Source organism: Cryptomeria japonica, chromosome 2 (assembly GCF_030272615.1).
Source record: "Cryptomeria japonica chromosome 2, Sugi_1.0, whole genome shotgun sequence".
Taxonomy (NCBI): Eukaryota; Viridiplantae; Streptophyta; class Pinopsida; order Cupressales; family Cupressaceae; genus Cryptomeria; species Cryptomeria japonica.
In genome coordinates this window covers 143,158,053-143,230,141 of record NC_081406.1, presented here as the reverse complement: position 1 = coordinate 143,230,141, position 72,089 = coordinate 143,158,053, and the positions used below count along the sequence as shown (strand labels likewise).

Here is a 72,089-nt window from a genome sequence, read left to right as displayed (position 1 = left end):
CAGGGGGAGAGCATTTCAACATTTTATAGCAATCTAAATCATTTAAGTCAAATCAATTGTTTTTCCATCAATGCCAAAGGGGGAGATTGTTGGCATTATAACAGACAATGAGAAATTGTTGGCATTTCAATAAGGATATTGAGAAGGTTGTTGATGACTATGGATATAACTGATTAAGGATATCTACTGTCTTAATATCATTATTTTGTCATTGATGTCAAGAAATTGATTTTCTAATTCAGTATGATGTTTCCATATCTTAAGAAGTATGTTTTGATGAGTATAAAGAAGTTGGTAAAAGACACAGAAAGAATATGATGAATAAGGTATTCAATGGGCAACTATTACCGAGTCAGACAATGATGAGATCATGATGTTTTAGATTGTTTTGATATCTTACATATGTTGTAATTTGTAAGGTTAATACTATACTATGTTACCGAGCAAAGAACCTAGTCGGTAAACCCTAAGGAACCTAGTCGATAAACCCTAAGGTTATCGCTATCGATTAATGAAGGCGGAATGTCTACCGAGTGAAGTTTAGTATTCACCGAGTTGTAACCGAGTAATAACAGAATGCATTAAATGATTGAATGTGTTATTTAATGAAGGAAGCTAATGAGCTGGCTATGATTAAATGATTGGTAAGCCATGAATCAAGTTTGTTAAAGAATCTATGGCATAGGAAAATCGACAAGAAGATCTACAGCTCAGATTGAACTGCAATACCCTAGCACAAGTTCCAAGGAATACATGCAAGTTCTGAGGTAGGGTAAAACATTTTTAGATTGAAGGATACATTGAACCTGGACAAGATTGAAGATCTGATGGCTATGATTGATCATGGGAAATGTGATCAAGGAGATTAAGCGGTTGGCAAATTGTTTATAAATAAGGAACTGTTGATAAACAATGCATGCGGGCAAATGTAAGCACAGGGTTGCTACAGAGTGATTACCGAGCATAGAAGCTTGAAGACCTGTTTTGATAACAGAGTATAGAAGCCCAGCAGATGGACAATATTAGTTCTATGTCTAGATTGTATTGAGCAAATAAGAATCTGCTTCAACATTTTAGATGTGAAGTTGCAGATAGATTTTTATTACTGTTATTTTGTGAAGTGACAGAAAATCTCTTAACCAAGTGGACTTAATAGTCTTATATGTAAATCCTCTAGCAAGGTGACATTCTGATTGAGTGTTTGAAATCCTATGATAAGGTCACTTCTAACAAAGTGAAGATCCTAACAGATCTGAGGGAAATCCCTTAACTGGGTGAAATCTAGCAATGTGTTTTGTAATCTTTAATAAGATTTTCTTTTAACCGAGCATACTCTAGAAGAGTATATTTCTTAGTGGGTCCGAAATCCCACAGTGGTTTTTCCCTATTTGGATTTCCACATTAAATCTAGTGTTATGAGGTTTATGATGTTTATATGCTTTTGAGTTTGCATGTTTAGCAGTTTTGGTTATTTTACTATAGTATATGTTACCGAGGTTGAATCTAATGTTTTTATGGAAGATTAAGCTTGTATGATTCACCCCCCCCCCCCTCTCATCTTGTTAGCTTGGCATCTGTACTAAACATTTAGTATAAGAAATATCATATATGTCACACTAACATTTACTAAGTTGGTTCATAAAAAGTAATAGAAAGGGCTAAGAAAGATTGAATTTGAATTTAATGGTTTGAATTTAATGGTCATGGTCAATCTAGAGTGACACAAAACAAAACCTTAGAATTAAAACAATAATTTCAAGGTAAAGAACAATTTTACAAAAGTAATTGTGATAGTGGAATAACAATGAAATGATGGTGGAATGTATGAGAATATGGGTAAAAATAGAGGTGTATAGGATTAGGATATAAGCCAAGCCAAACACAAGAATATGCCACTAGGTGATATGCTATTGCATTTAAGATATTTTACCAAGGTAAGTACAAAATTATGTAAACAATGATACACGTATTACCAATTTCACTATTATTGTTCTCATCTCTTGAATTACCTTAATTTGAAAACTGAATAGCAAGATAGAAATTGAAATTGGATTCCAAAACTCATTTAAAGTAGAGGTTTTATGGATTATTTACCGCTTAATATCACCTTACATAATATTTAACAAAAGAAAATCTTTCTAATTAAAAATATACTTTAAAAAATATTTATTTTGTTATAATTAATACATTGATTTTTTACAAAGTCGTAATTTTTTTCTAAGACCTTAATTCCTCACAACTTTGGTTATTACTTATTTTATTATAGTTCAACATTGTTAGAAAAATAATAGAAAAAAATCGTGATTAACTAATTTATATGGTTATTTCTAAATTTAATTAGTTTTTCATTGAAGCAATAAAGACATAATGATTAATCATTGTTTTGGCTCTCATCCCCAAATCCTAGGACTTTTCCCAATCAATAGAGTCATATGGATGGAGAGAGAGAGATGGATATGAGAGAGAGAGAGAGAGAGAGAGAGAGAGAGAGAGAGAGAGAGAGAGAGAGAGAGAGAGAGAGAGAGAGAGAGAGAGAGAGAGAGAGAGAGAGAGGAAACAAAACATAAAGAAGTAGAGATAGAAAAATATAGATGGAGAGAGAGGGAGAAAAATGAGGGGGGATAATGAAAGGTAGAGAGAGAGGGGGGGGATATTATTTCTAATGTTATAATTATAGTATTTTTTTTGCACAACATCCTTATATTAGAATGTATTGCATTTTCTATACGAATCGAACCAATTAACAATACATATTGATGGTCCATATTTATGGAGAGAAGTAAAAGATGCCTGAAGTTGATGGATCATTATTTTTTTGATAGGTAAGTTGATGGATCATTATTATTTGGTATTTTTTGCTATTTTATTTTTTCATCTTCTTTTTTTTAATTAGTTGTTTTCCACTTGTCAAGACATATGTCTTTTGTTGATGTTATATCTATAACACTCTTCCTACAAAAGACTCCTAGTTAATATGAGAATGCGAGTGAGTCTATTTGATTTAATGTTGAAATAGACCAAGTCCATTGATCTTGATAAGGCTATTTATTCCATCACTTGAGATAAAATATGTAATTGAAATTTGAAATCCACTACTTATCTAGGTATGATTTACAATAGTTAGATCGAGATAGGCTTACTTGCAAGAATTAATTGGTAGTCCCACCCAAAATTTATTATCAATTGTGTGCAAAGGTCTCAATTCAATATTCAATACAGTCAAATGGACATCCACTTTTGGTGGATAGATAATTCAACAAAAAGTCTATCTTTTTCTAAAGTGGAAGAGACAAAGAGAAAGGAAGAGAATGAGAGAGTGATTAAATTAATTCTAATAACGTTTAATTATTATTTTTATTTCATAAAAAAACATAAATCATTGAAATAAATTTCAAACTTAAATATAAATTCAAAATTAATATTTAAAGTCAAAATATATCAAAATCTAAATATTAAAAAAAATATAAAATTAATATTAAAGAACTGTTTTATTAAGTTAATAGATAATTAATTAAAATATATTTAAAATTTAAATTTAAGTTAAAAATAAAATAAAATAGAATACAAAATTAAAACATATCAAAATTCAAATATTAAAAAAAATAATTTAAATAATTTAATAATTTATCATTCTATATTATAGTTTTATGCAAATAGATTAATCAATTCACTTTAAATTTTTTTAAAAACTTCATTAAATAGATATTTAAAATTGATGACTTTTATGAAACATAGTTATGTTTATGTCAAGAGGCATCTACAATGACATCAAAATGTCCTAAACAAAAATCTATTTTCGAAACAATTTGACATGGAAATGACGGGTAAATGCATGAAATATGCCATGTTTCGGTTTTTAAATAAAATAGAACCCTCGCCACTTGTCTCCAACTAGTTTCACAACTTTTTGCATGAGTAGTTTAATGGAGCAGTTTAATGGATTTTACAATTATTCTCTTCTATTATAAGATATCTCTCGACATATTTTACATATATATATTTTTAATATAAGTATACTAGTTTAATATTATAATTGGAAGAAGTGGAGATGAAATTAAAATATTTTTATGATTTTAGTAATTTATTTATTTATTACAATCATAATTATTATAAAAAATTATTATTATTGATTTTTTATGTTTTATTTTTTTAAGTTTAATTGTATAGTTTTGAATAATTATACTTTAATAAATTTAATTTTACTTATTAAAAAACAAAAAATAACTATCTATTTATTCATGTGTATTTCATTTATTAAGGTTTTATTTTTGTTTTAAAATAATTTATTAATGTATATTTTAATTTTATGAAAAATAGATTATGATTCTTGCAAGTCTGGTTTATTTAAAAAAAAATTTAGTGTGAACTATATTAGTCATATTCAAGAAAACAATTGAAAACAAAAAGTAAGATTTTTATAAGAATATAATAATAAACTATAATATTACTATATCAATATAATATTATATTATATTTATCTAATATAAAAAAAATATAGATAAAATGTAATTTGTTTTCTGATTTTGTGACCCTCTTGTTTGTGATTTAATAAATTTTTATTTTTTTAAAAGAATATAATAATAAACTATAATATTATTATACCAATATAATATAATTATTATATTGATATAATATTTAAAAATATATATAAATACAATATAATTTATTTTATGTTAGACCGGTGACTCTTCTAATATATGATTAGATAAATTGTGTCTTTTTTTTTTTGGGCAAGGTGGCAATGCCACTTGATATATCTTATTAATAATATATAATTTTTACAATATATTTAAAAACTGGTTCAAATTGAGCTCCCAGAGAAAAGAACCAGCAAGAAAAACTCTGGCCATTGCTCATCAACATGACTATAGAAGAGAAGTAGTGAACAATCCTCTAGCCGGAGCTAGTTTCAAAATAGAGATCAGCAAAGGAGCATGCAGGCTCATTTACAAATAGGAGCATGCAAGCTCATTTTACAGAATAGGAGCATGCAAGCTTATTTACAAAATAAGGAGATGAAAAAGAAATAACATAGGATTCCCAGTGAATGAAGAAGAGAGCTCCAAAAAGAAAGAGGACTAAACCAACATTGAAGGACAGATCCATCTTCATGGGATATCTTGAAGGCCCTACAACAAAGAACTCTTGCAACCAAAATTGGCATGCCCCTGCACCAAAAAACACCTGCAAACAATATATATATATATATATATATACTATAGAACACAGAGAATTTACAAGAAACACAAGGGTCCAAAACATGACTGACACCAATGACATGAGATCTGCGGTTCGCCATTATAGACAAATGCCAAAGGAGAAGAGGTGAATGCGGAAATGCTAGAGAGAAATGAAGCCCAAAATTTTTATGTTGTAAATGAAAAGAAAGAGGAGATATATCATAAAAAATCCGACAAACCAAAAGAAGCGGCGTAAAAAGATAATCATGAAAACAAAGCCACGCCAAACTTTAAATGACATATGAAGGACATATTCCCAATGTGAAAATAAATATCTCCAAATTTTGCACCAGAAGAGAGTACCAAACACACGAACAACATCAATAACAACCAACTCAACATTAATGAATGCCAAGTGATGATCAAGTAAAGCAAAGTACCTCAAATCAAAACCAAATGGAATTATGAAAAGAAATACCTCACCAAGAGAAGAGAATATTAACTTGTATAAATGAGAAATCATATAATAAGAAAGATTAAATACTCGACTATCTACATGCTATACTTAATAGGTTTGAGAAGCTCATCAAATCACACCCCAATTGAGAGGAATCAATAACAGTTTTGTCACAACCCATATTAGCGAGGCAATCATCCATTGCATTACCTTCACGATAAACATGTGAGATGATGAGGTGCTCAAACGTATCAAGAAAAGTCCATATTTGTTCAAGAATATATCAGAAATGCCAATTATCAGCTTTTCTTACCTTGCAAGCATTAATGACAATAGCCGAATCACCTTCAATATGATGGTATTTGAAATTCAAATCCTTAGCCATAACAAGACCTTCTAAAAGAGCACAAGCCTTGGCCATATTATTTGTGCCAGAAGAAACTGGCATAGCTTTTAATGCTAATAAAGAACCCAAATGATCACAAAAAACTATCCCTATTCCTGAATCACCAGGATTTCCATGGGAGGATCCATCAAAATTCAATTTACAAAAAGGGGCATTAGGAGGATGCCATTTTATGGAATTTCTGTCTATAGGTGTTTTCCGAATCCTTGGAAAGGCAGGTGATATAGGAATAATGATACTTTTCCAAGAAGAAATCATAAAATTGTCCCAGGAAGAGAACTCTGAATTTATATTAAAATATTTCTGAACATAAGCATTAACTTGCTCAATAATACTTCTTTCCAAAATCCCAAGAACAATAGATAAATCTGATGAGTCACATCTAAAAATGTGCTTGTTTCTTTCCCACCAAATGGCCCATATGACTGAAGAGGGAATTATAAACCACAAACAAACAAATAGAGAAGATGAATACAAAACTGGTCAAGATTGAAACATGTCCCATAAAGATAAAGTTAAATGGAATGAAAGAGATAAATTTTGGAGGACAAAATGCCAACAACTACTCACAAACTCATAATGAAGAAAAAGATGATTGATATCTTCAAGAGCTTTACCACATAAGACACAAGAAAAGGAGGTTGCAATATTAAATTTGACTAAATGATCACTAGACAAAATTCTATTTTGCAGTGCGAGCCAGGAAAAAACACCAGGTTTAGGTAATACTGAATTATTCCAATAGAACAAAAAGGCACGATGAGGAGCATTTTGATTGGCCATTTGTTGAACAACAAAATATCCTTCTTTAACAGAGTAGTTTCCCGATTTAGAAGGGCACCAAATAAGTTGATCTTTGATGTTAGAAAGGAAAGCCACTCGATCTTGCAAAATAGATTTAAAATTTTGAATTTCCTACAAGGACAATGGAAGAGTAGAGGGATCCTTACATGAGACCTTGTGAGAAAACAGATCAACACTATCTACATAATCAACCAATCTAACTCCCCATGATTGAGAAAGAACAACTAAAACAGAAGCAAGAGAATCATGTTGTGAAAGAGGGGGAAAGCCATTCCAGGAGTCTTTCCAAAAAAGAATATCCTCCCCCGAATGGACCTGCCAGGAGAGAAAATTAGAGACCACTTCCCTACATGAGATCATAAAGTTCCAAATAGCAGACCCCTATGGAGGATTAGAAATTGTGAAGATCCTAGCAGGATTCTGGGAATCCAAATACTTAGCCTGCATAATTTAGCACCACAAAGATTGGGGCTTAGTATACATAGACCAAACTAGTTTTCCCCCAAAAGCCCTATTTCTTTTAGATAAGTCTTGAATCCCAACACCACCAACTTTCTTGGAAAGAGACATCTTGGTCAAAGAAATCAATAGAATCTTTTTATCTCCTATCATGTTATTTTTCCAAAGAAAAGATCGAATAATCTTTTCAATTTGGGAGATAACTGATCTGTGAGCTTGAAGAACTAAGATATAGTAATTAGGAATGGCAAATAGGACCATTTTAATGAGAAGTATCCTACCTGAAAGAGACAACCACCTAGCCTTCCAAGCAGAAATATGAGACTTAAGTCTCTCAGTAACCGAATTCCAAAAAGAAGACTTAGCAGATCCCATAAAGAAAGGAATCCTTGAATAGGTAGAAGGAAGAGAGTCTACTAGGAAACCTAAGATATTCACAATTCTATGAGCCACCAACTAAGGAGTATTAAAAATGAAGATCTTGGATTTATGGGGGCTAATCTGTTGGCCAGATCCAGCAGTATAAGTATCCAGAATAAATTTAATATGAGTAACCTCTTGAATAGAAGAAGACCCAAATAAAAGTGTATCGTCATCAAAAAGGTTATGAGTGACTGAAATATTAGAATTAGGAATTAACAGCCCTTGCCAAAAGCCCAGATCCCTTTGCTTAATAACCAGTAGACTAAAAGCTTCTGCCATAATGATAAATAAGAAATGAGATAAAGAATCTCCTTGTCTAACACCCTGGGTTGAAGAAAAGCATCTAGAGGGAGCTCCATTAATGATGACAGAAAATGAAGCAGTAGAAATACAACTCTTGATCCATTTACACCAGCTTTCAGAGAAACCAAATTTTCTCAAAACTTTGAGCAAAAAAGCCCAGCAAACTTTATCTTAAGCCTTCATCATATCAAGTTTGACCACAAAAGCTGGGATATTGGACGAATTTATGGACTGTAAAGTTTCATGAGCAACAATTGCTCCCTCATGAGTTTCTCGACCCAAAACAAAACCTCCTTTTTGAGGAGAGATGATACGAGGAAGGAGAATTTTAAGTCTTAAATAAATAGCCTTGGTGAAGATTTTGTAAATAGAGTTGCACAAAGAAATGGGTCTAAATTCAGCAAAAGTTTGGGGATTCTTAGATTTTAGGATAAGGGCAATATAAGTGATGTTAAATTTTTTAAGGATATACCCACCCCTCCTAGACTCTTCCAAAGCCATTAATAAGTCAAAACCAATAAAATCCCAACATTTCTGAAAGAACAAGATAGCCAACCCATCAGGACCCGAAGCTTTGCCAGGGGCCATGGAAAAAACAACAAAATGAAGCTCATCTAAAGAAAAAGGCCTCATAAGAAAGTCATTACATCATGAGAAACAAGGGAGGGGATAGAATCTAAAAGCAAATCCACATGATGATCCATAAAGGAAGAAGAAAAAGAAGGAGATAACAATTCCTTAAAAAAAGACACCCCCTCCTCTCTAATCTGCTGATAGGAATTAAGGACATAACCAGACTTAAAATCCTTAATACTAAAAATTGTAGAAGCAACTTGTTTAAGCTTGGCTGCATCTTGAAAGAAGGCAGTAATCCTGTCACCTTCTTTAAGCCAAACCTCATGAGACTTTTGCTGCCAATAGATTTCAACTAGGGGGGAAAGGATCTCCTAGTAAGCTTGCAATTTCTTTTGAGCATCATTAGTGGAGGAATTAGTGCCATTTATAATAATCTCCTCATTAACAACCTTCAAATAATTGGCAACTGCCTCTTTTTCATGAAAAATATTCTTAAAGACCAATTTATTCCAAGCCATAATTTGACATTTCACAAATTTCAGTTTGGAATAAAATTGAAACATCTTAGTACCTTTACAAAACAGAGCACTTATCCACCATTTCTTTAATAAAGAAAGAAAATGAGGATGAGTGAACCACATTTTCTCAAACTTAAAAGAAGGTCTAACAGAGGAAACCTGATCCAATTTATCAAAATTGAGCAAAATTGGGAAATGGTTAGAATCTGAGGAGGTAAGAATCTCAGAAGAAAAGGAAAAGTTGCTCAAATGTAGGTTTGGGGAAATAAGAAATTTGTCAAGGTGAGAGGCAATCTAGCATTTAGATCTCCTATTAGTCCAAGTGAAAGAACCGTTAGAAGGGAAAATATCGAATAACACATTGTCTTGTACAAAGGAAGAAAAGTCATCAATAACCTTCTGAGTTGTAGGATTACCCCCTCTTTTTTCATCTGGGGAAAGGAGAGCATTAAATTCACCCACAAGCACAATAAAAAAATTATCATATCGTAAAAACAATTTAGATAAGGAATCCCATAAGTCAGTTTTATCTAAAGGAGAAGTCGGACCATAAATATTAAATAGAACAAAAGAGACTTCAAACCAGTCAACCTTTAACAACTGCCAATGAGAAGCAAAAGATAACATCTCAACTTTGACTGATTTAGGATTCCATAAAGTTATGAGACCACCAGAAGCACCCAAAGAAGGAACATGAACAACTTTCCAAAGGGACCATTTGGAAATTATGTTATCAAAAGAATCCTGAGAAAGTTTAGACTCTTGCAATGAGATGATATCCACTTTTGAAGAATCAAGAAATTTCTTGATCCTTCCCCTTTTGTCAGGGGCATTTAAGCCCCTGACATTCTAAGATAAAATCCTCATTTATCACAAGGAGAGCAACATGCCCTCCTTGTTTTGACTTGGGAAGAAAATTTCTCTACAATAGTGGATTGAATACCAGCCGCAATCTCCTCCTTGATTTTAGCCAATTTTGGTTTTCGACCCCTCTTCTTAGGAGTTTTAACAATAGGGGGGAAACAGAAGGAGATTGCTCCAAGGCTAACTTCTGAGAGAAATCAAATCCATACAAATTAGAAATAGTTGAAGAAGGACTATCAATAAGATCCGCATCCACACCTTCAACTGAATTTGGCTGAGAAGAGGAAACATGACAACCATCATGGACAGGCCCCGAAGAGGCAGATGCAGAAGAAAAAGAAAATTCAAGAAATTCCTTTGTAGCAATCTCATCAAATAGATCAGAAGAAACTAAAAATAAAATATTTGAAGCAATAAGCTAAATCTTCTCTTCAGAAATGGAAAGAGAAGAAGGAGACCTTGGAATGGGCAAAAAAGAATCACTATAAAAAATCAAGCTATGAACAATTTTGGTATCATCCGCCAGACCCACAAAAGAAGAATGAGGAGAAGAATTAATAGAGCAATGATCTGTGCAACCATTAGAAGGTAACAACAATTTTGGAAACGAAACCGAAGGACAAGAAATTTGAAAAAAAACTCATAGAGGAGAACAGAAAAGGTTCAAAATGAAATTCAGAAGACCAATAATCCTTGAAAGGACTAGGAAGAAACTTAACCAAGTTTGAAGAAACAGAACAAAACCGACGAATGGCAGACATAACAAAGAAGAACACGGCCAGAGAGCAGAGAAAAGTAAAATCCATCAGAGGCACATCACATATGGTATATCTAGAAAAAAGGAACGAGAGATGTAACAAAAAGAGGTAAAGGAGCAAAATCCTTAACATTATGATCTTTCAAAGACTGACGATTCTTACTTTTAAAAAAGGAACATTGGTGAAAATCAGATGAAAAATCTGAACAAACTTGTAAAGGTGCATCAGAATCACCACAACATTGAGAGGTGAAATGGCCAAGTAACAGAGCACAAGGATGAATAGTGATCGAATCTTGAATTACCATAGGCTGAATCCACGCACCATATTTGGAGCAAATAGTAATCTCAGAAGGAATAGGTTTAGACAGATTTAATAACAAACAAACCCTAACTGAAAGATGAGTTCGTTCAAAAGGAACTAAATCATCCTTAATAAAGATGCCCAATTTGTTTGCCAGGATTTCAACCATATAGACATCACGATACTCCAAAGGAAGACCCGGGAAAGTTACCCAGAAGGGCATAAACCGTGGCTTCGCCGATTGAATATCAAAATGAGGAGACCAAGCATGAGTAAAAATTCCTATCCCAAAACAAAACCACCCTTTAAATCTATGCACACAATCCCTATACTTTTCAGAATCGAAAATCATAGTGAAATATAGAGAATCTTTATCAAACAGAAATAAATCCTTCATACCATCCCAATTAGACTTTGCCCATGTTAACAATTTACTAAAAGAAACCGAAGAAAGAAGCTTACCAATGAGGGCAGTAGAACGTAATAACTTCACACAGTCCTGAATCATGTAATCGGGGAATATAACCTTATACTACACAGAAGAATGAGGATTACCCCTTATTGAATCGGAAAATGCAGAGGGAGACTTATGGGAAAGTGGATTTGGATGGAAGGGAGCTCGTTTAGCAACACGAATGTCATTCAGGGAAGAAAGAAAGTGAGGGTTAGAAACCAAAGTGTTATTTGGCCAAGTGACATAAGATGGGAGGGAAGGATTACAATCCTGGGAGGGAGATCCAAAAGGAGCTAATGAGGAAAAACCATCAGAACGTGGGGAGCCATCACAAATTTTGAATGGTGGTTGAGGTGAAACAAATCTACGCTTCCTAGGTTTTTTAGAACCAAAAAAGGAATGAAAACGCTTAAAAGGAGTCTTCGGGTGATCAACAGGAGGAGGACCCAGAATGCCCTGAAATATTAATGCCTTGGGAACAAAAGATTTATAATAAGAACATGAAGGTTTTGGAATAGAATTACCTGTAAATTTACGAAAATATGACGAAGCCGGCAGGAATTTGTCATAAGCCAAGTCACGCCAGTGACCATCCTTGACAACCCATTGAGGAGAATGATTAGAAGTTTGTAATTGAGCCAAATCATGGTCATCAAACAACACATTTGCCCATCGCATCTGCCTGTGAGGAAGGACCGGTGTCGTCCTTTCCTGAAAATCATCAATCCTAGCGCCATGCACTTGCTATTCAGAAAAATCGTCATCTACCAACCGTGATACACCTGCATTGTTTAAGAGTGTTTGTATTGTGTGGTCGTGGCCACATAGGCTGTGGCCTTGCCACCCCACCCAAATTCGTCATCCATGGTTGCCATCACCGTCCACCATTATTCTAATCCCACGGAGGTTATTATGTGATGTTGACTAGATAAATTGTTACCCCTCTTTTAATTAAAAAAATTCAACCAAAAAAAAATAAATTTACTATTTTTTAATTTTTTAAATCTATGAACTATAATACCAGACCCCAAATAGTATAGACTTATTAAAAAATTCTCAGCTTGAGAGAAGGAAGGTTAGAGAAGATAAGTGAGGGTTTCGTTCTCCTCTGCCCTGCTCTGTTACGCGCTTGAATATTAATATGGAGATAATGATGCACAACTTCAAATGGATACGATTCCCCAACTTCAAATGGATACGATTCCCCCTCTTTAAACAAGTACCTTCTCCTCATCCTCATCCTCATCCTCCTCATTCTTCCAAACAATACTCCAAAACCTCCTCATCTCAACATGAACATACACACAAACAGGACAAACCCCCTCCTCACATCACCCACAAATTTAATGTTAAGCACTTCACTGAGTATATTACTGCCCTCTGAAAATTGGGAAATGCGAACAAGGCCTGGGACCTTGTACATTCAATCATTACTTAACATCGTCCTCTCGATGTCATATCCTTCAACGCGCTTTTGGGTAGCCTTGGAAACTCTGGTGATATCCCTCGAATCAACACCCTTCTTGCTGAAATGAAAGAGATGGAAATACATCTAGATGTTGTCACTTATAACACCCTCATAAAGGCTTCATGTAAACGGGATCAAATGGAGGAAGCACTTGGGATTTCGCACGGAATGAGGCACGTTCATTGTTTCCCTAATATCGTTACATACAACACCCTAATTGATTGGATATGTAAAAGAGGTAGAGTAGATGAAGCCCTTGTTTTGTTTGCTGAGATGATACAAGCTGACATTTCTCCTAATATTATTTCATGCAATACCCTAATTAATGGTCTCTGGAAGGTGGGAAGGGAAGATGAAGCCCTAAGGTTACTCGTTGGAATGAAACATAGTTACTGCACTGCAAATATTGTTACATACAACACCCTAATTGATGGGATCTGCAAACGAGGTAGAGTAGTTGAAGCTCTTGTTTTGTTTGTTGAGATGATACAAACTGGCATTTCTCCTAATATTATTCCATGCAATACCCTAATTAATGGTCTTTGCAAGATGGGAAGGGAAGATGAAGCTCTAAGGTTAGTAGCTGGAATGAAAAATAGTTACTGCTCTCCAGATATTGTTACATACAACACACTAATTGACGAGATATACAAAAGAGGTAGAATAGTTGAAGCTCTTGTTTTGGTTGCTGAGATGATACAAACTGGCATTTCTCCTAATATTATTGTGTGCAATACCCTAATAAACGGTCTCTGCATGGTGGGAAGGGAAGATGAAGCCTTGAGGTTAGTAGCTGGAATGAAACATAGTTACTGCACTCTAGATATTGTTACATACAACACCATGATTGATGGTCTTTGCAAAGGAGAAGAATAGATGAAGCTCTAGGATTAGTAGGTAAAATGTTACAAGACGATCATTTTCTTGACAGCTATACTTATAATAGTCTGATAAATGGATTTTGCAAGGCTGGAAAAATAGACAAAGCCTACCATCTGTTTGTACAAATAATGGAGTTTGGTCCTTTTCCTGATGTAGTGACATTTAGTACGGTTATTGATGGATTGTGCAAAGATGGCAGGATGGACAAGGCTTGGGATTGTTTTCATAACATGACCTGAAGGGGTGTACAGCCGGACGTCATTACTTATAATCCTTTGATACGCAGCCTATGTGAATTGCATGAAGTGGAAAAGGCTCAAAAGTTGTTTAAAAATATACTAAGCAAAGGCTACTCCCCAGATGTTGTTACCTATAGCACTCTGATTGATGGTTTATGTCACAGTAACAGGGAAATGGAAGCATTTACACTTATTTCTGAGATGGAAAATAGGGGAAATCATCCTGATGTAATCACATATACTACTCTAATATGTGCATTCTGTAGAACAGGAGAAATGAAGATGGTAGGGAAGATTTTAGAGGAGATGGCGACAAGGGATTTGAAACCTGATGAAGTGACATACAACAAAGTCATTGATGGCCTGTGCAAGGCAGGAGTTTTTTCTAGAGCACATTCACTCTTTAATAAGGTCTAATTGACAGCCATTGCAAAATTGGTGAATTGGATAAGGCTTTGAAGTATTTTTCAAAGATGAAAGTGGGTGGTATTGCTCCCGATGTTGTAACCTATAGTATATTGATTGCTTCTTTGTGCAAGGAAAACAAACTTAACATGGCTCTCTCGATGTTGAGTGAGATGAGAACAAATCATTTAGTTCCAGACATTATAACATACAATATATTATTAGACACCTTCCATGAAAGACATGACCTTGAAAAAACATTTTGGGTGATTTATCGAATGAAGAAAGAAGGTTGTGCTCCAGGTGATTCAACTGTCCGAATACTTGACGGGCTGGTTCAAGTTCGTCAAATGCAAAAATTAAAGGACTTTGTAAGTGATGATTCTTTTGTTATTTCTAGGGTGGCATAGTTCTCATGTCTTGGTGAGTGCCAGTTATTCAAAATCACTCTTGGATACATATTTTCCCAGGTCTAGAAATTGATATTTTTGCATTCATTTTAGTGTTACTTATGTATAAATCAATTATTTCTTGCAAAGGGTAAGAAAGTTACTTTGATAATGTATAATATTTGCAGCTAACTAATCTGACAATAGACATAATTGTCTTTATATTTTCCTACTAGGACTGAATTGTCTTCAGTTGTTCTTCTTCTGAACTGTGATTGACAAATCTAAGTGATTTTGGTATTTTTACCTCTCTTCTCAAGTAGCAATCGAGTGATCCTTTCATATTACTGAATATCCTACTGCTTTCTTACTGCTTTGGTATTTTAAGCTATTAGAATGTGAACTTTCTGCCTTGGTATTTTAAGCTATTATCATTTATAAATATATTTGCATGCAAATTTTTAAACATAATTTTAAATAATTTCGAGCACGCACTTTTCAAATTTATACAAATATAAGGGGATAGGTATATTCAGTTCACATCTCCATCCAAAATTTGATGGAGAAATTTGATGCTTTGAATTCCAATTTAAATCCTTGACGTTGAATTATAGTGTTGAAATGTAAACAAATTACTTTTTTCATTTTCTTTCACCAACTCCAAAGGAGCATGCAACACGCTCAGCAACAACTCGATGTGTTTTGAAAGTCGTCAAATTTATTTGGCTCAATTGTGAAGTATGGGTCTTGATCAAAGAATTTGCAAAATAAAATCATATATTAGTTGTCATATTTGCATGCCTTTTCTGCACATGTTATATTCATAGGTGTTTGTTGCAAAAAGAACTTTGTGTTATGCATGTTTGTTTCAATTTTCAATATATGATTAACATGCATGTGAAAGTCTTTGTATCATTTAAGAAATGGTTGTATTTTGCCCATAGGTGACACTGATGTAAGTCAAAACCCACACTCTATGGATATTTTCTTCACTTGAGAAGCATTAAATATTCATAATTGGTTGCACCAAAATTGCATAAAATTAAGAAAGGTTCTTTGTTTAAATAGGTAAATGCATAGTTACTAAAAAACTCCACATTCTAGTAGAGGAAAATGGAACATGTCCCTATCTCCACGCTAGCAATTTCAGATGACTACATTTTCAGGTGATAGGCCTTCTTTTAAGTGGGCTTGCTAATCCACATTTTCCCAACAAACCTATCTCATGCATAAAAACAACTTTAGCACATTGTCTAACAATCTTCAAGTCACAAAAAAAGTTGAGACTAGCTTGCATATTACCTTTCTACACTTGCATAGCCATCTAATTCAGCATGTTGTAAAGGGAATTCAGAACATTCATCAAATGTCCATACCTTAAATGACACAAAAGCTTGAATCAAATGGAGTGCAACTATGATTGGTGTCCCTCAGAGGTCAAATACATTATGATATATGTTACCCTATGCTCCCAAGGTGGTGGTAATGACAATTGCCTTGTTCCCTGATGAGAAACTTGCAGTGGAGGATCAACATGCTTTGTAAACTAGGCTCTAGCTGACCTAGCATCTTTGTTCTATGGAAATGGTTCTCCAGTCATAGGTAAGCATATAATTTGTACAATTCTTTGTTTTGTAATAGGAACTCTTAACCCTTTGACCATTGCTTGGTCATCTTTCAGTGTGTGCAAATTCCAAGGCAACTTCTTCATTTAAAGCATGTAGTTTAAGGAAGTAATCTAACTAACCACATCCTCTAAACAAAGGCTCACAATCCTGGTCCTCCAAAGTAAATCTATAGGTTCGTGGTGAATTGGGGGACCTCCTGTTGTTGAAAATTTAACTCTTGTTGAGTTCAAATGCCTAGTTTTTCAAGAAACGCTTATGGTATTCTTTGTAGTTTCTATTATGGAACTCTTTCTTTCCTGAACCTTACTAGATAAACTTATGACACAATTTTACAAAAGGAAAGTACAACACAAGAAACAAGGAATCAGTTTGATAGATGAATCAAATGACTTTGATCACATAGCCTTTTTTAAATTTATTGATTTAATATTTAAGTTGGGCAACCAACCCAAGGTAGCATGTGACCAAGGTTTATGCCATAATTTGAATGAAATTTTCAAATTTCAAACTACCCCATCCCCCCTCCCTTACCCTTCGCCCCCCCACCCCTTACCCCTCCCCTCCCCCAGCCTACCCCTGCCCCACCCCAACTTGAGGTAGATGCAAGTGTCCACAATGCGGAAGAGGAGTCATGAATGCAAATACAAATATTCTCATCTTTAAAAAGACAATAATAGATGTTGCAAAAGATTATAATCATGAAGTGTAAGAGTAAGTACTTACATGATAAAGTGAAGATATCCTGATGCACTAGAGTGACAGTTGGCATGTGTAGAGTAAAAGATGCTTTCAAAATATGCATGAGCAGAATATGATTGTGGAGGTGACAGTGAAAGATAAGAAAAATGAATGAAGTTGAGGTGATGTGGAATGGATAAAGAGAAATGAACTCCATGTAGAAATGGAGCCTTTATTATGTGAAGATGGGAATGTTCTAAACTTGTGGTGGGTCCAGAGGACGACCATTAATGGCTACAGGAGAAGCGGATAATTTGAACTCATCAAATTGTTGCATGAATTCCGCTTTAGTTAATGGCTTGTTGTAGAGGCATAGATGATGGCTATTAATCAAAAATTTGAATTGCATATTATCTATGGTGGCCAATTTGACTGCACCATTGAAATATACCTCATCAATTTCATGGCCCAAGCCATCTAGTGTGTAGTTTCCTGAGATTATCCTTGTATCTAGAATCATACAATAAAGTCCAATCTCTTGCATGAAATTTCTTTGACTTGATATATTGATCATGCCACTTGATGCATTGTTGCTAAATCGGAGATGTATGTTGTAGAGCTAACTATCTTAGTTCATCCAATGCATTATGTTGTAGTATCCTTTCTTGTTGCGTTGTTGATAAATCCAACCCTAGGTTCAATGTAGTTCTGAGGGTCTTGTGTTCAAATTCTATAGGCATGGTTGTTATTTTTTCATAAACAAGTTCAGAAGGAGTGAATCTTGTAGTTGTTTTCCAAGAACTTTTATAAGCCCGCAAGCAGTTTGCCCAATCCTTCCTATGAATTTCCCCTTTTTTTGTCAGAATGGTCATAATTTCTATGTTGGTCACTTCAACTTCCCCATTGGCTTGTGGGTGATAAGGTGTAGACTTCTTGTGGTGAATATTATACTCTTCTACCAATGTTGTGATCAAATTAGATGTGAACTGTGCACCTTGATCTGTAACAATTTCTCTAGGTACCCATACCTGGTGAAAATTTCTTCATACAAAAATTTTGCAACTTTGTTATCCTTGACATGTTTCATGGCTCTAACATCCACTCATTTGGTGAGATAATTAGTGCACACCAATATATACGATTTCCCATTAGAGGGTGGATCTATTGAACCTATAAAATCCATTACCCATTTATCAAAAGGTGTGACAACTACTTGTGGTTGTAGAGACATCTCATCGGACCTGGTGGGTCTTCCCATCCTATGATATCCATCACATTTCTTCGTATATTTCATGGTATCTTTATGGAGTGTAGGTCAATATTAACCTGCGTTAAGAATTTTCATGGTTGCCTTTTTGGTAGCAAAATGGCCTCCACAAGGTTCATCATGGTAGGCATGAAGAATATTATAGGTCTCATCTTCTCTGATGCATCTCCTCATAACATTATCTGGTCTGGTGTAAAACAAACATCTAGTGACCCAAGTGAATGGAAAACTCTTTTCTATAAAGATCTTCTTGTTGATGGGTTTTGGCACCCTCACCAACAAGCAGGTAGAACATGAATGCACATACCAACTCTCTTGAAAAGCAATGAATCTCGAAAGATCAACAACTCCAAGGTCTCTCTAGTTGGGTCATGATGATGTTGGGTAACTTGGTGGCTTGATGTAGTTGTACCTGTTAAGGGGCTTGTTGATTCATAACATTTTGATTTATCTGCATTAGTCAAAAAACTAAACTAAAACTAGGCTAACCAAAAAGAAAGAAATAACAAAAGAGGAAGGGGATGCAAGAAGATGATAAACATTCAACATTCATTCCATCTGACAATATCAACTAAACCTAGAGGAAATTGGAACATAAACATACATCAGCATGCAAATTAGCAATTTAACATACTAATGAAGCTAGATTCAATGGAAAGAAAGACTAAACTACATTGACATTAACATCAATCGCCATATCCATGCGTAGATTGAAGCAATGCAAACACAACTCTCTCCGGATTTGGGAAGTTGAATCAAACAAAAGGACACCAAACATTCATCATATGAAAGAAAACAATTGAAGTAAATAGGAAATCAAATTGAAGTTCATATATTCACCTTCGAATGAGGACAATTATTTAGTAGATTTGTCACACTAAATGTCTGATTTTGCTTACATCAAATTGCTTCCAGCTACATTAACATGAAAATGCAATGAAAAAGATCTAGAATGACCTTCAACCAAGTTCTAGAAATTTTCCAACACTTAAAATACTTCTAATTCCGAATTCCTAATTATGAAAAGTCTAATTTTAGAGCATCTAACCCCTTATAATGAGCAATTAGCTTCAATATATAGATATTTCCCCTGAAAAAATCCCCTTTAGAAACATCAGATCGATTCCCCAATTGATGCATAAAAAGACAAAGTTTTTCTTTTGCAATTCAAAATTGGTTCCAGTTGACAAGAGCTTTCTAATTTTGATGTTGAGTTTGCCCTAATTGGACTGCATCTTGAACCCTTAATCTTGATGATCTCTATTTTGACTAGAGCTTATCTCCCTCCATATTTATCCCTACACATTAAAATATTTAAAATTAATTCACTAACAAAGTAATTAAAACATTGTTAAATATTTAATCAACTCCCTTTTCTTAAAAGATCCCTTTCCATGGCCCGACCACATATAGATTTTCTTAAAAAACAAAAAGGGAATAATTAATTTACAAACAAAAAGAAATGAATTTAAATCAATAAAAGTTGATTTAAATCCTAAAAGTTGATTTAAATCCAAATTTCTTTTTTTTTAAATGCCCTTTGCCAAAAGCCACCATATTCCAAAATATGATGAATGTTGCTTGACTTAATATATTTTTTTTGCTTGCTTGCTCTAATCGTTATTCTTGCATTTTTCTTTTCATTGTCTTTTTCTTTTCATTGTCTTTTTCTTTATCTCCGTGTAATGCTACTGAAGCACATTTTTTTCCTCGCACACGACTCTTAGTCATAAGGTTTTTTACTGTTTGGGCTTACAAATTTTTTGAACTTCCATGATTCTGAGTTCGAAATTTCGGAGGACTTCTTTATTTGTTGTCTAAAGCACTCAAATATTAACATTAAATTTAAAATTTAAATTTTTAATTTTATTAAAATTTTAAACTCAAATTATATTCAAGCCTTTGAAGTTTAAATAAAATTTAAATTATGAAGCAATTAAAATGAAATTTAAATTTAAAATTTAAATTAATATTAATTTTTATTGCAAGTTTATTAAAACTTATGAAGACTAACTTTAAATATTAAAATTTAAACACAAATTTATATTAATATTCTCAATATATATAGAATTCAAAATTAATTCAAATTTTAAACATTGTTAAAATTTAAACAACTTAAAAAAATTTAAATAATCAAAATATCAATATAAATTTCCATCAATTTTAATATTTAATTTTAATCTAAATAAATTTAAATTTTCCTTTTTATTTATTTATTATTTTTTGTAATTTTTTAATCTTTTTGTATTTTTTCACAATTTTTTTATTTTTTTGTTATTTTTCAAAGGTTTTTCAATTTTTTTATTTATTTTTCAGATTTTTCAATTTTTTTGGATTTTTGTAGATCTTTCACGCCTACGCTAACCTAAACTAATTAGGCAACAAATGATGAAGCCACAAAGAGCGAAAATGCAAACGAGCAACGACATGACGACAACAATGACCAACAAGAAGTTGCACACACAAATATAAAGATGCATGAGCGACAACACGTAATGACACAAAACCAAAAATACGCGTGACAACCAAAGACAAACAACAAACAAACGACAACGCGGGGCTCCGAGGCACGCAAACAACTTTAAGGTTCCAAGATCCTAGGGTTCTGGAGGTCAAAAGGAGAATGACCTTGAAACTCTGAAGTTCCTAAACTCTGAAGAAAGAACAAACAAAACGAAAAGAGAACTCGAGATTCTAGAATTTCGGGATCTAGAGGTTCCAAGAAGAAAACACAAAACTTCAGGACTCTAGGATTCCAGAGTTCTGAAAACAAGGAGAAACCAACGAAGGGACACTTCGGGATTCCAGGATCCTGAAGTATCAAAGTTCCAAAGTGGAAAAAAATGAAGGCTTCGGGGTTTCCAAACAAAGCAAAAGAAACAAAAGGATCAAAATGCACTCAGAGATCTCGAAAACCTATGGTTTCGAAGTGCAAATGAAAAGAAAATAGAACGAAAACAAAGCAAAGAAGAAGGGCCCCCCCAGCTTGGTAAGTGAAAAGTTGTGGTGCATGATGCAGGGCATAACACTTCTTTTCCTTAAGTGAGAAATGTGAAGGTACTTTACCAGTAACTAGGTAATTTTCTATATCAACATACCAGGGTGTATGAATGCTGATAGCAAATATAAGTTTATCTAGGAAGGAATCATCAATAGAAGGTTCTTGAGATTGATGTTGGAGCCTTGATAAGAAATCTGCTAAAACATTTGTTTTTCTTGGTTTATCTATGATGGTGATATCAAATTCTTGCATAAGGAGCCATCTAGCAAGTCTACCTAAAACAACTAACTTATTCATGAGGTATTTGATTCATGAGTCATTTGTGTAAACATATATCCGATATCTAGTAATTTAGTGTCTGAATTTGTTGAGAACATAAATCACATCTAACATCTCTTTTTTGGTGATAGAATAATTCAATTTTGCACCTTGGAGGTTCTTGCTGATATAGTAAACTTCATTTTCAATGTTACCATCAATTTGAGCCAAGACTGCACCTACTGCATGATCAGAGGCATCAATATAGATGTAAAATGGAAGGTTCCACTTAGGCCCTTGGAGAAATGGTGCTTAGGTGAGAAGAACCTTGAGATCTTGAAATGCCTTCTCACATGCTCCATTGGAAATCCACATCTTTGAGTAGCAAGCCATATAGGGGACTTGCTATGGTACTTGAATTCCTGACAAATCTTCTATAATAACCAACATGACCTAGAAAGTTACGAATATCTTTCTTCTTGGTAGGCGTTGGAAGATTTTTTATTACCTCAATTTTAGCTGGATCCACTTGAATGTTGTGGGCTGAAATGTAGTGGCCTAAGACTACTCCCTCCTGCATCATGAGAAAACATTTTTCACTATCCAATGGAAGGTTATCTCCTTGATACCTTTTTAAAACTTTAGTTAGGTTATCAAGTGCTTCTTGGAAGTCATCTCCATAAGTAGTGAAGTCATCCATATAGATCTCCATACAATTATTTAAAATATTTGAGAAGATGCTTAAAACTGACCTTTGAAAAGTTGCTAGAGCATTACACAATCCAAATGGAAGAACAAAGTATGCATAGGTTCCCCATGGGTAGGTAAATGTGGTCTTTTCTTGATCTTTTGGTGCTATTTGAATTTGGTTATAGCCACTAAAACCATCAAGAAAATAAAAATGCTTTTTACCCACTATAGAGTCTAGAACTTGATCAATGAAGGGTAGTGGAAAGTGATTCTTCTTTGTGGCCTTATGCAATTCCCTGTAATCTACACATACTCTCCATTTTCCTCCTTTCTTTCACACAATAACCAAGGGGGACATCCATTCACTATCTGAGATTGGGTAAATAAAACCAACATATAACAATTTTTGTAATTCAATCTTAACAATCTCCCTAAGTACAGGGTTTACTCTCCTTTGTGGTTGCCTGATTGGCTCGACATTCTCATGAATGTATATTATATGAGTATAAATCTTGGGATCCAATCTTACCATATCAATGTAGTCCCAAGAAAATGATTTCTTATTTTCTAGCAAATTTTTTTCCAAAGATTTTTGTTGTTTCTCAGAAAGGTTGTTATTAATGATGTAAAGTTTTTTCAAAGATTAGATTGAGGTAATAACATATGCAATGAAGATGCAGAATAACTTAGATTGCTCTCATTTTGAATATCCTACTCACATTCATTGTTCAACACTTGGGCTAAAACTTGATCTTCATCTTGTAGTTGGAGAAGAGGACTTTTATCAAGCATCATTAGGTTTTCCATAGATTTAACTTCTTCCTCTTGTTCTTCTCCTAGGTCAAGCCAAATGGCTCGGTTTGATTCTTCATATGGTTGAGTTGGTGGATAGAGAGTCAATTTCCTAGTACTATCCCCACTAAAGATAGTCATATCCACTGATCTACAACCTATATAGGCATTTGCGATGGCCAACCATGGCCTCCCCAAGATTATAAGATATCCTCCTAGAGTAGCTTTAGGAGATAAGATCATGAAATTTGCAGGGTATTCCCAAGAGTCAAGGGTCACCATAATATATTCCATTATATTGCCTAGCTTAATAGCTGATTTTTCTGCTAATTAAAGGACAGTAGTGTAGGTATGATATTGGTCAAATTGAGATGTTGCATGATATCTTTAGTCATTATTGTATGTAAGAAAGATGGTTAGTGGTCAATTAAGAACTAAATGAACAAGCATGACAATGAAACATTATATATGAACGATAAAACAAGTTAAACAACTTTAAACCAATATCCTCTCAAAACCATTCCATTGATCTCTAGATCTCATAGGATTCCTTGAGTCATGATTGCTCTTAGATCATTGAGCAATTGACTCTTGGAATGACAACTCCAAGAATGAGGGATGAGATGATAAAATATCTATATGCAAATGCAACTAAGATCTATGATATGATAATGAAAGATAGTTATGATGGTGATTATGCTATGATAATGAAAGTTAAACAAGCTATGCTAACATGATAAAATACTATACTAACATGCTTCTAAATGTTTAAAATGATGGTTAACAAAGAGAGGCAAAAGCTTGAAAAAATGAACTATAATCTGGATGCATGAAAACTTGGATGATGATAATGAAGGAAATGAGATCTATTTATAAAAGAAATGGGGAATTGGATGGTTAATATTAAGTAATCTTAACAGGGGATATGATTGAAGGATACTCAATCCATGTGAGACTTTCAACCCAGTCCTATGTTGACAAGAGTCACCATAAGGAGCCTTGTGAGGAGAGATAAGGAGCATTAAATGCTTGAGAGGATATGATGGTTACCCTAGGGGGTAAGGTTAAGGTTGAGTTAGTGGATAAATCTTTTATCCAAAGGATAAACTCTTGTACAAGGGTTAAAGGGATAACCATGGTCAAAGCAATGAATGCTTGAAGAGACCTTGTGGGTTAAATGGATGGTTGAGTTAGAGAGAAAGTTTCTAACCAAGGGTCAAAGATGGGTTAGTTAGATTTAAACCTTAAAGGCTTGGGAAGACTTTGGGGTAAAAAGGATTTTAATGTTTGTAAGAGCCTTTATTGTTTTGGAAGACTTTGAGAGTTATTTTGGTTTTAAGATTGTGCAAATGTTTAGGAGAGGATGAGGCTTAATTAAAAGGGTTTAGAAGAATGTAGGAGAATTATCGTGCAAGTTGATTTTGTAGGAGAATGCAAGTGGGATGGGTCTTAGGATTTTAAATAAATATTAATTTATTTAAATGTGCATGTGGATTTTGGATTTTATTTCAATAAATTTTTAATTTATTTAAATGAAATAGAGGGATAAAGCATTAAATGCTTGAAGACTTGAAGGGAGTCATTAAAGGTTTGAGAAGTCTCTATATTGAAACCTTTTAAGGTTTGAAGACTTTAAAAGAAGCCATAATAGGAGTTTAGACATGATTAGGAGGTAGGTTAATTTGTAAGTTGCATTTTCTAGAAAGTGCAAGTGGGGGAGGGATTTTAGGATTTAATTGAAATAAATTGATTTATTTCAAAAAGGTGGGTTACAACTTGCATTTGAAGGATATTCAAATAAATATTGATTTATTTAAATGCCATTGGATTTTAAATTAAATGGAAATTTAATTAAATGGAAAAGGGGGAATTTAATTAAATAAATGTGATTTATTTAATTAAAGGCTAGAATGTGGTTAAATGAATTAAATTAAATAAATTGAATAATTGATTTAATTAATAGAGGAATTGAGGATGAATTAATTAAATATGATTTAATTAAAAGAAGAATTGTTTTATGGATTAAATATTTATTTAACTAGGTGGTCAGATTTATAGGTCTACATTTTTCCCCTCTTTGAATTGATGTGTGGTGACATGTTGATTTAAAGAAAAAATTTGTTTGATGATGCTGATAAATTTTTTGATTTGCCCCAGATAAAATTTTCCATTTGCCCCAGACACTGATGGTTGGATAATGATGTGAGTATGCCCCCTTGGGAGATGAATCAAATTAAGTTTTGAATTTTTAAGATTTTGACAATTGATCCATTTCCTAATAAATTAAACAATTATTGTTGTCAATTAACTTGATTTGATCTCCCAATAAAATGTCAATTTCTTGATTGCATTGATGTTTTTTCTCAATTAGATGATTGATTGAGTTTGATTGCCCTCATGATTTATGAGTGTCAATGATATATAAACTCATGATTCGATGATTGGATAGGTTTGATTGATTTCGTGACCTCATGATGGATGAGAGTTACTACTAGATTGAGTTTGATTGACCTCCTGATTGATGAGGATCAATGATATAAACTTGAGGATTGATGATTTGATAGGTTTAATTGACTGCAATGACTTCATGATTGATGAGAGTCACTGATAGGATAGATTGGATCGATTTGTGTGACTGATAAGAGTTTCTGATAAAAACTCCAATGTCAATGATTACATGATTTCATCACTGATATGATAGATTCGATTTCATAAGAGTTAATATATTAACTTCAATGATGGTGTGACTGCATCACTAATAAGATAGATTTGATTTGATTACTTGATTGATAAGAGTTTATGATAGAAACTCCAAGTTATTTTTTTCATGACTACGTTACTGATAGGTTGGGTTTTGATTGATAAGAGTTAATGATATTAACTCTGAATATGGTGATTTTGTAACCTTGTCACTGAGAGGATAGGTATGGTTAACCTTCTGATTGATAAGAGTTTATGATAAAAACTCCAATTTTGATGTGTGTCGTGACTTGCATTATTAATAGGTTAGGTGTGTTTAACCTTTTGATAAGAGTTTATGATAGAAACTCCAAGTTTAATGATGTCGTGACTTGCGTCACTGATAGGTGCTCAAAGAGATTGATAAAGATCTCACATGAGCAGATATGATAACTAATGCATTGATTGATTGATTGATTGATAAGAGTTTGTGATAGAAACTCCAAGTTTGATGATTGTGTGACTGACATCACTAATAGGATAGGTTAGATGAACCTTTTGATTGATTGGTTGATGAATTTCATAGATAATATTTTGTGATAGAAACTCCAAATGTGATGATAAAGAACTTGACATTTTGTTGATATCACGTTGCAGACAGATTTAGATGTGCTGATGTTGGGGCATTCAGGGAAGCAACAAGATGATTTGATGTGCTTATGTATGATGATGTGTAACTTATATACAATAATAATGATGATGATAATAATGATAATGATGATGATAATGATGATGAATACAACTAAATGAACTAATTATAATGAATGCAAGTATAATTATGCCACATTGTCATTCCATTGGTCAATTATTTGTGCTCTTTTTGTCATCATTGAGCTTTTAAAATGTTGGAAGTTAGTACAAACATCAATGGTATAATTGAACCATGATAACCTGAGTACAACTTACATGGATTTTGATATTGCAAAATAACACAAGCGTCGAGATATAATTGAACCAAGATGACCTAAGTGTTGTTTGTGTAAAACAGACAAGAGTTAACCATCAGGACATGCAAATCCAAAATATCTTCAATGATATGTTCCAATCATGTCTTGTGATAAATTTGCACCATACTAATGATTAACTCATAGATTGCAGACAAAGAAAATATCAATCTCCTTCCTTGCTTCTCTAGTTCGATACATACTTGAGATGCTTAGGAGATCTAATAACCCAGAAATTAAAATACAAACAGTCAAACCTCATGCTAAAGTTAACAAATCATGATTCATAATTGATCATCCATTGTGTTTTTTTTTGTACTAATCCTAATATAGATTTTGATGATCTTGATCTTAATCCGAATGTTAAGTCTAATGATTGGCTTTGTATACTATTTCATAGGACATTGAGGTGTGTTTTGATTTTTGCCTTGATGTGTTTTCCCTATGACTGGTTGTCTACTTGTAAAGTCTAAAAATGATTACCCCTACTGAGTTCAGGAATTTTCCCCTAGTTCTGACACAACCTTATTTTGGATGTATACACCGATCACCAAGACATGGTGAGATGTTATACTGATAAAATATATTGTAAAGAAAGAAGGATAGTGACTATGCTAAGTGTGTCCAAGCTTGTATGCATTAAAGGGTTTTGCAAACTGTGTGTATTGTGTCGATGGCTTGGATCATGTGGATGAAAAAACTATGATACATGTACTAATAGATAGAAGAGCTGATCTATCACAAATAACTCTTGTTGCCAAGTTTTTTGCACTTGCTTTAATTGCACCATTTTTTAATTTTTTTTTGTTGTTTTATTTTTACTTTTTTGTTGCTTTTTAAAAAAAAATTTCTTGCTTTTCCATGTATTGGATAACTCATGTATAGAACCTTTTGAGATGAATGTTGTTGATAGGTTCATTGAAAAGGTCCCCTTGTGATGTGGATAACTGATATGCCTGAGATCTATACGTCATTATGATGACAAAAGGATCAAGTCAGTTTGGTTCAAACTTGCCCTTATTTTCCCGATCTTGTTGATTGCGAGGATTTTCTTTCAATACCAATTCACCAACTTGAAACATTTGTGAATTTACTCTGTGGTTATAGCTTTGAGCCATCCATCATTGATATGTTTTTAGATGATCAAAAGTATGCTAATGATGTTCATCTATCAGTTCTAGTTCTTGTACTTTGTTGACCTTGTATTCTTCATTTGGGATGATTCCTCTTAGTGACACTTTGAGTGATGGTATCTCGACCTCGATGGGTAAAATAACTTATGATCCATATACAAGGGAGTATGGTGTGGCTCCTGTTGGAGTACAAATGCTAGTTTGATCTGCCCACAAGGTAGGATTGAGTTGGACATGCCAATCTCTGTCGGCATTGTTTACTATTTTCTTTAGGATTTTCAAAATGGTTTTATTGGAAGCTTCTACTTGGGCATTCCCTTGAGGATAATAAGGTGTTTAGAAGCGATGTTGGATATGAAATATTTTGCATAGTTATTTCACATCTTTGTTCTTGAAGGGTCTACCATTATCAGTGATAATGGAACTAGGAATGTCATATCGACCAATGAGATAGTTCATGATAAATGAGGATATTTATTTGTTGATAACAGTGTTTAATGGAATAACTTCAATCTACTTTGTAAAATACTCATTTATTGTGATAATGAACTTGTGTCCATTTGAGGAGGGATGAATTTTACCCATGAGGTCAATTTCCCACTAACAAAAGGGCCATGATGTGGTGAATGGTTGCAATTCCTATGTTGGTCCATGTATAAGATTCCCGTGAATATGACATTTTTGAAATTTCTTAGCAAGATGATAGGACTCTTTTTCCGTGTTTTGCTAATAGTATCCCAGTCTCAGTCATTTCTTGGCCAAGTAGGACTACTTGAATGTGTACCATAGATACCCTCATGAGCTTCTCGTAAAGTGTTCTTAGATTCATCACTTTCTAGACACCTATGGAGAGTACCATCAAGACCCCGTCAGTAAACCATATCGGCAATTAGAGTGTAACAGGTTGTTTGATGGATGAAATTTTGTTTTTGGTTTCTAGATAGTTCTGTTGGAAGGGCGTTGTATTTTAGATAGGTATAGATTTTTCCATAGATGGGAGATTTAGAACTAACTAGGTGACATATGACTTGGGATTTGGGATTGTCATAAGCGGGATAAAATAATTGTTCAACCAGGAACTCATAACAATTTTGTCTTTCTAGAATTTCTAGAAGAGAGGCGATGGTTTTCATGGCATCTGTATCTTTATTATCCAACCTTGGAATTTGTTCAAAAGTGATATTGACAAAATACTTCTTGAAATAATCCACCATTCTTTTATAGGGCATTAGCTTGTCATCTTTGGTTTGATAATCATCATTGGCTTGATTAATGACCAATTGGGAGTCGACAAAGACTTGTAGCTTTATGATCTTCCATTCTATTGCTAGTTTGATACCTGTGACCAGAGTTTCATATTCAACTGTATTGCTGGTGCAAGTGAGCACCAGTCTGTAAGATCTAGGGAGTGTGTGTTCCTAGGGAGTAACAAAGAGAATTTCAATACTCGATCCATGATTTGTCTAAGAACCATCAAAGTAGAGTACCCATGGTTTTGTCATTACTAACAAGACATCTGTATCTAGAAATTCCACATAGATTGGATGATTGTCTTGTAATGGTGCTTCTGCTAATTAGTATGCTATTGCTTGTCCCTTGATGGCCCTTCTGTCTACATAGTGAATGTCAAATTTACTCAATATCATTACCCATTTTTCTAGTCGTACTCTTAGAGTACCCTTGTTGAGTAGATATTTTAGAGGGTCTATTTTTGCTATCAACTTAATGGTGTGAGCTAACATGTAGTGTCGTAGCTTTTGGGAAGAAAATACCACAACTAAACAAACTTTTTCCATGAATGTGTAGTTGAGTTCATAACCACTTAAAGTTTTATTGATGTAGTAAATTGCTCTTTCTTTTCTAGTAGAATCTTCTTGTGCTAGAAGAGATCCTAGAGATAACTCAATAGCTGATATGTAGAGTAGAAGTGGTTTTCCTACTACTACTAGAGTACCAAGGTTTGAATATTTAGGTACAATTACCTTTCCCAACATTATATTAGTCAATTTACCCATCACATGAACTATTGTGGGGCCTTTCTTCTTCCTTCCTGGATTCTTTAATCATGCATCCCTAATGGCCTTACTATATATAGGAACATCTTTAACTGCTTGAAATAGAGATATTTTGGCACAAACATGTTTTAGTTGATCCAAGAAATCAAAGGTGAGCTCTAGGAGTAGTTCTGGTTGAGCTAGTCTTTGAGGAAATGGGGGTTTCAGATTCTTAGTTGGCTCACTAGATAAAGGAAGGCTAATATTAGCTTGGTCCTCTTCCTCATTTGATAGTTCTGGGTTGGGATTGCAAATATGATGTATTGCAAGGCAATATCATCTTAGGTTATATGATGTTAGATAAATGCTGTCAGAAATGCAGTTTAGTGCAGTATGAATTCATGTACCCAATGGAATAAGGAACTGATCATTCTTAAGTAAATACCTTAGTATCAATTTTTTGTTTGGAATCACAACTAGTTTTCTATAACTCATTGAATATTAGAATATTTTCATTTACATGGATGTTATCATGTGTTTTAATCATCTCATGCTCCAAACCGGTTGAGGATCACTAAGGAATTTGTCATTCTTGAGCATTCTCCCCTTTTGTTGAGTCCTTATATTAGATTACCTACTTTTTTCATGTTTAATTTGTGAGTGTGGTGTAGAAATCACAAATTGGCATGGGGATCACCCTCCCTAGTTCTGCAGAGCCTCAAGTATAGAAGGATCTCGTATCCTTGTTATTGTTGGTCCAAGTCTGAAGAATATTAACATGTGGAAGTGGCTTTCCATAGATATTTTAGAATTAAAAAAACTTGGTCTCTTCCTTGTGTCAGTGTAAACCAATTTTTGGGCACCAACGGTTTGTTCTTTGACTTTCTTGTTATTTGATGTTTTGTTGTTATCTTGACTTTTAGTGTGCTATTATTTCTCATGCATATCTCTTTGATCAACTTTTTGTAAAGGATTGAGGCCCCTTCAAAAACTTGTTCTACCCTTAATTAAAAACAAATACCTTATATATATATATATATATAGATTGTCAGATACATATTTATGTAGTTAATTAAAATGGACCCCTCTTGTTTGCATACCTTTATAGGATCAAAGTGCTGATCATATTGCATCTTGAAAGTGATTTGCACATCTTTAAATCATCTAATCTTATCTTAGAAAATAATTCTACTCAACTATTTGTATTTCATATCGAGTCTAATAGCTCTTTAGCAAGCCATGAATCATCTGAACCCCATATAATTGTACTCATTGCAAGGTATTTTAAGAACTAATTCTATCTCAAGTTGCATTAGTGGTGATTGCATTTTTAATAAGAAGTCTTCTTCCCACAATAGCAATATATGGAATTAAAGTACCAAGATCGTCAATTTAGATTGAAACAAAATATCATACTCGGCACACTATCATTTAGTTTGAAATAAAATAGCATACACAACACTCTATTTTTTGACTTTTTTAACATATCCAAGTGTTGATGAACAAAATTTGAAGAATTGTTCTCATATTAGTGTAAATGTAAGCATGGTTTGATTACAAGAAGTTTATATCATGGATTTGAATGTAGCACGCTAAAAATTGGAGTCTACAAACACGTGGCTTTGAAACATTATATGAATATCTAATAATATTGCATGGAACATGCTCAATCACTTAGTAGAAGATATATCCAACCAATTCATGTAACCTTTAAAGACGTATACTATAGATGCCTAGACATGGCTTAATGTGTTTCTCATAAACTAGGAGATCTACCTTAATACCTTCCACAAGTCAATTGGTCTAGTAGAGGGTGAGTTTGAGGAAATATTTCATAATTTTTTAAAACTAATAAGTAATGTCTTGGTCATGATCAATGGTGCAAGAGTACCTAGGTTTTAGTGCATTTTCTAGATTTTGGTGTGATAGTCCTTATTTTGGATTAGGTTTGTGAATAATGGAATAATCAGGGGTCAACATGTGTGTTGGATATTTTGAAGGATGATTGTCAACTAGGATATGTGTTTGCTCAAATTTGGCCTATGAGCTCTTGTAAGCCTAAAATGGCACAAATTTGCATTTTGATGTAAAATGTCTTGTAAAGACTCATTAGGCATTTAGGCATGTCATTTTAATGTATGTATTCATCCTAGGAGTTTTAGGATTAGTGGAAATGCATAAAATGTAAAAAATGCACATTTTAGCAAAAGTTGTCATTGTTGCTCGATAACATTTTGCAACTTTCGAGCAATTTTTGCATTTTTGAGAACACCGGTGGTTAGGCAACCAATGAAGAGCTGGTTAGGATCCATATGGAGTATAAAATTATCTAAGAATGATTATAAAGGGGTTGGAAAAGTCCTTGAGCAAGTTTGAATAGATTGTGAAGACATTTTCCAGATTTTACCTTGCGTTTTCTCAAATTTTGAGCAACAGTCCATACATAATGGATTGATTCTATTACTGTTCTTTCATGATTGTTTATTGTATGACATTGTAGTTCTCAGAAGGTGTTTGTAATAGTTTTTAGTCCAGGTTGAAGTGTGTTATTAAATTTGCATTTCTCTCAGCCTGAGCAAGGGTTTAAGAGCCTAGTTATGGTTCCGACTTGAAATCCCTTCAATTTTGCTCAATAAACCTTGGGACTCGAGCTATTGAACCCTTGTATAGTGTAAATATGTTTTTTATTGGTCTAGAATTTGTTGAGAAGCAACTTTCCATCATCTCCTAGGCGAGCTCACTTATAGCCCAGTTAGGAAGATGATTGAATTGTTGCATATGCTTGCAGGGATGACCAATTGTGAGGATGCCAAGTGTTTGGCTTGAGAAAGTAATGTGTGGTAGATCTTATGTGAAAGGGTGGAGGTGTGAGAGAGTGGAGAAGACAATAAACCCATTTGAGAAGACTGCTAAGTCCCAAAACCCTTTATAAATGCCATTTTTTGGGGTTTTGTACCAGTACAGAAAAACCTGACTATCTCACCTACTGGATTCAAAAGTTCATCCAAAAGGGTACGCAGATCACCAAAGATGTTGGGAGGTCCTTTGACTGATTTTTGAATAACTTCCCAAAACCTGATGAGGTAGGGCTAATTGGGGCTCTAGGGCTACTAGGCCTAGAAAATGGGATAACAAGGAAGCGATGAGGAAATGGTGGAAAACTAGTTGAAGAAGTAGTTGGTTGGAGTTGAAACACATATAATTCACCCCCTAAAACCCCTGCAAGTACATTTCAGAGAGTTGGATGGCATAATGGTTGGATTTACCCTTGTGAATCTCAATCAAGATTGAAGCAACTATTGAGCACAACTTGATAGGGAGCACTCCTAGAGAGTTTGATCATTTTGTCTTGTTACATGACAATTAAAGAGTAGAAGGAGCCCATAAAAATATCAGCCAACTACCTATTGAGCAAGGTGAAACTCTTTTTGAGAACCCCTCCCCATCAAAGTGGTATCAGAGAAAAATAAGATTTGGGAAGAATCCAATTCATGTCAAAGACTGGGTCATTAGGATAAAATATCCTAAGGATGGTGACCAATGCATAGTTAGCAAAGAAGGTAGAAGATAAAGAGGAAGAGAATAGACTCCTCAGGGTAAGATTACAACAGTTGGAGAGTAAACTAGACGCAATTGAAGACAAGAATGAGAAAGTGACAATCAAATTCAATGAAGGGAAGGGTAAAGAAGTAGTAGAAGAGGACAACACACCCGAACCAAATCCTATTCTACCTGAAGAATCTTTCTTGTAATGCTCCGCCAGGAAACCCTGCAGGGATAAAGCTAGAACGCACGAATGGAGTGCAAATTTTTTTTTTTTAAATAAGACACAACATAAAGATACAATAAAATATCAAAGTACATATTACATGCCAGAAGACATCAACTAACACCTAAAGAGTTTCCCAACATGATTACTTAATTCCACATTTAACTTAACTTACGCTAATTAATCTAATAAGCCGATTGTCTTAATAATGAGAAAATTCTTAAACAAGGACAATTTCTTTCAGCAAGACAAAATATAGATCACAAGATAAAGTTCATCCATTAAGGTTTATTCATACCCTTCGTCCATACTTTTCATTAAAATTTTAGTCATGCATCCAATTAAATAACACACTTGAATTTCATCATAAACTTACGAGATCTTTCCATGCATACTTAATTTCCTTAACAATTATAGAATTCATTCTGCAAATCAACTACACTCTTTCATGAACCACATTACCGCATTAAGAGATGACTGAAAACTTGCATTTACAATTAATTTCATCTAATCCACTTACACATTCTATCAAAATGCCATCCATACATGCTAACACTAAAACATGAAACATAAGAACAAAAGTAACACATAACACCAAAATGATCTCGGAGTTCACCCCTAAAGGGCTACATCTCTGGGTCTGCTCAACTGCAAGACCCCTTTGATAATTAAATAAGTTAAGGGTACATAAGTTTCACATCATTTACATTCCTTCCATCGAGGCAAATCATACCAATAAACAACTGACCACATCGGTCAATAATTACATAAATGATCCCTACATAGAAACGGATCCAACTGAACATAACAAAACCTAATACAAGGTCCATTGCTCGACAGTACTCTAACTAGAGACCTGACCCGCTATGGCCAACCACAAATCACCACTTGACACCCGCATAAAGGACATGACCAGTTAAAACACCATCACAAGGCAACAACCAAACTAGAAACCGAAGACATAAACAGGTACCCAAATCATCCAAACGATAGGGTTCAAACAAAAATATCAACATAGGACACAATGACAACTCAACCAGAATTGCAATGAAATTAAGCTTGACTGCAAACACCATTTACACAAGATCCTAATACAGGCAATCTTTTCTTAAAACAACCAAAAGCATAAATAACTTGTAATCAAAGATTTTCCAGACAATAAGAAAGTACAACTATTTAATACAAAGAAATCAATTTGCCATTTGTTCAATAAGTTAAATAAGATCTCAAAGAAATAATTCTCCTAATGTATTTTAACACAATTATCAATTATAAAAATTATAAGCTTTTCTGAAACATTCAAACTATAAACTGATTTTATAACTATAATATAATTGTATGTATATATATATATATATATATATATATATATATATATATATATATATATATATATATATATATATATATATATATATATATATATATATATGATATACTCATAATTATATTACAAATATATATATATCAACTCATAATCAGTATTTAAATAACAGTTAAAATAATAACCACCATAAAGAAAACACATCTAATATATAAATATATATATATATATATAAATACATATACATACATATATATATATATATATATATACATATATATATACATATATATATACATACACACACACACATCATATAAATTAACACATAAATTATTCTGTTTACCAAACCCTTGGGCACGTAACCCGAAACAGTACGTCATAGTACGCACAAGGTTAAATAAATAATAATACAACTAAAAACGTTAACACGCTGGCCCAGACACGGTAGCCCGTGCTACCGCACGATAGCCATGTTACTGCCGATAGCGGATGCTACCATAGGTAGCCGCTACCATGGTTTATATATATATATATATATTTAATTATTTTATTTAATTTTTTTTTATATATATATTTTTTAATTAATGAAAATAATTTCCAAATCCATAAAAACCACTTAACAAAATTTACATAGAAATAAATTTTTCCTATTCAATAAAATTCATTCACAGAACTTAATTTCAATTACATTTTTTTTTTAAATTAGATAATCCAATAAATTTAATTCACAATTAAATTTATTTCTAAAGAAATCATAGAGATTTATTTAAAGGACTATCAGAACAAATCAAACCAGAGATAATAATTTTTCTATAATAATTTTCCCAATGTTCTCAAAATTAAATTACTCCCATAAACTAAAAAATTAACATCGGGAAAAGATTTTAATTCAAAACCTGATTTAACTAGAAGAGGGTTTTGAAACTGACAAATAATTTACACATGCATCATTCAGAGAAAAATATAAATATTTTCTAAAAACCCACAATCAAAGAAGTCATCCAACCTGGTATAGCTTTCCTGGAAGAAATCTGTAGAAGAGCCATAATCTTTTCAATAAGCTTCCAATTAATTTCTTCACCTAAATTCTTGACATGTTTCCTGTGTATCTAAAATAAAGACCTATTCCCTATTTAAACTAAAATTCTAGGTTCAATAGCTTTTTTTCAAAAACCTAAATTTAGAATAAAAGTAATTTTATTTTATTTTCTAATTTTATAACAAAAGATAAGCTAAGATGCAATAATTAAATATCATTATTCTTTCTTTTCTTTTCTCATGCAAATTAATTAATTTTCTAAATAAAGAATTAAAACAATACTTTAATTCCAATTAATTCTTTTATTCATTTTTTTTTTAATTTTTTTTTTTAATCTTTTATTTATAATTATAATTATAAATATAATTATAGGAACAATAAATATAATTAATCTAATTTATTTTTCCACTAAAATTTAAATAAAAATATATTTCTAATCATGCAGCTTGCAACTTAATTTAATTAATTAATTAATGGAATTATCTCATAGTTGAATTGTTTATGCATTGAGATTATAAATTTAGTCAATTAAAAGAAATGATTTTCTCCCTCATTTAATTTTTAATTAACAAAGCTAATAGTTGCATTTCACAATATTAATGAGGGTAAAATATTTTTAATTAAATTAAATTCTCAAAATCAATCTTACACATTATATAAAATAAATATGAATAAAACTCACTTTTCTAATCAAAATTGATTTTCTTAAATAATTAAAATTAATCTTTCTATTCCAAAAAGCAAAAGAGATTAAATTATTTCTATTTTGAATAAATTTAAATAAATGCATAAACTAAATAAATTCGTTATTTAAAATTAACCATTAAATTAAACTCGCTACCAACATATATAGAGCGATCTTTTTAATTAATGATTAGTCACATAAAAGAAACCTATTTATTTTAATTCCTCAATTACTAATGCATAAATGAACACATTAAATCAAAATAAATACTTAGGGTTAAATACTCCATTTACCACATGCCAAGCACGCAAACCAAGTAAGCCAACCAATTACCCAACCCGCAAACCCAAATAAAAAAGGGAAACTAATGGATCACAGACGATGCTTACTTGAGCATGACTAGGGTAAACTGAGGGTTTTACGACCATCTAACCCAAATTCTAAGGACGAAAGAGGTATACTCAACCCTACGAATCCAGGTGAAGACGAACCTCACACCTAGGCGGTACTGTACCTGCAATCTCCTGCAACCAAGAGTCACACAAGCATACATATATATATATCATGAAGATGTTAGCTCGAGATTAATAACAAGAATCAGGAGGACAATTTAAACTTACAAAAGAATTGATGCCAAAGCACATTAATAGATACGCACAATAATCATAATATCTGACTACAACATTACCTCATGGTAATTCAACCATTCAAGATTGCCACATAAAAAAATCCACCAAGGTCAAACCAGTTTTACAAAGCTGACTAGGGTAGGGGTACTACATCCTCCCCCCTAGGATCCGACTTACTCTCGGAAGTCGTAACGCTAAATGGAAATCATGCAACACGTATTAGCCCTGAAACTCATTTAACAATTATTAATTTGCACATATAAATATTTTCTCAACAATTGAAATGTTATTGCTAAATCCTCTACAAATGTCATCATCCATTGGCAGATACATCTAAAACCATACACTTCTTAAAATATTCTAGGAATTATCCACAATCATAGCAGAGAAACAATAATTTTCTTCCTTTCATTACACAAAATTAAAGCATTAAAAGAGGTAAGCACAAATTACTATACTCATCTATCTGACAAGAAAACATGCCATCATGATCAATTTCTTTTACCAATACATCTTTTTCATAAAACTTTATCGCATAGAACTAGCTTCAAAATTCAATTTCTACAACCAAGTTAACTTTCAATAAATAAGAGCAACATAAATAACTCAATTGTTTACACTTGCCAGGGATATAAAAACCTTTCCAAAGACTATGTCCCATAACATAGTGACAAGTTAACACAATTTACTCCATGATTACATATAATAATCATCCACATAACTAGAATGCACAACACAAAAGGCCACATGTGAGCATGTCTAATGCTCGGTCAAAGATAACATGCATGACCAACATCTCTATGCCTGATCTCAGAATAATAATATGATCATAAATATCCAACATCTCACTCAAAGGCTTGATGGTGCTAGGACACACCATAGCGGTGCTACCTTCCATACAAGGCCTTCGTGAACATCCCTTGTTGAGTAAGGTGGTTAGCCTCCAAGAGATAGTCACCACTCATAGGTAGGTAGTGGATCTTAGCTGCATCATAGCCTCACATACCCCCATCCTCAAGGTTCCTTACGTCTACTTCCTTGTACACACTCAACCAAGACCATCTCATACATCCTTGGAGAGGAATTTCACATTTAAAAACAAGATCAGCATACAAAAACAATAAGGACAAATCAGTTTAGCCACCAAAGTACAGAAGAATAAAGATAATAAATCACCAATTCCAACAGTAAGGCAATAAAATAATCCAGAATTTGCAACACTAAATCAAGTATGTAAAAGATCACAAGATCGTGGCTAAACCTTCAAAGTCAAAATAAATAAAAAATTGCTAGCCCACAAAGAAATAAAATAAAAAAAATATCACAATTGCACATAACATCACTATGTCACTAGAATCTAGCCACCAATGAGGAAGGAAGGAACAATCGTCTAGCTAGCGCAGTAGCTCATCATGTGGTGCAACATAGTCACACTACCCACATGGCATGGCAGTGTGCACCTCGACATCACCCCGCATCACGTCATCACGTGGCATGGCTCTACCCTAAACCTGTTGGTAGGCTGCATGGCAATGTCTACTACATCCTGCATCATGCCTCAACATGGCATGGCAGTACTCCAAGTGGAAAAAGCACGCAATGGATGTATCCCGCATGGCAATGTCTACTACATCCAGCTTCGTGTCTCAGCATAGCATGGCAATACTCCAAAGTGGAAGGGCACACAATGGACGTATCCCACATGGCAATGTACCTCGCAGAAAAGGGCATGCACAGGTCACACCCCGCATAGAGATGTACCTCGCGGGATACTCATCGTAAGCCAGAGGTATACATGGCTAAGGTCCACCCACATGTTTACCAACGCTGGACAGTTGGCAACTCATGTGAAAAATAACATACCTTTCATGGAGACAAGGCAAAATAACATACCTTTCATGAAGACAAGACAAAATAACATACCTTTCATGAAGACAAGGCAAACTATCCTCCAATAAAACCATCATTTTGCTCAAGAACTGACACCAATATGCTCAAATATAAGGATAGGAATAGGCTGGCACACATGAACCTTATAAATCGGTTCATCACAAGGGAAAGTATTGAGTACACCTATAATACAGTTTCATTACAAAACTATATTTTTCCTCGAAATAGAGAAGCTAAAGTCGCTTTGCATCGATATTACTCGTACGTCTTTCCATACTATTCAAGGAATGGTGACTTCTAATACTACCCCTTCACATATTGAATTATCAACAACCCGTGGGTTGGCTTTCAATAAGGAAACAAATAAGAAACATCACATAAACAGTATGGTTTTACCATACTCATAAACAAACATATCTTCCATGGTTTATTACTTCACCATCCCATGGGCACACATAGCAAGCATGGGTTTCTTACAATACACAAGGAATAGCACCATTACTGGTTTAGTCACATTTACGAGGAGTACTTTTCGATATGCTATCATCTAGTCAAGAAATATTTTACCTATGCTTTCCACACAAATCACTGAATAAAGTTTACTCTAGATACCAGTACTGAAATTCTTAACAATTCACCATTACATAAGGAAATAACATCATTTTGATATCTTTTCTAAATCCATTAAGCATTCACAACCACATTACTAACTATGGAAATTTCGTTATGAAGCTCAAGACTTTCATCTTTCCATAAAAAGCCAAAAATGCAAAAAGTACAATTTCACATGTTCTATAAACACTCTATTTAAATCAATGCACTCTTTAGTAGCATTACATTAATACACTCTCGAAGCTACTATAACATGTTCCCTTTTGATACTTCTTTTACAACCAAAGTAGTTTCACAAAATCAACTATTCGCATATTAATGCACCTTAATTAAGATAGAATTTAATTATATTACTCCTACGAAACACATGGAGAATTCTTTAGTGTAAACATACAATTTTTTTTTCAATATCCAATATGCACTTTCAAACCAAAGCCCTTTTATAATCTAAAAAAAACATAAGTGTTATAAGGCTCACACAAGGGCTCGAGAAATTGGAACCTTTCTCTTGCAATAAGAAAACTCACATAAGAGATAAATACACATATAACAAAAACATTTAATTTATAGAGAGAGAAAGAGGAGGAAGGATGACAATAATTCATTTTACTACAAAATAAGCATTCAATATTTACCATACAAGTCCTTCAAGTGGACAACACTAAACTAGATCTTACTCTTAAACACGCACATTTCATACTTTAAGATTCAAGACAACACTAACCAACCCAAATGGATTAGTCAAAAGAGTACAACAATCAATAAGGAAGGTACATACGACTCTCCTTCAGAATAAGAGAAATTGTAAACCAAGACCTCAATAAGAAGACAAAGCACATACAATCACTCCAAAACACCCACATCAAGAAGGTGAAAACAAGGTGTGAACACACACATTACACAAAACTTAAAGTCTGCTCAATCACAAACATACAAAAAGGAGGACAAACATACACATAAGGTCAATACACCACACACCAACTAAGGGCACAAGCAAAACCAGAGATCCCAGTGTTTGCAACTTGGGCTCTGATACCAAATGTAGTGCCCCACTAGGAAACCCCGAAGGGATAAAGCTAAAACACATGAATAGAGTGCAATAATTTAAAAAAAAAATAAGACACAACATAAAGATACAATAAAATATCAAAGTACATATTACACAGCGGAAGACATCAACTAACACCTAAAGAGTTTCCCAACGCGATTATGTAATTCCACATTTAACTTAACTTACGCTAATCAATCCAATAAGCCGATTGTCTTAATAATGAGAAAATTCTTAAACAAGGACAATTTCTTTCAGCAAGACAAAATATAGATCACAAGATAAAGTTCATCCATTAAGGTTTATTCATACCCTTTGTCCATACTTTTCATTAAAATTTTAGTCATGCATCCAATTTAATAACACACTTGAATTTCATCATAAACTAACGAGATCTTTCCATGCATACTTAATTTCCTTAACAATTATAGAATTCATTCTGCAAATCAACTACACTCTTTCATGAACCACATTACTGCATTAAGAGACAACTGAAAACATGCATTTACAATTAATTTCATCTAATCCACTTACACATTTTATCAAAATGCCATCCATACATGCTAACACTAAAACATGAAACATAAGAACAAAAGTAACACATAATACCAAAATGATCTCGGAGTTCACCCCTAGAGGGCTACATCTCTGGGTCTGCTCAACTGCAAGACCCCTCTGATAATTAAATAAGTTAAAGGTACATAAGTTTCACATCATTTACATTCTTGCCATCAAGGCGAATCATACCAATAAACAACCAACCACATCGGTCAATACTTACATAAATGATCCCTACATAGAAACGGATCCAACTGAACATAACAAAACCTAATACAAGGTCCATTGCCCGACAGTACTCTAACTAGAGACCTGACCCGCTATGGCCAACCGCAAATCACCACTCGACACCCGCATAAAGGACAAGACCAGTTAAAACACCATCACAAGGCAACAACCAAACTAGAAACCGAAGACATAAACAAGTACCCAAATCATCCAAATGATAGGGTCCAAACAAAAATATCAACATAAGACACAATGACAACTCAACTAGAATTGCAATGAAATTAAGCTTGACTACAAACACCATTTACACAAGATCCTAATACAGGCATTATTTTCTTAAAACAACCAAAAGCATAAATAACTTGCAATCAAAGATTTTCCAGACAATAAGAAAGTACAACTATTTAATACAAAGAAATCAATTTGCCATTTGTTCAATAAGTTAAATAAGATCTCAAAGAAATAATTCTCCTAATGTATTTTAACACAATTATCAATTATAAAAATTATAAGCTTTTCTGAAACATTCAAACTATAAACTGATTTTATAACTATAATATAATTGTATGCATACCTATATATATACATCGTATATATATGATATACTCATAATTATATTACAACTATATATATCAACTCATAATCAGTATTTAAATAATAGTTAAAATAATAACCACCATAAAGAAAACACATCTAATATACATACATACATACATACATACATACATACATACATACATACATACATACATATATATCATATAAATTAACATAAATTATTCTGTTTACCAAACCCTTGGGCACGTAACTCGAAACAGTATGCCACAGTACGCATAGGGTTAAATAAATAATAATACAACAAAAAATGTTAACATGCTGGCCCAGGCACGGTAGCCCATGCTACCACACGGTAGCGGATGCTACTGTAGGTAGCCGCTACCATGGTTTTTATATATATATTTTTATTTTATTTTATATATATATATATATATATATATATATATATATATATATATATATATATATATATATATATATATATATATATATATATATATTGAATTAATGAAAATAATTTCCAAATCCATAAAAACCACTTAACAAAATTTACATAGAAATAAATTTTTCCTATTCAATAAAATTCATTCATAGAACTTTATTTCAATTACATTTTTTTTTTAAATTAGATAATCCAATAAATTTAATTCACAATTAAATTTATTTCTAAAGAAATCACAAATATTTATTTAAAGGACTATCAGAACAAATCAAACCAGAGAGAATAATCTTTCCATAATAATTTTCCCAATGTTCTCAAAATTAAATTACTCCCATACACTAGAAAATTAACATTGGGCAAAGATTTAAATTCAAAACCTGATTTAACCAAAAGAGGGTTTTGAAACTGACAAATAATTTACACACACATCATTCAGAGAAAAATAGAAATATTTTCTAAAAACCCACAATCAAAGAAGTCATCCAACCTGGTATAGCTTTCCTGGAAGAAATTTGTAGAAGAGCCCTAATCTTTTCAAGAAGCTTCCAATTAATTTCTTCACCTAAATTCTTGACATGTTTCCTGTGTATCTAAAATAAAGACCTATTCCCTATTTAAACTAAAATTCTAGGTTCAATAGCTTTTTCTCAAAAACCTAAATTTAGAATAAAAGTAATTTTATTTTATTTTCTAATTTTATAACAAAAGATAAGCTAAGATGCAATAATTAAATATCATTATTCTTTCTTTTCTTTTCTCATGCAAATTAATTAATTTTCTAAATAAAGAATTAAAACAATACTTTAATTCCAATTAATTCTTTTATTCATTTTTTTTATTATTATTTTTTTATTCTTTTATTTATTTATTTAAAATTCTAGGAACAATAAATATAATTAATCTAATTTATTTTTCCACTAAAATTTAAATAAAAATATATTTCTAATATCATGTAGCTTGCAACTTAATTTAATTAATTAATTAATGGAATTATCTCATAGTTGAATTGTTTATGCATTGAGATTATAAATTTAGTCAATTAAAAGAAATGATTTTCTCCCTCATTTAATTTTTAATTAACAAAGCTAATAGTTGCATTTCACAATATTAATGAGGGTAAAATATTTTTAATTAAATTAAATTCTCAAAATCAATCTTACACACTATATAAAATAAATATGAATAAAACTCACTTTTCTAATCAAAATTGATTTTCTTAAATAATTAAAATTAATTTTTCTATTCCAAAAAGCAAAAGAGATTAAATTATTTCTATTTCGAATAAATTTAAATCTTTCCTTTTTAAAAATGCATAAACTAAATAAATTCGTTATTTAAAATTAACCATTAAATTAAACTCACTACCAACATAAATAGAGCGATCTTTTTAATTAATGATTAATCACATAAAAGAAACCTATTTATTTTAATTCCTCAATTACTAATGCGTAAATGAACACATTAAATCAAAATAAATACTTAGGGTTAAATACTCCATTTACCACATGCCAAGCACGCAAACCAAGTAAGCCAACCAATTACCCGACCTGCAAACCCAAATAAAAAAGGGAAACTAACAGATCACAGACGATGCTTACTTGAGCATGACTAGGGTAAACTGGGGGTTTTCGACCATCTAACCCAAATTCTAAGGATGAAAGAGGTATACTCAACCCTATGAATCCAGGTGAAGACGAACCTCGCACCTAGGCGGTACTGTACCTACAATCTCCTGCAACCAAGAGTCACACAAGCATATATATATATATATAATGAAGATGTTAGCTAGAGATTAATAACAATAATTAGGAGGACAATTTAAACTTACATAAGAATCAATGCCAAAGAACATTAACAGATATGCACAATAATCATAATATCTGACTACAACATTACCTCATGTAATTCAACCATTCAAGATTACCACATAAAAAAATCTACCAAGGTCAAACCGGTTTTACAAAGCTGACTAGGGTAGGGGTACTACATTTCCTTAGAGACATCAAAGCCTGAGGAAAATACCAAGAAGGAGTGCCACTTTTTTGTGGAAAAATGGAACCAGAAGTAGTCATGGAATGGATTGAAGGATTGGAGAATCACTTTGAATGTGATGGGATTAGTGAGGCAGAAAAGGTGAAGGTAGCCAATTCTAGATTGAGAGGAGCAACCTTGACTTGGTGGAAGTTCATCCAAGAGGAGAGGAAAAAGGAGGGTAAGAACCCAATTGCCACTTGGAAATGAATTCTAGCCAAGGTGAAAGAAGCATATATCCCTAAAGACAATGAAATTCAATTGCACAAGAGGAGACAAAACTTGAGACAAAGAGAACTAGATGTGAGTAGCTACACTGAGGAATTTCAAAAGTTGTGTTTGAGATCCAAGGTGATGGAAGATGAAAGCATCAAGGTAGCCAGGTACTTGAATGGATTGAGATGGAATATACAAGAATATTTGAGTTTGTTATGTCCTAGTATTGTCCATAAGTTTTATCAATTGGCACTCAAGGTGGAAGAGAAGAGCAAAAAGAAATAAGAGCAAAGCAATAGAGGCAGAGGTAGGGGAAGAGATGGCAGAGGTCATAGAGGTAGCTATGGTGGAAGAAGTGTAGACCAAAGATCCCAAGGGGAATCCAAGTTGTTAGAGTAAAGGGGGGATTCCAATAGCAAGAGTAATTATAGAGGAAGGGGATCTAGCAACTCTAGTAGAGGAAGGTCTAGTGGATTAGGAAGAGGGTCCTATTTCACCACAATGAAGTGCTACAATTGCCATCAACTTGGATACCCAGCCTATAGATGTCCTGAGAAGTCTTCTTCATCCCAAGGAGGTGAGATGAGAGTAAATTATATTCAAGAATATGCAGCAAACATGAAGGCATCAGAAGTGAGTTTAGATTTAGAGGTTGGAGAAAATCTCATGATAAGAAGGGTCTTGATTAAGGAACTGGTTAAGGAGGAACCTAGACAAAGGAGATCCTTGTTTAGGATAAAATGCAAGATTATGGGAAAAGTATGTAGAGTGGTGGTGGATTCAGAGTCCACTAATAACATAGTATCAGAAGAAGCAGTGAGTAAGATCAGCCTACAAAGAATCCCACATAGTGATCCTTATAAGGTTACTTGACTCAACAAGGGGCAACATGTTCTTATGAATGAACAAACTTGGGTGGAGTTAAATATAGGAGGATACAAGGATAGAATCTTGTGTGACATCTTGCCAATGGATGCTTGCCACCTACTCCTAGGTAGGCCTTGGCAGTTTGGCAGAAAAGAAATACACCATGGGGAAAAGAATGCCTATACTTTTCAAATGGATGAAATCACCTATAAAATTCAGTCCATAGGAGACCAAGAAGAGGGAAGATCAAAGGGTCCTAATGTGCTCCTAGTTGGTGAGAAGGAGTTCATTAACACACTCAAAGAAGAAGTAGTGGGGTTCGTAATTGTAGTAAAACCAAAAGAAGAAAGCAAGGAGAAGAAAGTATGCATTCCCAATGAAGTACAACAGATTCTAAAACAATTCAAGGACATTATCAGTGATGGGCTCAATGTTCCATAACTCACCAAATTGACTTCATACCCGGAGCCTCATTGCCTAATAAGGCAGCCTATAAAATGACACTAGAGTAGAACAAGGAGGTAGCTAAGAAAATACAAGAACTCTTGGACAATGGTCTAATAAGGAAGAGCAGCAACCCATGTGTAGTACCCATCATTTTGGCCCCAAAGAAGGGAGGTACTTAGAGACTTTGCACTGATTCTAGAGCCATAAACTGGATCACAATCAGGTATAGATTTCCCATTTCGAGAAATGAAGATTTGATGGATTATTTAGGAGGTGTTGAATACTTCACCAAGATAGACCTCAAGAGTGGTTACCCCCAAATCAGAATCAAGGAGGGAGATGAATGGAATACAACATTCAAGACCACAGAAGGGCTTTATGAATGGCTTGTTATGCCATTTGGACTCGCAGATGCCCCTAGCACATTCATGAGACTCATGAATGAAGTACTCAAGGATTATATTGGTAAATTTGTTGTTGTTTATTTAGATGACATCTTGATTTTTAGAAAGTTTAAAGATGAACATCTTAAGAATATAGAAATTGTATTGAGGAAACTATGTGATGAGCAACTAACCATCAATTTGGAGAAATGTGAGTTCATGAAATAGGAGTTGATATACCTTGGGTTTGTAATATCAAGAGGTTATTTGAAGATGGATGCCTCTAAAGTGGGAGCCATAATCAGTTGGCCTACACCTAAGACAACAAGTGAAGTAAGGATTTTTCATGGCTTGGCACAATTCTATAGGAAGTTCATCAGAGGAATCAGTGAGATATGTGCACCCATGCTTGACACAATCAAAGGAGGTGTGAAGACTAAGTGCCAATGGACAAAATAAGCACAAAGAGGATTTGATCTCTTGAAGACAAAGGTGGCTACTCAACTGGTACTAGTTCTTCCAAGCTTTGACAAGCTCTTCACCATTGAATGTGATGCAAGCAATATAGCAGTTGGAGCAGTCTTAGCCAAGACAATAGACCAGTTTCATTTTTCAGTGAGAAGCTCAATGATGCAAAGAAAAGGTATTACTTTTATGATTTGGAGTTGTATGCACTTGTTCAATCTCTTAGGAAGTGGAGGCATTATTTGTTGCCTAAATAATTTGTCATTTATACTAATAATCAATCTCTTAGCTTTCTCAATTCACAAGAAAAGTTGAATCATAGGCATATTAAATGGGTAGAGTATTTGGAGTAACTTTACCTTAAAAACAAGAAGGGACAATGCAATAAAGTTGTTGATGCATTAAGTAGAAGGTTTCTAATAGTGCAAGAAGTGCAGCTCAAGATCATTGGACTGGATCGTTTCAAGGGGTTATATCAAGAGGATGGAGACTTTGTTGCTGCCTACAAGGTTTGTCAAGAGTTTAGAAATCATTTTCATAGTGAATAGGTAGATTTAACCTTACAAGATGGTCTTTTATTTAAAGGAGGACAACTTTGTGTACCTAAAGGGTCAATGAGAGAAAAATTGATGCAAGAGAATCATAATGGTTGCCTAAGTGGGCATTTTGGCTTGAACAAGACTTTGGAACTTGTCCAAAGATTCTACTATTGGCCTAAGATGCAAAGACATATAAGGAAATATGTGGAGAAATGCGTGGTTTTCCAAAGAGATAAGGGTACCTCTTCTAATGCTGGTCTTTATCAGCATTTACCTATCCCAAACTGGTCATGGGAGTGTATAAGTATGGATTTTGTTGTTGGTTTACCTAAGACCAAATTAGGTTTCGATAGGAGCTATGTTGTGGTTGATAGATTTAGAAAGATGGCCCATTTTATTCCATGTAAGGTGATTCATGATGCTAGTCATATTGCTCATTTGTTTTTCAAGGAAGTCATTAGGATTCATGGCTTAACTATCAACATAGTATCAGATGGAGATACAAAGTTTATTGGTCATTTTTGGAAGACTTTATGGGAGAGATTGGATACTACCTTGTCTTTCAGTTCAGCCTATCATCCCCAAACGAATGGAAAAATAGAGGTGCTCAATAGAACCCTTGGAAACCTTCTTAGGTGTTTGACAAAGGAGTATGGACAAGCTTGGGATTGGATCATCCATCAAGCTGAGTTTGCCTATAATGACAATGTGAATACATCAACCGGTAAGAACCCCTTTGAGATTGTGTATGGCCTTCATCCCAAAGAGTTTTTGGAGCTCAGAGATGTTGGAAATATGGGACAATAGATTTGACATGCTATGGACATGTCTTAATCCATGCAAGAGATTCATGAGCAGGTTAGGACAACCCTACTAGACACCTCTCAAAATATCAAAGAAAAAGTAGATGAGAAAAGAAAGGATATACAATTTGTTGTTAGGGACTTGGTCATGGTTCATTTGAACAAAGCAAGTCTTTAGAAAGGTGTCCCTAGTAAACTTCAGATGAGGATGATTAGACCTTGTAAGGTCTTGGCCAAGTATGGACACAATGCATACAAACTAGACCTACTCGATGATATGGCTTTATCTCTTATATTCAATGTTGTAGACTTGGTGCAGTATAAGGGCACACTTCCAGAGGAATGTAGAAGAGTCTTAGAGGTATCTCAAGCACTTTTAGACCTGCCCTTACCACCTGCAACCATGCCACAAGCCGAGAATGTGTTAGATTCTAGAGTTCTCAAGAAGGCAAGACACGCCGCCTATATGGAGCATTTGATCAAATGGTAGAACCTTCCAACATCTGAGGCTACTTGGGTACCTAAAACAAATTTTCTAAGCTTGTAATTCCCCTTTCTTTGTTACCTCAAGGAGTCACTTGACTTCTTTCTCATTGGGGGAGTATGGTGCAGGAGCACCTAGGTTTTAGTGCATTTTCTAGATTTTGGTGTGATAGTCCTTATTTTGGATTAGTATTATGAATAATGGACTACTCAGGGGTCAACATGTGTGTTGGATGTGCATTTGAAGGATGATTGTCAACTAGGTTATGTGTTTGCTCAAATTTGGCATATGAGCCCTTGTAAGCCTAAAATGGCATAAATTTTCATTTTGATGTAAAATGTCTTGTAAAGCCTCATTAGGAATTTAGGAATGTAATTTTAAGTTATTTAGTCATCCTAAGAGGTTTAGGATGAGTGAAAATGCATAAATTGTAAAAATTGCACATTTTAGCAAAAGTTGTCATTGTTGCTCGACAACATTTTGCAACTTTTGAGCATTTTTTGCATTTTTGAGCACATTGGTGGTTAGGAAACTGATGAAGATTTGGTTAGGATCCATATGGAATATAAAATGCTCTAATAATTATTGTAAAGGGGTTCGCAAAATCCTTGAGTAAGTTTGAATAGATTGTGAAGACATTTTCCAGATTTTACCTTGAATTTTCTCAAATTTTGAGCAGCAGTACATACATAATGGACTGATTCTACTACTGTTCTTACAAGATTTTTTAGTGTATGAAATTGTATCTCTCAGAAGGTGTTTGTACTATTTTTTAGTGCAGTGTGTTATTAAATTTGCATTGCTCTCGGCTTGAGCAAGGGTTTCAGAGCCCAGTTATGGTTCCAACTTGAAATACCTTGAGTTTTGCTCAATAACCCTTGGGACGCGAGATATGGAACCCTTTTACAGTGTAAATATAAATTATATTGGCCTAGAAGTTGTTGAGAAGAAACTTGCCATCATCTCCTAGGCGAGGTCAGTCATAGCCCGGTTAGGAAGATGATTGAATTGTTTCATATGCTTGTAGGGATGCCAAGTGTTTGGCTTGAGAAAGTAATGTGTGGCAGAGCTTATGTGAAAGGGTGGAGGTGTGATAGAGTGGAGAAGACAACAAACCCATTTGAGAAGACTGCTAAGTCCCAAAACCCTCTATAAATGACATTTTTTTGGGTTTCGTACTAGTACGAACATACCTGACTATCTCACCTAGTGGATTCAAAATTTCATCCAAAAGGGTACTTAGATCACCAAAGATGTTGGGAGGTCCTTTGAGTGAGTTTTGAATAACTGCCCAAAACTGGTGAGTTAGGGCTAATTGGGGCTCTAGGGCTACTAGGCCTAGAAAATAGGAGAACAAGGAAGCAATGAGGAAATGGTGGAAAACCAGTTGAAGAATCAATTGGCTGGAGTTGAAACACCTATAAATCACCCCTAAGACCTGTGCAAGTACATGTTGGAGAGTTGGATAGTATAATGGTTGGATTTACCATTATGAATCTCAATCAAGCTTGAAACAACTATTGGGCACAACTTGATAGGGAGCACTCCTAGAGATTTTGATCATTTTGGATTGTTACATGACAAAGTAAAGAGTGGAAGGAGACCATAAAAATATCACCCAACTACCTATTTAGCAAGGTGAAACTCTCTTTGAGAATGCCTCCCCATCAATCAAGGTCTCATTTCCTTAGAATAACCTATATAATAATGGTTTTCATGTTTAACATTCTTATTTGAATAAAGAAGGATTTCATTAGTGGATGAGTGGATCAATCAAAGGTTTTTACTATTTACAAGTGCCTAATTTTTTTTCATTGCAAGTAATTGCAACAATGGTTGAAGATGGCATCACGTAATACAATACCATTAGGGAAGCTGTCATTAACATGTCATCTCATAAAAGTGACCACTATGTATGAAAAATATAGAAGCATATATAAGGCATGCCAACTATTTGGAAAAAATTCCTCAAAAGACCATAGTTTTATAGTTTGTAATGATTATAGAACATGCAAAATGGGTATAAAAATTCCTTAATTTTTTTAAGCAAATACAACTAGACCTTGTGTAAAGCCAAATTCCATAACCTTTGCCAACATCCTTCCTACATGTGTTGAAAAGGATAATCAAAATGACATTTTGTCCCATTTTGTTGCAAGTTCCCTAGTAGACAAGTATGCAAAAAGTGTAGGGGTTCATAAGGCATGTGAACTATTTTGACAATTTTTTTGAAAGGGATTTGGTCATATATTGGAACAATTGTATGATATTGAAATAATTGTATGATATGTACCATTTTATCTTAACTAAGATAACTATGACAATGTGAACATATGTGTGTGTATACATGTGCCATCAATGACAACACATAAAGTCATCTACTGCAAAAATCATCATCAAGCCAACAATTTTCCCCTTTGGCATTGATGGCAACACTTAGAAATTTTTATAACTTTACAACTAAGTGTGCTTACAAAAATTGTACAAACATATTTCTACTCCCCCTTAACAATACATACAAAATTTTCACAACACATACATATTTCTACTCCCCCTTTGACAACAATGCCAAATTGAAAAGTAAAAATACATATATATTATATCAAAATTTGCATAAGAAAACTACATATATATAAATATAAGAGTTTTTCAAGGAGTGTTCACTGCAATTTTCAAGAATCTTGAAAATAATCTTCATCTGAGTAAAATCATAATCCCATGTTCCCAATAATGTTTCAGTGCTCTCAATAGTTGTCATAACTTGTGCCGTGAATTCTTCCATCGCATCCACTATGCTCATCTCTAGAGTTGCCAAAACCGCTTCTGCATGATCCTTGTATGCCCATTGTAAGATGTCCACTTTAGGTCTCAAATGGTTCTTTAGTTCTTTCAAGGATCCAAGTCTCTTAACCTATTCATAATCATAAACATCTAACCGATGTTGCAAATTATCAACTGATTTGCCAAAAATTAAGGCTAAATCCTATAAAGGTATGTAAGCAGTACATATCTTTTCCAGTTCATGTTTTTTCTCTTCTCGCCTCTTCTTCAAATCAGGATAGAAAAATAAAACATTAGATGTATAGGCTAGTATCCTTCCTCCAGTTTCAATAGCAGTTCTCAAAACATCTTTATTCAGAGATAAAGCAATCTTCCCTATATCAATATCTATCAATAATTGCTCTCCCCTCTTCTTTCTGTAATTATTCTCAGCTAAAGTCTGAGCAACTTCTTCAAGGGACTTCAGTTGGTCAGAGGCATCAGCAACCAATTGGCCAAGATTGCTGATAGGGGTAGTCAATTTGCCAATGTCAGTCTCTGGTAGGAGATGATAGAATATCAACAATATTTTGAATTGTTTCTACGTCTTTTCTCTATTCTTTTAGCCTTTTTTTTTAGCTCTAGATTGCATCACTGTAGAAATCTCCATAAGTTTAGATGTGCTCAATTTGTCGACATCAATTGGACCTTGTATACTGAGTGAGTCATCCTCATCATCAGGTTACTTCTTCTCCTTTGCTTTTTCCTTTTCATTTGTTTTCTCTGCTATCTTCTCCTTTGTTTTATCTTTCACTTCTTCCTTTTTCTGTTCAGTTTCCTTCACTTCAATATCTTTCTCCGGTTTCTCTTTCTCTGCCTCTATATGTTTCTCTTATGTATCGATAATAACCGGTGGCAGTTGATTTTCAACTTGGTGTTCTTTTTTTGGTGGCGGTTGAATAGCCACACTAGGTTCATTGACCAGTGCTTCGATTATTTCCTGTGTAATAGTAATATCTGGTTGTTGTACAAGTTCCTTAACTGGTTCAATGATATTACCAGTTGTATCAATAGTGTCCTGGATTTCTTCATTATCATCTACAAAGAAAATAACCAGTGGAGAAGTAGTGTCATCCTTATTCTTAATAAGATAGACAACATCCGATGTAATAACCTCTTCTTCATCTAGCTCTGGTTGAAATCCAATCTCTATTTGGTCATCTTAATAACACCTCATTTGCTCATGCATCCTTTGAATATTTTTAGCTATCTGGTGAGTATTAATTTCAATAGATTGAACCTTTCCAACCAATAACTTCATTCTTCTTGATTTGGAATGAAACTGTCCATTGAAATTATCAAGCAATTCTAATAATTCATCTCTAGGTAACTCAAGAAAATATTGAATGAAAATCTATCAAAAATTTCTTGATCTTATTCTAGAGCTATTTTCCATTTATTTGCAAGAATAAAATACAAAGAATCAGAAATATCCTTTTCAATATCTTAAGGCAACCGATTGTATTGACATAAGTTATTGATTACCTCTTGAACAATTTGTTGTTTCTGTTTATCATCAAATGAATCAAAACATTATTTCACATTATCAAACCGTTTCCTCCCTAATGTTTTTAATGTCCTCTCAAAATCAGTCATAGGCTTGTATGATGTAACATTAATAGGAGTACTTTACTTTGAAATGTCTCCTACTGGTTTGGATTTCTTACCAGTCAATTTCATCTTCTTGGGTTCCTCTTTAGTGTCAGTATCCTCAGATTTTACTTGAAGAATGAGTTGCGTACCTCTCTTCTTTGTTGCAGTCTGATTCTTAGCATATACTTTGGGTTTCGGTTCCTTTTTTACTTGAACACTTCTGGTCACCCTTGTTCTAGTGGACACAGGAGGTTCTTGCTCAACTTTCTTCTTCTTCTTCTCTTTGGCACTACTAGGTTGAGCAGGTGCATTCCTTTCCTGGTAAGTTCCCAGTCTTTTCTTCTTATTATCCTTGGGAGATGCCAAAAGGTTGTTGGCATTATTGATTAATGTTATAGTTGAATTCATAACTCATTTCTTCCATCTCATCTTCCTTGGGTTCAACGACCTCCATAAGGCAAAATTTTGTGGTAATTGTGAAACAAATGTCTTTTGCAAAGTGTTTCACGACATCTTCAGGTAGCCTTAACCTCATGCTCATCTTATTTTGAAATTCATTAAAATATTTGTTCATGGCCACATGAAATATGTTCTTTACAACCTTAATGTTGTTCTTGATTTGAGTTGTAACTGGTATGTCCTTCAACCATTGAATGTCACCGATTCCTGGTAGGAAATTCTGAAAATAGAAGAATAGACTAATCAACAATTGACCATACTTGAACTTTTGACTATTTTCCTTCTTGATTGATTTAAGGTTCAACATCAATTGGCTCCTTATTGCCTCACATAAATGGTAATCAACATTTTTTGCAATCATCCTGTAAGCTACATGCACAATGACAAATGGCACACTGTTCATCCTGCTTGAATGGAATATCCTATAACCAATGACAATAGTTGCAAATCTGTCTGCTTGATTTGTAATGTTGTTGACCAAAAATGCACGACTGTCAGTGGTTGTCTGAGTCAATGCAATCACAGTATCTTTTGAAATTGTCCTCAGCTTTGGAACTTCCTTGGTTTGCCAAAAACTAGTCACTACATGAATTGCTTCCTTTGTGATTGTGTGCAGCCTATCAAGATACATATTCTCTCCATGCACACGACTAATAATTATCCTAACATTCTCTTCTTCAAAATCTTCAAGAAAATATGTCACATTATGAAAACCTTTTTCATAAACCCTAATGAATTCAGTTTGGTTTTCCCTATTTTACCACACAACGATTTGAGTTGTGAATAGATTGATAGTGATCCCAAATCCTCAATTTTATAGTCAATATAACTGGATAAATCACCTTTGATCATAACACCATCAGGAACTTGAGACAATGCTTTATACGATACTATTTTGTCTGATTCCATAGACTCCATAGGTTCAATAGTAATCATAAGTCTCTCCGCTTTCTTAGACGACGATGCCATTTTGGATAAAATTGATTTGAGAGAGATTAACAAAAGAATACCTTATTCCCTTCACGTTGGCAAGGTTTCTGATTGATTTCTCAAATGCACACCCATTTCGCCTTCTCTAATCTTCGAATCCAATTCAACTTTCGATCCACAACACATCCATTCACAATCAGCTAGCAATTCTCTTTTTCTCTCTGCAGGTTCTCAAAAAATCTTCTTTGAATGTAATTAGGGTAAAAATAACTTAGTAAAACTCTCTTTTATAAACTTACCCACTACATTAATTTCTCAACCGATAGGTTAACAAACCCTAATATATCGCTTAAAAAAATTCACCTATTCCGACAGGTATATAACCAACTAATAATCCTTTAGAAAACTGATAGACAATGATATCAAGAATTCTCACTAAACAACTTTAAATGCAAAACTCTTTTACCATACACTCTTGAAGGGGTCTGGAAGTGGATTTATCGCTATGCTTCCCTTAGGCTTGTTGAAAATCTTAGTTCTTTGGTGCAGGATTCTCCACACTAGGTGAAGGGTTAGATTCTTCTATAGGCTTGTCCTCACTCTTCTTTTTCCAGATTCTATTCATCTCCACTTTGGTTTCCTCAACATCAATCTTCTGCTTACCTTTCTGATCTTCAGATTGATTAACCATTTTGTTCTTCCTAGTTCTATAGAACTTTGCCATGTGTCCCATTTTATGATAATGATAGCAAGCCATCCCAGATGAACTTCAAGGTTCTGCATTACCTCTTCCACTTATCCTTCTACAATTCATAGCCACATGTCCATAATTATTGCAAATAGTGCAAATCACATTTGTTACCTTTTCTATTTCATATGGACTGAACTGATTGACATAGAGTTTCTGGCAGTTCATGTTTCCCCGGTTGTCATAGGTCCTTCTCTAGTCACCATTAGGTCTTGGATTCATGTGAGGTGCCAAATTGTTTTCTCCATATTTTCATTCAGCTGATATATGTCTGTACATGTTGCATGTGAAACAATGACCTTCAAATCTTCTAGACATATACCTAGCATTTGCATTATATCTTGTGTTCTCATTAGGTTTTCTTCTACACACATTAGTAGTATGTCCAGGTTTGTGATAGATAAAGCAAATAGGTTTGAAATATTTCTTACCGGTAGGCTTGTTAGCCTTAGGATCAGTTTTACCTTTGTGCATGTTGCTCTTAGTACCAGAAGATTCTCCTTTCTTAGATGTATTGAAACCAAGTTCAGATGTTTCACCTTTCATCCTCTGAGATTGGATCCGCTCATCCAACATAGAATAAATCTTATTGAACTTTCTAAGCTTCCCATTAGCCTCCGTAAGCTCTTTGGTAAGATCTTTATTGTTCTTTGTCAGAGTCTCTCTTAGAGACATTGCCATTTCAAGATCTAGCTGCAAAGATTCCTTCTCTTCCTTTTCCTCATACCAATGTTCATGCAAAGTTGCATTCTCCTACTTAATCTTGGCAATCTCATGATCTCTCTCTTTGATTAGGTCTTCAGCTACCCTCTTTTCTTCAAGATCTTGACTCATATGGATTGTTAGGGCTTCAAGTTCTATCCTCAGATTTATCTTTTCACCATTCACTTTTTCCAATTCTTCAGCCAATGCATTAATGTTGGCCTCATATGAAGAACTATTGTTAGATATCTCCAATAGTTTCTCAGTCAACTCTCTGCTTTTAACTTGTGAAGCTTTAAATCTGACCCTAAGGGTTTCAAGCTCTTCCTTGGTGGCATAAAGTACTCTATCCATCTCTAAATAACTCATATCCCCCATGGTGGCTTTAGGGTTTCTTTCCAAGTGATTAAGAATTTAGGAAGTTAGGCTCTGATACCAATTGATAGACTTATAAAGCACTGAGAGAGGGGGGGGGGGGGTGAATCAGTGACAACAAAAACAATACCACTTTAAACATAGACCAGTAAAGATAATTAACCATATTACTTAAAACTATGCATACAATCCAAAATGATATTAAAGAATCCACAAGTAAAAAATCCACCACAACACAAATGTTTATATGTGGAAAACCCAACTGGGAAAAACCATGGTGAGGTGGGACTCACAAGTTAACTATCTACAGAAATAGGTAACTGACTGGTTAAGGTCTACAAAGTGCTCTGCTAGGAGTGAATCCTGTTAAAGATCCCAAAAGCTTTGTTAGGAGCTATACCCTGTTAAAGGTAGTACCCTGTTGGGAGTCATCTCTGTAAAGGATTTCAAACCCAAACTAATGGATCACCTTGTTAGAGGATTTGTACAATAAAGCTTGTTAGAGATTACTTGGTTAGGGGATTTAACTGTTGTAGTGATTAGAAAACAATAGGTGGTGTTATCTAAAAATAGCACATCTTGCTTGTATAGATCCTCTTCAGCTTGCTCAAAACTGCATCACCGACATACTCTGCAACTCCTTCAGTAAATCACAATAACTTATCACTTGTATCTCACATCATAAAAAAAGTTCATCACAATGTCATTATATAGACATTAGATTTCATGTCAGCTTAGGAACCTCATCACAATTTTCTAGGTGCAGTGTATCTGGACAATCTAACATAACACATCACAGATTGTCATCAAAACTGTTGGTTAGGGATAACTCATCATGATCGGTGATAACTCATCACACAATCAGCGAAACCGATTGGAACACTGATACCGGTTAAGAGTTAACCTCTTCCAACTCATAGACTGATTGTCCTCCATTCGCTTCCTTGTTGATCTCCATAGTATCTCCAAACTGGTGTCATGTCATTCCTACATATATCGATTGTCTACATATACTGGTTAGACACCTTCAAAACTAAATGGACTTCTCTATACATATAATACTGATTTGCATTATAAAGACTTAGGAGTAGTACCTATTTGTCCTAACTAAGATGACTATGACAATGTGAACATATGTGTGTGTATACATGTGCCATCAATGACAACACATAAAGTCATCTATGACAAAAATCATCATCAATCCAACACTTCCTACATGTGTTGAAAAGGATAATCAAAATGATATTTTTGTCCCATTTTGTTGCAAGTGCCCTAGTAGAGAAATATGCAAAAAATGTGAGGATTCATAAGGCATGTGAACTATTTTGACAATTTTTTTGAAAGGTATTTGGTCATATATATTGGAATAATTGTATGATATGTACAAAATGGATTTAACTAACAAGCGTTGTAAACTTTTAACAAAATGCAACTAGAATGTGTAAGGTGTAACTCCATAACCTTTGCTAGCATCATCCTATCTTATGCCAAAATTGGATCTTTAGAACAAGGTATCCATCAAATACTTGAAAAAAGTGTATTAATTCGGTATATTAAGCATTATTTATTATAACCATAAGTATAGCATTATATTACACTGATTTTATCTTTCTTTGTTTATAATATGATTTCTCTTCAATTTTATATGATTTTTCTCTAGTGTATTTGAACTACATTATTCTTTTGAGATTATCTGGATTATTTAATTAGGTTCTAATTTTTTTCAATTTCTCTATTGCATTTGTTTGAATCCCTTCATTGATTGTGAAGTTGATATGAAAACTTTGCAATATATATATATATATATATATATTGTAGATATTTATTCAAAATGTCAAGGAAGACACTCTAGGCAATTTAATATTTTTGGTACTATGTCTCAAATAGGTATGTATAAAATAAGTTTGTTTAAAAGGCATTGGAATCTTTTGAGCAAATACAAAGGGTATTTTTAAAGCCAAATTCTACAAGCTTCGTTAATATCCTAATAACTTGTGCCAAAATGGAGCTTTAGAACAAGGTACATCCAAGAAAACATAGTTGAAATTAAAATTTTGTCTAATGTTGTAGTTGTAAATGCCCTAGTATATATGTATTTGAAGTGTTGAAGAGCACAAAAGGCATATGAACTGCTTGATAAATGCTTTAGAAAGTGTAGCGTCATGGAAATCCATGATTATGAGAGGTGTATGAAATGGTGTTCTTAATGAGGCTTTAAGGATTTTTGGCCCAAAGAAATGTAATCTCATGAAATGTGATAATTGTTGTCTATGTGAACAAAATGATTTAGTTCAAAAGGCCTTGGAAACCTTTAATAAAATGCAACAAGAAGGTATAAATCTAGTTTTCATAATATTTTCTAACCTGCTACAAGCTTACACAAAATTGACCATTCATAATATGGTGTGGACATCCAACAAATCATTTAATGAAAAAGGTTTTTATTTGACACAATGGTTACAAATTCTTTGATACATATGTATCCAAACAAAAGTATGGATGATCTCCTATAACTTCAATAAGATATTGAACTTATTGATGATGCTCAACTCCAAGAATGAAAAAAAAATAAAAAAACTATTCAATTTTAAAAGATAATAATAAATTTATTTAAGTTCTTATGGTTTGTATTTTTTTTAACTCTTATACATCTTCAAAAATAATAATCAATATTAACAAGTAACAAGACATTCTATATTAGTAACAACAAGATAAAGAGTGTCATGTGATAACCAAATAGAAACTTCATATATCAAATTTAACAACTATCTATGTGTCAAATGATTACTTTTAATAATAAATTAAAAATATTATATTAATAAAACAATCTTAAATATATCTATCTAAAAAATGTCATGAACATTAAGTATGCATAAAATCTATATCATATGTTTTACTTCTACTGATCTTGTAATTGCCTAATGTAGTGACGTTTAAAATGCAGTTATTGATGAAATGTGAAAATATGACAAGATGGAGAAGGCTTTGGATTGTTTTCACAAAATATTCAGAAAGGGTTTACAACCAAATGTAAATTTCAATCTTAAATATATCTATCTAAAAAATGTCATGAACATTAAGTATGCATAAAATCTATATCATATGTTTTACTTCTACTGATCTTGTAATTGCCTAATGTAGTGACGTTTAAAATGCAGTTATTGATGAAATGTGAAAATATGACAAGATGGAGAAGGCTTTGGATTGTTTTCACAAAATATTCAGAAAGGGTTTACAACCAAATGTAAATTTCATGAGGTGAAAAAGGCTCAAAAGTTGTTTAAAACTATGCTAAGAAAAGATTGCTCCTCAAATGTATTTACCTACAACATTCTAATTGGTGGTCTATGTCGAAGTAATAGGGAAAATGAGGCATTAGTACTTATGAGATGGAAAGTAGTGGACATCTTCCCAACGTAATTACATATACTACTACATTCTATAATTTTTATAATAAGTAGAAAAATGAAAGCCCATTTATCATATATCTATAGTCAAGTGAAAGCCCATTTATCTGTGTTTGTTGCCCAACTAATTAGAGCTTGTAGTAGGTTGATAAACCATGGGTTGTCTTAGTATGGTGAAAGATCACTAGCATGCAATTGTTGGCCAATGAATTAGATATTGTAGTAGGTTAATTACTAAATCATATGCTGAAGATATGTTCTTGCTTATATTAAAGAACAAGAGGCACTAGACAATGCAACCAAGAAACTAAGATCAAAGTCTCATCTTTTGACCAATAAAAGATCTTGCAAGTCACTTATAAGAGAGATCAAATATTGTGGTAGACTAATAAAGAACGAGTTGCTAAAGAGACATTCTTGCTTATATCAAAAACCAAGAGGAAATGGACAATAAAATCAATAAATCTAGATCAAAATCTCATATTTTAGCAAAGAAAGGCTCTTGTAGGTCACTTATAGCAACATCATCAAGTACTCTAGTAGTTTTTACCACTAATATTTAGTGGCATTGTCTTTAGAATAAAATAAGATCCATTTCTCTTACAAAAGGGCCAAGTATTAGGGGTTGTCTATCCTTAAAGTTTACACTTATGGGAAACAACCTTATGGGAAGTTTAGTGAATGGGCGACTAAATGTATTTCACTAAACGAGCTCTAGGATTTTAGAAGCCAACTCTTCAAACATTTTGGAGGGAAAAGGGATAAAAATAAATAGGAAACTGGAAACTATATCTAAATTGATACACCAAAAATTTTGCAATATTTTCAATAAGATAAGAAATATGAAATATCTGACATATAAGCACAAAATACCACTATCTCTTCATTGTTAGAAAGAGAACAAAGTGTATAAGGTTTTAAAACACATAACAAAATATCTAGATCTCTTTGTGAGAAGCACTTGTTAGGGTCAGCCAAGATTCAAATCTATCCTATTAAGGTTGGCTAGGACTCAAATTTTTTAGTAACATAATGATTTTCATCCCTCTTAATTGACATGATACAATTTCTAATCACAAATACTATAGACCATCGGAAGAGTGTAACAACACATGATTCAATTGCACATATATTAGAATCAAAATTGTAAGTCAGTAATCACCATTCACCAAAATGAATCTTTTTTGTAATTAGACATCCCTAATTTTGTATTTAGACAACCGATGTAATTAGTCAGACATATATTTTGTGTAGAGAACTTGATAAACATAGCATGTACAAGAAGATCCTATTTTGCACAGTTATGACTTACTGATAAATCAGTTACTCCCAATTTGTACCCCAATTTATTCGCTATTTTCAATACAAAAAAGAAAATATTTAAAATTTAAATTTAAAATTTAAATTAAAATAAATTAAATTAAATACAAAATTAAAATATTGAAAAATAATAATAATTATAAATAATAAATTGATAAATAATTAAATTAATTGTAAAACTACTTTTTAAAATTATGCAAAATGTTTTTGTTATTTGAAATGTTTTTACAACACATGTTTACAATAAATACAAGAGAGATATTACATCAAATGCATTTGTTGCTATTTGGTGTGTTGTTTTGTATACAATTTTCACCATGCATTTGTACTTACTAGTCTAGCCATTCTTTGAGAGCTTGAATAGTCCTGAAAAACTATATTGGATGTAAGATGCCTAGCAATTTTAGGTAAAGGAATAATTTTTTAAAATATTAAAATGATTTATAATTAGATCCATACAATCAATGTTACAAATATGCATAAAAGATGTTTTAAAATATCATTAGCTATTGTTTGTGACTTGTAATGGGGACCAAAGGTACTTGTATAAATTTTGAAGAGTTTCATAAAAATGATGTTTTTCTAAAAAAAAAAAAAAACTCAATCATGAGCTAATCTTTAGTATTTTGTTTTGCTAAGACCTCTACTCTCCTTATGTTTTACAATAAAAAATTATTTTATTATTATTTTTTATATTAATTTTGTTATCAAGTAAATTTTCAATATGAATTTTTTATTTAATATTATAAATATATGATAAATTATATATATTTAAAAAAAAAAAATCCTAATAGATCGTAGTTCAAGTTTAATTGTCATGACTTTTTAGTTTTTTATGTATATTAATTAAATAAAATAAATTTTATATGATAATATTTTTTTATAAAAACATCAATAAAACTAATTAATCTAAATATTTAACACCAAACTACTGATATGCTTGGGTATTGAGCTACCAGAAAAAAATGAATGATTAATCTAGTTGCCCTCATTGAGTATCCGTGGACAGGCAATTGTGATATATTTTAATTGACAAATTTTTATATTATTCATTATGTGAATTGGGTATGTCAGACAATATGGAGAATGAAAAATCCAGTCTGGTTCTAGACTAAATCTTTCTACATCACTTCACAATCGTAAGATGCAAACAAGTAGTCATGTAATTAGACCATGTTCTTTCTACATTTCTCTATTTTTATAGAACTCTTCTAAGATTCAATCAGTTTGGAACTGGACTTGTTTTAAAAAGCTAAAACATTGTTAAGAGCCTAAAAGACAAAAACTTGAAACAATCATCTTCAATTTCAGTATTCATTTGTTTAACAATAGTTTCTTTAAAACCCCAGCAATTTGTTTAATATATCAACAAGACACTAACGTCAAGTAAAATTCATAAAATCATGACCAAATTTCTCTAATTGGGTATCTTGGCTAGGTGTAACGGAGCAACTAGTCCATTGAAATTATAAAGTTTGTAGCTTGTTTCAAAATTCCATGATGATTTGCAGTTCTGATTTGTATGTTATTGGTATTATTCTCAATTGCAACTCATAAAACTCCTATTTATTATGAAATACAGTTTTCTGATTTGTTAAGTTCAAATCAGAAATGGTTTTGGAAAGTGTTGTCCTAAAATCATCCTAAAAAGAATTCAATACATATAACTTCTAATTAATAATGTTTTCTCACGTCCTCTAATTGCAGATAAACTTCACTCTAAATATAAGAAGCTATTTTTCTGATTTACTGATTTTCATGTGGAAATGCGAGGCAACGATTTTTATTCCACTTTGCCATTTTTCAGAAGCAAAACTGCAGTAGAACACAAATAAAAATCGTGCTATGAAGCATATATTTCCAAGTTGAGTCCAAAAGGAAGAATTTACAGTCAAATATACGCAAATATTAATTGACCATTAGGTTTCAGCGCAAGAAAAATACCGGTGTTGACAAGATGCAAATTGTTCTAGAGAGGATTTGCTCTCCTGAATCTTGTGCTTTCCATTTAAAGATTCGTTGTTAATGACTTTCAATTTCTCTTGCATCATACTGGAGGCAACTTCGAATTCAAGAGCGAAATTTTTGTTTTATGGAGAATCTTTTGGAAGCAGCTTCAATTGATGGACTACTGGAATATAAAAAATTACAGGATTCAAACAGATTTGCACTGCTTGGTAGAGGGGACGAAAGTAGTTTCAGAGTAGCCATAAAAAATAATCGCAGAAGAAAACTAGCGTGCTTGGGATGGGGGCAACTACAAAACTTCTTTATCGGCACACGAATCGGGCCTATTGGCTAAGTACCTATATTCCCGCCTAAATGGTTTTCACGAACATTATTTGTTTTAGATTTCCGAAAAATCCGCTTATAACAACAAAAGTTGTATTGGCCAATCAGGACACAAAAAAATAATTTTTATAATATGTAAACTTAAAAATTGGACAAGTAACTTTAGAAAATAATAATATTTTTAAAAACAAAAATAAAACCTTATTTGTAATTGGTTCAAATTAAATTTTTTAATAACTAGTTAACTTTAAAAAAGAAAAATTCATTACAATGGTATTTTGCCTAACGTCAAATACTAATAAGAAGAAAACAAAAGTATTTTTACAATTATTTAAATAAAAATTAAATACAAATTATAGAAATCTTAATAAAAAATTTTAATTTTTATAATGATTGATTTAATTAATTGAAAAATAAAATTGAATGAATTTAATAATTCTATTTAACAAAAACTAATAAATAAACATTTTACATATAACTTAAAAAAAATATGATGAAAAAAAATACATTTATTTAAAAAAAAAAGCTATATCATATGTTTTACTTCTGTCCATCTTTTTAAGGACTATCCTAACCAGAAAGCTATAGGTAAATAAATGTTGGGTTAGATTTATTTCCTTTTTAATAATAGTTATCTTTGTTTTATGTTTATTTGTTGACTGAAGGAAGGTCAGAGAAGATGCGCGAGGGTTTTGTCCTGTTCTGCACTGCTCTGTTACGCGGTAGAAGATGGAGATGATGATGCACAGCTACTTCAAATGGATATGATGCCCCCTCTTTAAACAGGTACCTTCTCCTCATCCTCATCCTCCTCATTCTTCCAAACAATACTCCAAAACCTCCTCATCTCAACATCAACACACACAGAAACAGGACATGATTACAGCCGAACGTGATTACTTATAGTTCTTTGATACGTAGCCTATGTGAATTTCATGAGATGGAAAAGGCTCAAAAGTTGTTTAAAAATATGCTAAGCAAAGGCTGCTCCCCAGATGTTGTTACCTACAACACTCTGATTGATGGTTTATGTCACAGTGACAGGGAAATAGAAGCATTTACACTTATTTCTGAGATGGAAAATAGGGGACATCTTCCTGATGTAATTACATATAATACGCTAATTTCTGCATTCTGTAGAACGGGAGAAATGAACATGGTAGGAAAGATTTTAGAGGAGATGGCGACGAGGGATTTGAAACTTGATGAAGTGACATACACCAAAGTCATTGATGGCCTGTGCAAGGCAGGAGATTTTTCTAGAGCACTTTCGTTCTTTAATAAGATGCTAGATGAAGGCTCGACTCCTAATGTAGTCACTTATAGCTGTCTGATTGATGCCCATTGCTAAAAAAGGTGAATTGGATAAGGCCTTGAAGTATTTTTTAAACGTGAAAGTGGTTGGTATTACCCCAGATGTTGTAACCTATAATAGATTGATTGCTTCTTTTTGCAAGGAAAACAAACTTGACATGGCTCTCTCGATGCTGAATGAGATGAGAACAAAAGATTTAGTTCCAAATGTTGTAACATACAATAAATTATTACGCACCTTCCGTGAAAGACATGACCTTGAAAAAACGTTTTGGGTGATGGATCAAATGAAGAAAGAAGGTTGTGCTCCAAGTGATGCAACTGTCCGGATACTTGACTGGCTGGTTAAAGTTGGTCAAAAGCAAAAATTAAGGTACTTTTTTTAAATGATGATTCTTTTATTATTTCTAGGGCAGAATAGTTCTCATGTCTTGGTGAGTGCCAACCATTCAAAATCACTTTTGGATATATATTTTCCCAGCTCTAGAAATTGATATTTATGCATTTATGTATAGAAAAATTCTCTTGTACAAGGATGGGAAAGTCATTTTGATAATGTTGATCATAATTCTAGTTATGATAGTTTGGATTGAAGCATAACCAAATGGTTCTTTCTGATTATTTTAAAACAATTTTATAATTTTATAGATACAATAAAATAGGTTTGCATAATAAATGTAAACCTATAAAGATAGTTGTAAGGCTGTTTGTCGCATACAAATCATTATTTTCCTGATATCTCAAAATGAGTTATGACAATCCACAACTTTCAGTTATCTATTAAACTTGTCTATCAAGATTTCTTCTGTTTATGGTACTCTATGCTGACTTCATAATCACTTGTCTCTCAGTAGTGAACTAATGTAATATTTTCAGCTAACTAATATAATCATGACAGTCAAAATTTTATATTTCCTGCTAGGGCTGGATTGTCTTCGGCTCTTATTATTCCTCTAAACTGTGATTGACAAATATAGTTGATTTTGGTAAATTTTATCTGTCTTTTAAAGCAGTTTGAGTGAGTCCTTTCATATTACATGCTATCCTCTTCCTCTTCCTTTGAGATGTGAACTTTCTGAATATGGCCGCTTTCTGAATGAGGATGTTTAAACTATTACAATGTGAACTTTCTGAATATGGCCGCTTTCTCATCAATATTCTGTGTGCCCCAAGTTTTTTTCTTCTTTTCATTGACAAATGAATCAAGGATACAAGAATTTGAGTAAATGCCATCCCATTCTTATCCTGAGATGAAATAGACATTTGGTCAATATCTTTGCATTTTCTCTATCTCAAATGTCGTCTACAACCGTTTCTTAAAGCTTCTCTGCATAATCTCAAAATCCCTGGGAGATTTCTAACGAAATTGGAACAAATCCATGAGACATTCCTTTGGTCTGGCTCTGCGAATAGAAACCGAATTCCTTTGGTAGTCTCAAGTAAATTATGGATTTCAACATTGTTATGATGACTAAGATAACCTAGAGGTTCATGAAGGAGAAGAATGAATGGACCAAGATCTGTAGGAGATAATATCACAATAGAACGTGGAGGAGTTCCTTTGTTGCCCCTTCATCCCTAATATTGGGTCTTAGAATTGTGTTTGTGATGATGATTTGTTAGACGTGATGTTGTCTAGTTTCCACTCTACTTTTGTGTTTCTATAATTCCCTAACCCTACGTTGTGATGAGATGGCCTGGTATAATAACCCTTTTGGCTCATTCTCTATTTCCTCATGGTACTCTAATATTGTTTCATTTGATAGCAGACTTTTCCTTTCTAGGCTTCCTTGTGGTAGCCTGAGCTTGCTCCCAAGATTAATACCTTCTTTTGGCTTCCGGTGCAAAATAAGATTCTTATCTATGAAAAAATGTTCAAACAAGATCACCTTCACTTCCCACCTTGCCCCACCCATATCCTTATCATCTCGGCTGGGTGCAACAGAATGGCCCTCATTTGCTGGTTAATAAACGTTGACTCCACTTTTTCTAGTAGGTGAAAAACAAGGCTTCACTTTTCCTAGTAGGTGTGTTCTTTGTGCTAGTATCTAGTGAAGATGTCTTCCATTTATTTTCTGATTGTTCCTTCTCTAGATGGGTCTACTATGTTTTGATTAATTTGTGAAATGTTTGTTAGTTTTTCCATCCTCTACTGAAGAGGTAATCTCTCAATGGTGCTTACCTCCTCCTAATCCATCCTTAAAGCTTCTTTGGTCTCTTTTGCTTCCCAACATTGTTAAGGGTCTTTTGGAAGAAGAGAAATAATCATATATTCAGGGATCTTGGTGGCAATGTTGATATGGTTGTTAACATAATTATTATGGCTACCAATGAGAATCTCATAAATAAAATTCATAATAAAGTTGTTGGGTATAGTTGCCATTGCACCAAAAGGTTGACCTGTCAATATCTGCTACAACCACCAGACACAGAATCCACGAGAGGCAATTAAGCCATGTTGCAAATCCATCGCTTGTGCTGCACAAAGACCAAGGGTGTACACTTTGCAACAATCCCCCACCCACTCAGTGCAAGCAGGGTTTGAACCTGGGACCCAACTCTGATACCATTTGTTGGGTACGATTGTCATTGCACCAAAAGGTCAACTTGTCAATGCCCGCTACAACCACCAAACACAAATCCACGGGAGGCAGTTAAGCCATTTCACAAACCCACTGTTTGTGTTGCATAGAGACCAAGGACGCACACCTTGCAACAAAAACATCTAAGCATACAAAGAATGGAGTTTTCTTTTATGATCTTCTAGTGGTAAATGGCTAGAATCATCAATTTGACATTTCTATCTCATTTAAGCATGTAACCAAGTTTAGAGGGAATTCTTTAGAAGCCTCCATTTGAGGGGTGGAATAAAATTAACTTTTATGGGGTGACCAAAGGTAACCTTGCGCCAACGGGGGGTGGAGGAGTTCTTGGAAATGTGAATGATAGGTTTCTTGTGGCAGTGGTTATTCCTTTGGGTTCTCAGTTAATCACTATGCCAAATTTGTTGCTACTTTTCATAGCATTAAATAAGTACATCCTAGAGGATTCATGAAAGTGTGTGTGGAAGGGGATGTTCTAAATATTATTAGCTACCTAAAAAGCATTCAAAAGCCTATCTAGATGATAAAACCCTTCATAAATTATTTTGTTGAGCTGGCTAAAGATTTTGAGGAGGTGGAGTTTTACCACATGTTGTGTGAAGGTAATAAGGTGGCTGATGCATTTTCCAATTTGGGTGTGTGATAAGTGGTAGGTTTTTATGTTGGAGGATTACAATGTTATCCCTCCAAAAGCCAGAAACACTATTTCCGATTATTTCATCTATTACAATGAAGTATATGGTTGACATCCCTTTAACGATTAATAGTAAGCTCACACATTTTATGGGCACTCTTATTTGTGTTCAAATTCTCTAGATAGAAACTCATGTATTTTTGAGGAAGAACTTAAGAAGTGCCTTTATTAACAATAAAGATGAAGAGCAGGGCCTTAATAAGAGGATTGTGTACAATCTAAAAAGGATGGTAGGAGAAAGACAATTGTATTGAACCTACCAATTGTGTTGGCATCCATCGTAGACGTCAAATATGGAAGCTATTGAATGAGTGGGGACTTACTTTATATATAGAAAATCTCCATAGGCATGACCCCGAAGCCACCAAAATTATAGAGAGCACATAGAAGAATAGAACTATCTCAATGTTTGGATGGGAGTTGACTATCAACAAAGAGTTGAGTGCTCAGGTGTTTGGGCTTTTCAGAGAGGGAAGAAAAATCTTCAAAGATTTAAAAGTAGGAGAAGTAGCAATGCAAATTTTCTTCAAGGATAACGAAAGGAGGAAATTAGTCAAGCTCCACTTTGGTTATGAGAGAACCTTTGTTAAACACATTTGGGATGCGATTATGGAGTAGATAATGAGGTACATGACCCTTGAGGGGTGGTTTAAGAATAATTATGAATATCATTTTGATTTGTTGAATCATTTTGGGCATAAAATCTTAGTTTCCTTGTCATTTTATTGTTCAACCTTGGTTGAGCTTTCTATATATAAGCATAGAAAAAATCCCAAATTTCCCATCATCCATGAGAGGCTTGTTATGCTTATTATCAGCCACACGAAATCTCTAACCCCCTATAGGGCCAACCTAGGTAGAATATATAATAAACTAAAAAAACCCAAGCTGTTGAAACCATTGCAAATATTGCCATTGATGTTGAAGGTGTACGCGCACAAAATTGTTGACAAGAACACTGACATTGATGTCAAAGGTGAGAAGAGCATTTTGTCAATAGAAAAAATCATATGATGGACAAAGTCTAAAGGCTAAAGGCTACCAAATTTTTTACTACAATTATTAAAGATGGTCAACTTCATTATGACAATGTTGAGTTTATTTAATGAAAAAAAATACAAATTAAAATGCTAGAATTAAAATAATATTGTTGATTCTTTTTGGGTTTGACTATTTAAGGAATCTCCATCTTCCTTAGGCCGATCCTTCTAGTGTTGTTGCCATCTTGAGCAAATTAAAAGGAATTGAATTTATATGTGAATGGGTTGATCACCCTTTGGCACCCACAAAGGAACATATATAAACAAAGTTTATATCAGCCAAAAATAGATTAAGGAACATTTAGAGGAGTAGCGATTAATTTATTTTAAAATAAAATAATTAAAGCTTTCAATACACAACAATGAAGATTAAGGAATGTTAACAAAAGTCATGTCTATTTAAAAGGATATCACTCTTCAAAAGGATGTATGTCTTCATAGAGACATAAAGATATAAATAGAATGAGAAGTATGTGGAGAAAGTGTGTAGAGTAAATAATTTATATCATATATACATCAGTAGATTTATGAAGATAATATGTGCATTGTGTGAAGATCCATTATTCAAACACGAGGAAATTGATGAGGAGAGAAGAATAATTGTTCAAGGCGGATTTTGTGAAGAATTTTATGAGTATCATTCATTAAAGGAGAAAGACTCTAGAAGGCATATAAGATTAAGATAAAGGAGATTGAATTGTCCATTGCCAATTGAAGACATTTGTTTCAAAATTTGAAACCTTATTTTGAGGTCGACGTTTGCTTGAAGAAGAGATTGGCATCTCTTGTTGAGTTCGTGCTCAGTAGTGGGGATTGGTGTCTCTAGTGGGTTGGTGCCAAAAAAATAGGTGCAATTTGTGTCTCAAGTAGGTTGGTGCCTACAAAATTTGTAAGAGAATCTTATAGAAGAAAATCTTTTTACCTGGATTTTCTCTTGCAAGGGTTTCCACGTAAATCTTGTGTTCTTGTGTTTTAATTGTTTATGTTAATAGTATGTGATTATTAAGTTGAAAAAGTAAAAGATTATCTTATACATGTAGAGTGAATAATTTATATCATATATACACCAGTAGATTTATGAAGAGAATATGTGCGTTATGTGAAGATCCATTATTTTGAACACAATGACATGGATGAGGAGAGAAGAATAATTGTTCAAGGTAGATTTTGTGAAGAATTTAATGAGTATTATTCATTAAAGGAGAAAGATTCTATAAGGAATATAAAATTAAGATAAAGGAGATTGAATTGTCCATTATCAATTGAAGACGTGTGTTTTAGAAGGTGGAACCTTATTTTGGGGGTCAACATCTCCTAGAAGAAGAGATTGGTGTCTCTTGTAGAGTCGGTGCTCAATAGTGGGAATTGGTGTCTATAGTGGGTTGGTGCTTACAAATATAGGTGTGATTTGTGTCTCTAGTAGGTTGGTGCCTACAAATTTTGTAAGAGAACCTTATGTAAGAATTTTTTTTTTGCTTGGGTTTTCTCTTGTGAGTGTTTCCATGTAAATATTGTGTTCTTGTGTTTTTAATTGTTTATGTTGATAGTATTGTGATTATTAAGTTGAAAAAGTAAAAGATTACCTTATATTGATTCTCCGCCCTTCTTAGTATAAGCTTGTGCTCATTAGAAACCTATGATGAGGATTCCCTTATACAAAGGGTGGGGTCCATTAAGGATTGGGACAATGAAGAGAATTTTGAGGATTTTGTGGAAATTATTAGGAAGGAGTTGCTTATTCCTACTAAAAAAAGAAGAGTAAGGAAGTTACCTCTTTGACGCTTAAGAAAAAAGGGAACATCGGTATCACTTCCTATGGTAGAGGATGATATGTATTAAATGGTTATCCTTGCTAGTTGTTTTCTTGCATTAGATGCCCTAGATTTCATCTTATATTTCTTTTGCATCTTGGTTAGACAAGATGTCGTCTAGAGGTAGAGGTCGTGGACATGGTGGTCATATGGGTACTTGATGGAATCCTCATCCTGAGGTTTCTGAAGAGTCATTCCATGAGGAGTAGTTGCATGACCATCAAGAGGAAGGAGCCTAGGGTGATGCAATTTCACAATTGATTAATGTGCTTCAAGTGCTTCTTAGTCATTTGGGACTGAGACAAGAGGAGAATAAGTAAGAGGAGCCTCATCATTCCAAACATAAGGATAGAGTTCGGTATCAAGAGCAAGAGAGGGATTGTTCGTGTTCACCTTGGAGGAGAGTTGATGCAATTTCGGATCAAGATGCAATTACAGTGGGTCACATGGGAGATCGTCTTAGGTCTTGTCCTCCCACTTTTGATGGTTCTAGCAGTAGCATGGAGGCAGAGACTTGGCTTCTAGATATGGGTAGGTGTTTTTCTATGCACCCATATGATAGTTGAACAGTACGAGAACTTAAGTAGTACACTGGGATAGTGGATGATGAGGTTATGTTGGTGTAACATTTTTATTAGAGGTCTTAATGACCGTATCAATGGTGGGGTTTAGATTCTCAGGCCCAAGACTATGGAGGTATCTATGTAGAAGGCACACTTGGTTGAGGAGAATTTGACTGTCTTTGGGAGGTACACCAGGTGTGCAAACAGCTAGTACTCCATCTTCAGGATCAGTTGTGAGAGATGCACAGCCACAAGCCTCAAGTTTTTCCCGGAGTTATCCCTCTTCCTTCAGGATTGGTCAGTAGTATCAGAAGAAATATCCTCAGAGTCAGAGTTTTGTTTGTGGCTCTAGGTCGCAGACTGATAGGAATCACAATAGGTGACGA

The 72,089-nt window shown here is 33.4% G+C and overlaps 1 protein-coding gene and 1 pseudogene across 1 annotated transcript; both read left to right on the top strand.

Moving 5' to 3' along the window:
* The first annotated feature begins 13,036 nt into the window (after positions 1-13,036).
* LOC131071383 (pentatricopeptide repeat-containing protein At5g39710-like) lies at positions 13,037-14,511 on the top strand (annotated as a pseudogene).
* Positions 14,512-39,024: 24,513 nt separating this feature from the next.
* On the top strand, positions 39,025-66,102 carry LOC131071382 (pentatricopeptide repeat-containing protein At5g64320, mitochondrial-like). Its single transcript, XM_059213336.1, has 5 exons — positions 39,025-39,239; positions 64,344-64,400; positions 64,600-64,990; positions 65,136-65,365; positions 66,006-66,102. Exons 1-5 carry the CDS (start codon positions 39,025-39,027, stop codon positions 66,100-66,102), a joined length of 990 nt encoding a protein of 329 aa, XP_059069319.1.
* Positions 66,103-72,089: the final 5,987 nt, after the last annotated feature.

What these genes read in the sequence shown, in the direction of transcription:
- LOC131071382 (XM_059213336.1), top strand. Translation starts at nt 39,025, where the DNA reads ATGGCATGGCAGTACTCCAAGTGGAAAAAGCACGCAATGGATGTATCC. An exon ending in TACCTCGCGGGATACTCATC is followed by an intron (nt 39,240 to 64,343) that starts GTAAGCCAGAGG and finishes TGTTGACTGAAG; the next exon opens with GAAGGTCAGAGAAGATGCGC. An exon ending in CTGCACTGCTCTGTTACGCG is followed by an intron (nt 64,401 to 64,599) that starts GTAGAAGATGGA and finishes TTTGATACGTAG; the next exon opens with CCTATGTGAATTTCATGAGA.